Below are 71,879 nucleotides of genomic sequence, written 5' to 3' on the forward strand. Positions count from 1 at the left end.
TACAATATAAAACTTTAGTCAAGTTCCTGAGTTACAAAACTGCTTGTCATGTTTGACACAACTTTGAACTGCTTTCTCTTTGACACAAATGTTGAAGATGCCACATTTCATTATCTGCAATAATTCTCCAAGGAGAGAAATTCAGGCAATGAAAATAGCTTGGCATTTGACCAACTATTTAAAATATTTAACAATGATCTTGAGAATTACACAAGGATCCATTTAAAGCCGTAGTTTAAGAAAAAAAAAAAAAGAAAAAATATGTTCTCTTGCAGAATCTGGTACTAATGCGTGTTTACTGCAAAGTTTATCTCAGATATGCTCTGTACACCATGAAAATGAGCTTAAATACGAAGGAAAAGGAAACTAGTTTAACTCCTTGTCTTAGAATTATCCTGTGACCCTGCATGTATTTGGAAATTAATTTAATTTCCAGAATACCTGATCACTTCATTCCAAAGAGTCAAACAGTTGCTCAGAGGAAGGAGAGTGACTGGACCTTATGCTGATGCTTAAGTGGAAATTTTTTTTATTTATGAAAAGGAGATTTGTGGCTCATTGCATTTATGGCAGATCCAGCTGGCAGAGTACATGAGCCACGGATCTGCCTTAGACAAGACCACTCAAGGCAAAGCTCCCAAGTGAATATACCAAAAGCATCGACTTCTACACCTTCTGGGCGACGGCAGGTCACGTGGAGAAGCCCGAAGGATGAGATCAGAGCTCTCTGCCATTGACAATGTGCTCTTGGGGACCACGGGCAGTGCAGGACCCGGGCAGGGCGTTAGGGGAATATATGCCCATATCAGGTCTCATTTATGCTTTATGGTTTCCCACCCATGACCATGCCGTAGAGCGGGTATATTTGGCTAAGAGGAGCAGAAAGCCACTTCCCTGGCCAGTTAAACTGGGCACCACAGGGCCACCTGGGTGGGGATGGAGGTGGGAGAAAGGGGCTCACGTCACTCTGGGGTCCCTGTTCTCCAGGCTTTGGGCACAGACGGTTCAGGCTGGTGCTTTCCCCATCACCTTGCCTTCCTGCCATTAAACTACAACTGCTTCTACTTCGTATTTTCAGTGGGCATCTCTTTGCCACTTATTATTGTTTCTAAACACAAGTGCAACTTCAGCACATTTTAAGGCTTATTTTGTACAAAAATTTTAATTTAATACATGTGTAGTGACCTGCATGCTGCTGTGACACGTTGCCTATGTGTTAAAACTGTTACTTGCCTCTTCTAGCAACCTGAAAAACAACGCCTGGAGGACCAGGTGTTGCTGTGTTTCTTCACCATGGTTTTTGTGGTCCAACAGACAGGAAGAGGAGCTTTTTGATGGGGAGATCCTATTTTCCTTACAGACCAGTGTAGCTGGCTACTTAACGTGTGGCCCTCTTTAATGCTGAGAAGCTGTGTGACTTCTTTTTCCCATATAATGGGGCCTGCCAGATTTCCTTGTATTTCTTAGCAGGTGTAGCCCCGGAGCGAGAACCCGCACAACAGCCCTGGGGAAGTAGCGTGCAGATGTGCTTCGGGTCAAACTGCAAAGAAATGTGGGTGTCTCCAACTTGGAAAGCTCAGAACAGGGTAAGAGGACAGACGTGATGGCCTGTGGTACTCGAGGTCAGATAAGTACGTTGGGGTCCTCTGGGCTTTAACCTCTGCTAGCACTTATCGGCTTTTTTATGGACTATGGACTGTCAGCTGCTTACTCATGTCCCAGGAGCACAGAAATTAGAAAGGAAACCATAGCCATCTCGGTTTTGCCAGCACAAGACTGTTTGCTTCAGTCTGTGCATTTAGTTTTGGCCATGGCTTTTCACGTTTAGTGGATCTTCCCCAGCTCCAAATCGCTCAGTGATGCTCTTCCCATGGGTTAGCAGAGGGATCTGGGAAAAGCTAAAAAGCTTCCAGACTTCCAGCCACAAGCCACAAAGAAAGATAAATCAAATAATTTAAGTTACGGTACATTTTCCACTAAATGCCCTTGTATGCTATCACATTTCTCCTCCATTTGCAGGAGCTCCCTGCTCCAGCAGGACCTATGTTGTCCATGCTGCTACTTGGAGCACTGCTCAAGCTTGCATCCGTGCTTAGTTTTCATAGACCTAGAACCAACCTTCCTCCCAGATAGAGCATAAACCTAGTAGGTTTTTTCCCCAAAATAGTCTTTTTGGGGAAAAAAAGAAAACCCTAAAACCAACAACATTTTTTTTTATTATCTCTTTTATTATCCTACTACCTCTTAGGAGGCTGTAGGAAACTACGTCATGGATCAACACTTCAAAGTGTTATTCAAACAAAGATCAAAACAAGCACTCGGAATCTAAAGAGCATGTAGAAAGTTATGCAAACAACCCCAAGGAGATCTAGCAATGCCACCAGACTTTGCAGGGCCGCTGCTGAGCCACAGTGTGCCTTAGCAGACAGAAGTATTTTGTGTAAGTTTGGTCAAAAAGACGTATCAAGGGAAAAGGTACGTAGAAAGTAACCAAGGTAAGAGTCAGCCAAGCAGCGGGCGGCTCGTCCACAGCCTCTGGAACTGGCCATGTCGTAAAGCTCAGATTTGTTCAGTTTTGTGCGACCTGCCCAGAGACGGGAGGAATTAGGGACACGCACCTGAGCTCCTGTTCACGCCAAGACTGCCCACGGCGAGTGCGATACGGCCCCTTTGCTTTGCGATTCAAGACTAGAAATCTGGGTGAAATTCACCTGAGCACCTGGCAGCATTTCTCGCCACCTTTATACTTACGCATTTTCAATCTTAATTTCCCTTAATCTTCATAAAATGTATACATGCTATGCATTTATTTTCTGCAATACTTGCACTATTTTTTAACTCTCTTGGTGTGTTAAATGGTTAGTATTGTCAATAACATGGTTTCAAAACAATTTTTTGGATGACTTTGTGAACTGGTTGCCAGCTGGACAGAATGTGGAACCTAGATCTAACTTTCTATTAAATGATTTTGAAAGAAAACAAGATTTCTTTAGGGATGTGGAAAGTTTTTCTAAGATTTTAACTGATTTTCCCCTCTATCCTCAGTTTTGGCATCTGACATGGATCCACCCGGACTTGCTGACAGATGGCAGGGACATGGGGGTCAAGAGACCGTGCTGAAGACAAAACCCACCCCAGCCGCTGTCAGGCATCGCTGTTAACAAAGGAGAAGAGAAGCAAAGACTGTATCTGTATAGCACAGGCTAAGAACTAGCTGATCTTGAATATTAAGGCCACGAATTAAAAAAGCATTTAGTACCAGAATAAAATAAGCGATCCCCTCCAACAGTGAGCCCAGTGTAGTGCTCCAGGGGTCCGGGGGGAGCGCGGGGAGGAGCCGGGAGTCACTGCCGCAGCTGCGGTGGTGTGACAGCAGCGCGGCTGAACGCCGTCCTGCCGGGCTGGCAAAGTCCTTCGCGTACAAAATGCCAAACACGTCCACCTCGTACTTGGAAGATAAAGCACATGTTAGGGATTGCACAAACAACACGACACAGTCACACGAGGTCGCGTTAATCACTTACATGTGCATATTTTTAGTTAAAAAGGCTCAAAGGAAGGGAAAGATCAAGTGATACCGGACTTCGTTTCATACTTTTCAGCAACAACAGCATAGATATTTTTTAAACCCCGAGTGCATGAGCTGTGCTGCCATGTGCTCAGGCCCCACGCCACTCGCCATGGGGATGGTGCACATCCACGTGCTGGCAAAGGCTGCATGAAACCCTCCCCAGCCTGGAGCACATTCACAGAGTAAGGAAAGCCGGGGTGAGACCTACAGCCACCCAAGCTATGTGAGTTTTCTGCACCCAGAAAGTTGTCCCTTGTCCCAGACAACCTGTTGCGCTCCGGCACGGCTCTGCCCGTGCCTGTAAGGACAGCCACTGCGGCGTGGTCTGCAGCATCCTTCATTACGACGGGGAGCAAGGCAGCAGTAACGCAGAGTAAGACTTCACCCGACACCAGGACGATAACAACCGACTGGGAACAATTCTGTGAAGCAAAAATGCACCGTGCAGCTCCATACTGAGGTGTGACTGAGGCTGTGCAAGTGCAAGGCGATGCTCACTTCAAGCTGTTCCAGCAACTCATCCCTTAAGAAAAATGTATCATCCAGAAAGCAGAGAGCGTTTGGTGATAGCTGCAGCTGCGGTGCCAGCTATGGGAAGCGTTTTACGGGTCTGCCTAAATATTTGGGTTTCTGCTCTCTTGCACATTTCCATCAGCCTTCTAGTCATCCTGTAAAAATAGAAATTCCTCTTTTAAGGAGATAATTAACTAACCCTGAGCAGCTGCAAGGAATCAAACACGGCAAAAGACACTGAACCCAGCAGTGCTCACAGCCAGCTGCGTAACAGTACTGTTTCCTACCAAGGTCTTTCCTCGACGTTATACAAAAAAGAAGGTAAATGAAGACATAAATCAGGCAACATCCATTTGCTCTTTTCCAATATAATTTTAACGTGAAGCATGCCTTGTGCAGTCTAACTTGTCCAAGCGGAGTCGAGCAATGCCCGAGACCTTTTTTCTGGGGGATTGGAGCAGGCCCGTGCGTTGGGCGTGCTCGTTGGGGAGCGGGACGTGAGCAGCGCACACCGGAGCAGCCGAGCGGGCTGTGACCGCAGCGCCTGCACAGCCTCGGTCCCTGCCAGCTCGGCAGGGAGATGCACTGGCATTTCACCCCACATATGGCTATACCTCTCGCTGCGCAGCTCTTCAAAACCCGTCAGCCCGAGCGCAGCCCCTGACCACTGTCCTGGACATGTCCTATAGCCTGTGAGCGAAAATGCTCGTCAAAGAGACGATAAAATCAGACAAAGTGACATGTTGCCTGGGGCCATCTGTTACAGAAGGTTGGATGAGAGGGAGGAATCACTGTCTGACGACTGAATAACTTCCAGTGCAAGAGCGATTTGGGTAAGCTCATTCGCTTTGTCTGTACCTTCTCCTCTGCTGTTAAGCAACTGGTTCCCATTACTGACACACAGAGAAATGATCACCTGGAGTACCAGATATTGCAGATAGGAAGCAACGTATCGGAAGGCAATCCAGAAAAAAGGTTTCATATTTAAAGCTGACCGTGGTGACAGCCGGGCAGCTGACCGCTTGCCATGAGCAGCCTCTGCAAATCAAGACGTCAAAGAATCTGGCTGTTTTGTTTGCTCTGGCTTCTGAGAGAAATAATTCACATTATTTCAGGTAACAATCTGCTGTGGCAGCACTGCACAGGTTACTCGTATAGTTACTTTTTTAGGGGGAGATAAGTCTATGAGAGCAAGCTATATGTGTGCATTAAGAAACGAGAAGCCTCCAAGCTAAAATTGCAAGAATAGTTAACGAGTTACACAACCACAGCTCACTTTTCAGTATTATATGAAAAGCAGAAGGAGAACACATTTGCAGTGACCCTCAGAGACAGAATTTGGCAAAGCACTAAATGCTCTTGGTGAAATAAAACAGTTGGGGGAAAGACATGCCCTGCAATCCTTTTGCTTATGATATCAAGTATAACATTCAATGGTCTTCAGAGACTGAAAACTGCTCTGCTGTTTTTGGATTAAAATGAATTGATTCAACTGTAAATTAACAGCAGATGACTTGTGGGAATGTTTATTCCCATATTTACAGTTTTAGACTATTTTTCATTCTTTAAAAGCGTTAGAGCAGAAGGCAGCTTGGGCAGGGCTCACCTGGAGCTCCAGGTAGGCAGCAAGAGCCACCGTTACTGGCACCCGGTCTTTGCCATTGCTTGGCAATACCACTCCAGCCCCCCCGTCCCCCAAAATATATAAGTGCAAGCTTAAAAATAAGCAGATACTTAACTTCTGCAATGGGCTGGGGTATGATTGAGCACGTGCTGAAATGTTTTGCTGAGTCAGAGCCCAAGTCCTGCACTGGCAGAGCACAGGTATTTATAAAGCGCAGGTGAGCCCCAACCGCAGCTGAAACAGCACTTCATAAAAACACGGTAGAGCAGGCAGCTGCTGACAGAGCGGCAAGAGCTCCTTGGCTCGGGATAAAGAAGCAAGGGCTGCATCCTGCTCGCGTGCATGCTGCTGCAAATCTCTAGGGCCAGCTTTGCCACGGATGTAAATAGGCACAGCTCAGAACGCAGGCAAAACACATCCACTTAAGCAAGCCGTACTTTTAATCAGCTGGTTTCAAAGGTCTGCACCATTGTGAGCTGGAATGGAAGCATGAAACTGTTACTAGGAAAAACCTCGTAACTCTCTCATCTTCTGACAAATCCGCCCCCCTCTGCCTCATCTCTCTTTTCCTACGTCAGGTTTGCGTGTGAACAGTAGTTAGAAATAAGGTCTCTCTCAAAAGAGGCTCGTACCTGAGCACCAAATGGCTGCGCTCAGCTCTGCAGCACTGCCCGCTTCCCTCCCGGCCAGCACTCAGCACCCTGCTGCCCTTAGTTTGCAAACTGCCTGGGCATTCCGGCAGCCTGTTCAGGAAGCCTTAGTGCCAGAGCGTGCTGGCTGCTCAGAAACCAAATACTGCCCTCCCTCTCCAAAATTTGTCAGTTTGGTTTTGTATTAGCAATCTTAAATCACAATGCTAACGGAAAAATTTTTAAAAAAGGGAAATGAATTATCAGAGCTTCTGATTTAAGCCCCACCCCCACGGGCTTGGATTTTCATTGGAGCGAGGGCAGAGAAGGACTGTGTGTGTCCCCCCCATCCCATCACCTCCTGCCTCAGTCGTTCCCAAATTTCCCCATGGATTTGCAGACCTGCACCCGCCCGAGCCCATCTCAGACCGGGGCGCATCCCGGTCCCTGCAGCGTTAGGCTTAGGGATGCTCCCTCGGTGCTGCAGTTACACCTGGCTTCAGCCCTTCCTTAACCAAACTCCTGCTTGACCTTGTCTAAGGCCTGAAATAAAACGGCCAAACCCCACAGCCAGCTCTGCAGGGAGCATTACGCATTCATTTCACCTGCCTGTTGTAGTAGCTGAAATTTCCACGCTTGCGAGAAAGAGTGGGTGGCATCTCCCCCTCCCTTGCCCTGGCCCCAGCGACGTGGAATTTTATCTGAGCATCAGCATGACATTGCGGGCCCAACCTGACTTTTTCTCAGGCAATAACAGTTTATCGAATGCAATGCAGTTAGCGTTACATCCACCGCCCCTCTCAGCTACACTGCGGGATGGCTGCATGCCCAACAGCTATTCATTCACAGGCTCTACACTGCTAGTTGCAGAGCTGAGACAACTGGGCACATTCACCATTTAGCTGTTAAGTGAGGCTTGAATTATCATGGGGAACTTATTTTTACAAATGCACCTGTGGGCTGTAGCTGGTTGACAAATGCTCGTACCTCAGGTGGTGGCTGAGGACAGGCAGTACAGGTAAGACTATTCTCTCTCCTGTGCATTCAGAGTGGCTGCCTTATCTGACCACACGGTTTTTGCTCCTTGCCCTCAGCACCAGTGCTGTAAAAGCAACAAGAGGCAAACCAGAAATAGCTAATGCTCTCCACGGTGACATCCAGCAAACTCTGGGAGTCGGGGTGTCTGCCAGTGGTCTGCGGGAGTGAACTGATTTGCACTACGTGACCTGGGTTTCTGTGCAAGTTCGAACGGTGCCGGCAGCTCCCCGTCAGCTCAGCCCGCTGCGCTTCGTGCAGGGACACCTGAGCTGAACAAAGTCCCTCAGTCCTAGGAACAGTGCAGGGCTGTCAGCAGGCCGGTCCTCCCTGGCTGGCAGGCTTCGTTTCTCGGCAGAGTTAATTAGCACAGGATGAGCTGCCTCTTCAGCAGTAGCTCAAGTCTCTGCACAGCACTACCTTGTAATACAGTCGTATGCTATAGATCCAAGGCTCCCCATCACGGCAGTAAAAGTAGGTATATCTAGAGTATTTGTTTCTAATGCAAGGCCATGTTTGCAAATGTAAACATGCAAATGCACACAAAACCGCTAGGAAGACACCCCACAAACACTCATGGAGATGTTTAAAAGGTTCACCATGTTTTGGGGTACCCACTCTGACGAAAGAGCTGACCTTCAGGTGCTGAGCACCCGCTTTCTGAAAATCAGGTCCCCGCAGCACTCACAACCTCCTGTTGACCATGCTAGGTACTGATTCCAGGTAATCAACTACTCAAAATCCAAACACATACAACTGAACGGACCCTGACACTGCTGCTTTCTGCCTTATTTGTAAGACAGAGGCAATCAGGCAGAGGAACACACAATATCAGGTTACTTATTTTCTCTCATTAGAGGCAGGAGGAACACAGACTTTACTGTGTGACAGTACGTGTGCGCAGGGTCACAGAGAAAGCAGCAAGAATAATAGCCTAAAAACTTAACATCAGCCATGCTGGATCCTTCATTTGAGGGAATAAGAGATTTGAAGAAGAGGAATATCTGGCTCAGTCCTCTAAGGGAGATGATACTTGCTGCCTCCAGGGCTGAGGAGTTAATCAGCAATGGCAACAAGAGAAAGGCTGTGGGCACTTCTCAGATGAGTTTCTCTAATCCCGAGAGGGCAAAAAAGAATGGTTTTTATGGTTTGGTGTTCTGGAGGTTTTTTGAGCAGCTAGAAAAACGGCATGTTAGAGATGAGCGCAAGAGCGTGAGTCACCCAGAGGCACACCTGTGTCCAGCAAGCGTCGGATTTAAGCCTGCGTCAAATGCCTCCGACGTTTCCCCCTGCTCAGGCAGGCTCGGTGGCTGCGCGGAGCTCCATGCTGCCGTAGTAGATGGCTGCGGTTCCCCAAAGAGTTAAAGTCAACCAGGGCATGTTTATACTGTTTTGCAGTCATTTCAGAGCCATAAAACACAGAGCTGAGCTTCCTCCAAGTTTATGGCTTTGGATCTCATGCTCTTACTCAGGCTGCATCTCTTAGTATTTATACCCGCTTGCGCTTGGCACTAGTTTCAGGTACCTTTTCCAGAACCCCAATTTGCTTGCTTTTAGGAAAAAAAATCTCTCAACTTTACATCAGGTTCACAGAAACGTGGTAGCTCAGCCTGATGTCCAGCACTTTAATTGGGTCCACTGGAAAACGTAGACATCATCTGACTAAACTAACAGACTGCCTGTCATTAAAGCCTCCTCAAGGAATTCCCTTGAGACACCGAAGCGGGGCTTTGCACCATCCTAGCAGAGCTAAACACAGGAGTGGTGGCTCCTCTCAGGCAGCTGGACTAGATGATCGTTGTAGGTCCCTTCCAACTGAAATCTCTTCTCTTCTCTTGCCATGCTCAGCTATGGGAGCGGGCTGCCGGTGGGTGGGTGGGGAAGATAGCCCGAAACCCCACGGGTGGGAACTCCCCTGCAGCTTTTCTACGAACTTTCTGCTCTGCAGAATGTCCTGTTCTGAATCACAAGTGTGGGTTTCTTTATGACAGAGGTGGCTACTTCTTCAATACATAGAAAATGGGGCTTATTCTCCGAGTTACCCACAGAACTGCTGTTAGCCAAAACACTGATACTGTTGTGAGGCTGTAAAAACGTGTTGAATTATCTGCTTTCCACTAATATAGAGAGCCAGAAAAAAAGCTCATGAAGATGTCTAAGTTTACCTGAAAATCAAGCCAAACCAGTTTTTCTCTCCCCCCTTCTGTGTGCTTCTGTAATGGAACAAGTTTGAATCTGGAGGTATCAAATTCATAGCAGTTTAAATGTTAAATGTGGACTGAAAAAGCAGAGCTTTTTAAAAGATTTCATTGAACGTTGTTTTTCCTTGCGCAGTCTCCCCGCTTGTGCAAATTGCACGTAAGCCTTTTTACAAGCAGTCTATTCATAGTGACACTGGCTACTAGATCTCCCTCCGCTCACAAAGTTGTTGGTCCAGCCCCAGTCCCTCAGCTTCATTAAAGGGTTTGTGTTTGGTGGACATGCTGTGGGCTCCTTTCATCTCTGAGCCTCTGTTCAGGCTATTTTTAAATGTCAGGTTCAAGCGCTGCGCCTGGGCAGAGCTGCCGCCGGGATCGCCGTGCCCTGCGTGTTTACGGAGACCTGCTCAGCTGAGAGCCAGAGCAACCTCAGTGCTCAATATAGTGTCCTTGGTCAAGAGCTCAGAGCATGCTCAGAATTGATGCAGCTCAAGAAATCCTCCCAGGCAGATTAAGGAAAACTCACCCAAATAAAACCAAATGGCGAGTGCTGCGTGACTGACGGAAAGCCTCAGGACAGACGGGCGAAAGCCAGACTCCTGCCTGCTCCCTGGTCAGAGCATGGGGAGCTTTGGTGAGCAGAGATTTTGCTGTATCTACGTTCCAGGGCTCGTTTTATGGCACTTGACAGGTTTTTTTATATCGTTTGTCCTGGTTTGTGTAGCAGGTTAGCATAGCATTCCCTTCTGCTCCTTCCCTGGGAGCACCAGCTCCTCCCTGGGGGAGAAGGGACCAGAAACTTGCCTTCCTTTCTCCCTCCCCAATTTCAAACCTCCCTTCGGAGAACAGGGACACAGGCATCATACTCTGTGCTTCTGCAGGGTGAAGACAGTTCTGCCTGCAGCCAGGAAAAGCGGCATTACTTTGTCTGTGCCCCTCTGAATTGAAGCACATCCCGCTCCCTCCCAGCAGACCGGAGACCGCTCTCCCCGGCTCTGCTCCCTGAAGGCGCTTTTGCTGGATTCTGGCCCGGCTTTCGCATACGCAGCTACGCCAGGCTCTGTGCCAGTTGCTTTTTTGCCTGTGGCTCTCTGGACCAAAAAAAGATGCATGCAACCCGTGCCAGGAGCACAGGTTGAGGTTTTCCAGGCGAGGTGCTGGGTCCAGCCAGGCTGCAGGGCAGGCAGAGCCTGGGGCTGCTCCCAATGTTTCCCTGGGGCTAGAGAGATCTTGGAAGTGCTCTATGCCTGTATGCATGTCAAACAACTCCAGGACTAAAACAAATGGTCATTTAAGTCAGTAGATTATCAGAGTACTCACATTTCAAATCTCTTTTTCTCTGTACTATAAAGGCAAGTGATAACAGCTCCCAAATTGCATCGTAAAATTTTCTCAAAAACTGTCCCAAGAATCTCTGTTGCTGTCATTATTTGAGGAAGCCTTTGAAATCCGGCAAGGAAAAAACCCTCTGAGCTAGATAAACTCTTTCTTTGTAAAGACTTAGCCAGTTTTTCAAGTTCTGAAATCTGCTGTTTATCATCCTGTGCACCAAAACGGAGTGGCAGCTTGTGGAGAAAACAACATACTTGCTGGTACAAAAAATATGCAGCTAACTGAAATAGTGGCATTTCTTAACTTTGGAATGCTCTGTTTGCAGTCTAAATGGATACCACTGCTCTCTCCACACTTGTTTGAGGTTAAGGCACTAGGTAGGAAGCAAATTCTAAATGACAGTGTGGGAAATTGTTTTTATTTGTAAAAGCAACTTGCACGAGCCAACAAAATGGTCTCAAAACCTTGTCTGTGTCAATGCTGCCAAGGCAGTTCTGCAAAACACAACCAGTTTTTACAGTAAAGCCTTCCTCATCCTTTACTGAGGAGTTCCTTCCATAACTGATACTCCTTCTGCACAGGCTTTGTAAACCCAATAGTCGTGGCTCAAAACACTTAAAATTTTTCAGGGGAAGGTGTATGGAGAACTGTTGATTTGAATCATAAACAGCACAAATAGTTTCCAGTTGTCCTCATCCAGCATGTCTAACCCACGGATGTCGGTGTAGATAAAGCTATACAATCCTCTGGCGGGGCTAAGCGACACACAGCAAGCAAGGAAGCTTTGAGAGTTATCACGAGTTTTGTGAACACAAACGTCCACCTGTGAACGGCGAGATTCAAGATACGCTCCTGCAAAGCTTTCCCTCAGAACGTAACTAACACAGAAATCAAAGTGAATCACAAAAACCATTCAGGAATCTCACAGGATATGATACACACCTCTAGAGTCAGGCTTTCCCTTATTTTCTTTAAGCAAACATATGCTGCACATTTCAGAAAAGTTGATATATCCAGTCACTTCTTTCAGGATCCCCCGGCATTTTGAACAGCCTGTATTAAGATTTCTGTGAGTCCTTTTCTGGGGGCTGCCTACGGGGAGCCGTCTGGCTGTGTAAAACACTCCTTGTACCTGTTCCCCCCAGGAGATTTGGTAGAAACGGTAAATTGGGGTTCCTTGCCAGATCCTGCCCCAGCCTGCTGCTGACATGCGGAAAGGCTGTGCTGCCCCGGGCGGTGGAAAAGCCTCGCAGCATGCCCAGCTACCCACTGCACGTCAGATGACAGACTGCCTAGTTAAACATGGCAATGACGTCTTGATTAGAAAAAAGAAAACATCAATAAATGTTAGAGACCAGCAGCTGGTAAATCTATACATAGGAAAACAAATAACCATGAGCTTTGATTGTTCAAGTTCACAGCAGAGATTACTTACCTTGGCAGATACATATTCAAGACATACGGCTTGTAATTCCTTAGCTAGTGCTAAGCAAAACCATGTGTTCTTCTAAAACAAGGGGAAAGTTTAACACTGTGCAAAGACAGAGCTATGGTCATAACTTGTGCTCGTAGCAAAACTAAACTGAAAAGGGCCAAGCAAAAGGGTCCCAGAGAGGAGAAGAGCAAAGACTGAGCAGCAGCTTGGAAGAGAAGCAAAATGTGGGTAACACACCTACGCTGGGGATGGAGAGAACACGTCCACTGGACCACAGATATGCCCGTGGCAATGCGGTGTGAAGAACCGGGTATATAATCACGAACTTCTCCAGTGATGAGAAGTTATGGTGCTTCCCGTGACTTCAGGTGCGGCATTATCTCAAAAAATGAAGCAGGGGCCGTTTCCGCAGCTCCTTTCCCCTTCTCTCCTTAGGAAGCGAGCCAGAGCCGCGGGGCTGGCTGTGTACTCCCCCTTCTCCGCTGCCAGCTGTGCTGCAGCATCAGGTTTAACTAACTGAAAGTTCTGTTGCCTATAACGGGGTCCGAGGATGAGAAATATAGGACTTTTAAAGTCAGCTTGCTCTCATGTGACCTTCATGCAACCCAAATCAACTGCAGTGGTAGCGAAGCTGAGCCCATGCACTGGGTTTTGATGGAAGTTTTTCCTTCCATCGGATGGCTTTATTAAGATTCTTCCTCCCTCCTTCTCCAGATAAAGGATCATTATTACCACCCAAAAAGGCCTCGTTTCTGGTTCATTTCCCACAGATGGTATTTTGTTGGTGCTGCTGAAAGCTTAGACTGAACTGTCATTTGGTGACACTGTCCTCATTAAAAGATAATACCGTCAAAAAACAAATGAAAGCACATGAAAAAGAAAGAGATTGGGAAACCCAAGCAGCGTGTTGAACCCTGGGCTGTGGTCACCACCAGCCGGGCCGCAGCCACTGCTCTGCCTTGGCAGCAGCTCCCCGAGAGCGGGCACGGTATCAGCGCCGGCAGCTGCCAGAGGTACGTGCAAAGTGCTCCTGCGATTAAAGATGCATCTGTCATCGTTATAAATTAGCAGAAGCCAAGTCTAAGTGTGAAGAGCCAACAAGAAGGAGCAGTTAAAAAAAAAAAAAGGCTACAGTTTTCTATCACTCACATTGCAAACAGATGTCCCACCAATACTGGAGCAGGGCACCCCAGCCAAAGAGGTGAAATCATACTTCTCAAGGGATGTTTAGAAATAAATCATTTGCTCCAAGGTGAAGCAGAGGACCACGTGCTTGGCAGTCAAGGGCAGCTTGTACCAAAAGGCTGTGCTGAGAAAGGGGAGCGATGAGGAATTTGGAAGTGGTTCAGCAGGATTTGAAAGATGGTAGGAGAAGTGGTTTGGGAAAGCTAAAGAAAACAAAAAGAGAGGAAAAAATGTTTACAGAAGAGGTGTAACAATGACTTGACAGAGAAGGCAGAGTCTCTGGCAACTATTTCTGGTCAGAAAAACGTTAGTAGGATCAAAGCGGTGCTTAGGGAGGCTCTGCTGCTTTTCAAACTGCTTTGAATGAACTACACTCAGCGAAAGTGATAGTGGTAAACTCTTTAAACAGGGACCTTGTAATGTAACCGTACTATTTAAAGATGTGTCAGCATTAGGATAAATATAGCATCCGCTAGGAATGGTCCCAGAAGTCGCTTCAAATTCACATGAGAATATTTATCACAAGCCCCAGCAGAGTCCAGCCATACCACCGCCACAGCGAGAGCTCCCAAAGCAACACCTCCCTGTGCCGCTGCAGAAAACCGCACTGCAGTGGCTGGAGCTGGAGCTTGGTCTGAAACCAGCACCGAGGAAACACTTCACACCGCTCCGGTCCCACTGCCCTGCACACTGCCGCTCAGAGGAGACGTAATGCAGAGACCCAGGCCACATGTGGTCGTTAAAGTTTTGTAGGAGATGGGATGACAACCCCAAGGACCTGGACAAATTCCAGGCTATTTAATTGCTTTCTGTCTCCCTGAATTCCTCCGGCGCTTCCCTTTGGGCGTGCTGTTTTCTGCTTCCTGTGCTGAATCACAGCGCAGTGCAGCTGGAGCCGGATCCCCCCAGGCATGGAGCTGAGAGCTTGCTGGAAGATGCTGGCTTGATTGAAAACTCATTGTTTTCCAGTCCTGCGAGGAAACTGCATCTGCAGCTCCTGCAGAAGAGCTGCCTCTCCCCCGGGGCTGGCGTCTGCCTTGCAGCTCTGCTCCTTGCAGCCCAGCTCACCGCTGCGCAGGGAAAGCAACTTCACTGCAAGCAGGGAAACCGCATGCACCAAGCCTGCAGAAAAGGGAGGAGGATTAGGCCTTTTATCTTCCACAAGTAGATTGTCTGCAATGAAACGGGTAGGGCGGTGTGCATGCAGAGGTGATCAATGAGGAAAGGACTGTCCTGTGCTGAAGGATACGCGGAGGCTGGCAGGGCTGCTGCTTCTGGGCCGGGGTGACGCTGCTGGTGGCACAGCTTCTCCTCCCGGCCTTTGCCGTGGACAGCATGCCACGGCAGCAGCAACGCGCTCCCCAGCCTCGCAGGCAGAGCTGCACGGCCGCAGCTCAATGTGCCAGCAGCCAAATCCCCGAACAGGCAGAGCTGTGCTGACAGGCCAGAGCTCAAAAAGGGTGATTTGCAGGAGAGGAGAGGTCCCTCTGCCAGGGGAGCGGCGAGAGCTCATGGCACGCTGTGCTCGCTGCGGGTCAATGCATCTCGGTGGCCCCGACATGCCGTCCTACTCTGAACATACATTGCAGTCAAACTGGGTACCGCAGCCTCTTGTAGCCCACTGAGCGCTCTGCTCCCTGATGTTCCCAGCCCTCCCCGGGACAGGCAGCGCAGAGTCAGGCCCAGGGGTGAAGGAGTCTGGAACTGAGCCATTTGGAAGCTTTTTGGTTGCATGAGGTTAATAAAAGCTTTTTCCAACAAATACAGAATAGCTCCATCAAAGCCTTAGCAAACCCGTGGCCGTGGCTGCGTCACTACCTAGCTGAAATCGATGAAAATCTTCCCAGCTTTCTTTTTGCTGAACATCCCATCTGTGGCTCTGACAAAGGCAGCGATGGGGACAGGATCGATGAAATAATTCTCAAGCCCACAGCGCTGCACCCGAGGGCAGCGGGTGCCGGCGCAGCTCGGGCAGCAGCCGCTCAGGTGCTATTATAAACAAAAAACCCATCCCATCTTCCCTCATTTCACAGCCAGTTTGCCTTGGAGGAGTCCACGATGATTACTAATTAGTGAAATTACATTGCAAGAAACAGGAGACTACTTAGCAGCCAGCAGGAAAGACTTTTAATCAGACTATGTAAAACTATAGGGGTTTATTTGTTTTGGTCTATTCACTTCAGTCAATAACACTCGCTGTTAAACGTTAAGTAAAATCCTTCTTTTAAGTAAATCCTCTCCCACAGGAGAGGAAGGATGGTAAAGGAGGGAAGACATGAACCCAGGAGTAAATTCTGTATTTTGCTCCAAGTCAAAAGAAATACTTTTGTCCTTCCCTGTTCGCTTAGTGATGATAAAATAGGAAGTCCCTGAATTACGAGCGAGGGTCTCACGTTTCATGGAGAGCTGTTCTCTAGAGCAGCGTGGCGGGTGTGCAATGGGGCTGCGGTGCCTCGTGCTCCTGCGGGAGCCGAGCCGGCGGCAGCGGCATTGGTCACTGGGAAGGGATCAGCCATGGGGAATTTTACAAGGTGAAAATCTCCGCATTGGTGCAAACTGTCAGGATGTCATTTGGATGAGAATGCTATTTGAATTTTGAATCTGAGAAATCCCACATTAAAAATGGCTTTCGGACAAAGGAGAAACAAAACTGCAAATTCAAATCCAGATACTCCTCAGCCTTCCCAAGTTTTACGCGTAACCTCTGTTGTTGTGGTACCAGATAATGCATAAAACCAGAAGGGAAGGGATCATCTGAAGATGGTTAAATCTCAGAGGAGCAGCTGGTTTCCCGAGGGCTCTGGAACTTTGGCAACTAAATCCCAGGGCACTGAATGGCAAGAAAACTTTAGTCAAAATTCTGAGCATCTTATGGAAGGAGGGATGCAGTCTGGTTTGAACCCTGTCCTGATCCAGACCCAGCAGGGCACCAACTCTGCTGAGGGAACAAATTAGCTAACATTTAGTCCCGGTAACAAATACAGAGCACCAGCCTCTCCTGAGCAGCAACCTGTGCACAGGGTGCGTTCAGCGAAGCAAGGGACTCGGTGCCCTGAGAACAGATGGAAAGAGCGTGCGAGATGGCCACGGTGATGGGAAGCAACGGGCAGGGGGTGAGGACATGGTGCCCCAGGCAGGTGGGCAGGCTCAGGCCAGGGAGGGAGGAGAGCGTGAAAGCAAAAACCTCTCCTAGTTACAACAGGAACTGATCAAACCCAGAGAGAGTCCATAGCAGAGATGGACGAAGGGACGGCGACGGAAGGTGGTTTGAAGTCTAGGCTTGGAAGGCCATCATGAGTCAAGAGAGAAAAGGTAAAAGAAAAAAAGTCATTGCCCTGTTGGTGTGGCTTTCCTCTGTAAAAACAATGCTTTTAAAAGTGCTTCTTCCCCTGTGATAACAAAGGGAAACGTTATACAAGGATTTCCATTCTTATCTAGGGAGCTCCTAGACAGGGTGGCCTTTCCCCTGACATGGCGAGCTGCCTCTCCAAGCTCCTCCTCCTTCAGGAGTAAAAACATTTTTAGAAAAGCAGCTTTTATTCAGTATATCTTCTGTATTTATTTGTCTTGGTGCTCTTTTTTCAATCTGATGGCACTGCAGAAACACCCGTCTCCTCTAAAAGGACCACTGGGTCTCAGTCACCGTGTGATTTGGGCACCGGATCTTTCCATATGATGAGCAGCTGAGAGCTGCAAATGTATCTCAGAAAGTCATTAGTATTGGAACAAACTCTCCACTTGGGCTGAAGTGCCCCATGGCAGCCTTGTACCAGAAACTGAAATATTCATCATGACAGGCATCCCGAGGCACTGCTGTCGCTGTACCCTCAGACCTCGGAGCATGGCAGGGGCTAGGACGTGACATCTGCGTTCTCTGTATCACAACCTGTTGGCAGCAGCCGAGCAGTGTCCAGGTGTCGCACCCCGAGCCTCTCTGCAGCCCTCCTTGGGCATTCCAAGGAAGCAAACGGAGACCATCTGTTGTTATCTGCTAACAGCACCCCTCTGTATTTTAAATCATAGTACTGGTGATACCGTTTTCAAGGTGGCTTGGCCTGAGATGCATGCCCTGAGCTCCCCACGCCTGTGGGAAAGTTCAGTTCAAAACTCTGTCGTTTGGACTCATCCCTATTTCTGAACCTCGCAAGCTGCGCAGCTTGTCCTGTACCAGTGACACACTGTTAAGCTAAGCCCTGACCAATATGCCACACTGGTATATGTAATTAGATATTTGCCGTTGCCTCCTTGCTGGTGGAAGCTGTCACTGAGGAGTGTGTTTGGCCCATTAATAACTTCTCTCCAGGTGACTCCATGAAAAACCGGTTGAATTCACTTTCTAGAGGACCCCTGGCAACGTGCAGCATGCAGTACGCCTTCCGTCAGCCACGTTTCTTCAGCGTTAGCCTAGGCACGAATTTTGGGTTGTGAACTAGAAGCTTTGGGATTAATTTGTAACTTCAGGCTGGACTTCCAGTGGATGCCAAGTGTCTGCTACAGGTTGTGGTGGTCCTGGAGAAAGGGAGAGTCGGTAGGAAGAAGGTCAGGTCCTGGTGCAGCAGGAGGGTTTTATGAGAGCTCCCTGATGGGCACTTTGGAGGCGTTTTGGGGCCATCCGCAAGGAAACATTTCATTGCAGGCTTCCAAGGAGATAACGTGCTCTCAGACGGGAGCTGGGTCCTGTCCCTCTGTACATGAGGCTTTTCAATCAAATGGAGGAGGGATCTTCTCTCACGTCAGGGAAACCTTGATATGCTCAACTCGCGCTAAATTACTGTAAGTTGCCTTTGGTTTAAAATAAAAGGAAATTGGCCAATGCCTATATTTGCATACCTAATGTTTATTTTATATTGCTTTAGCACAGATAAAAAAAGCAGTTCATAGACTTATGGAGTGAAATATAATGGTCCAGGGCAAAGTGGAGAGAAACAAGAAACCCTGGAGGGAGCCTGGAATAGGCAATTCCTGCGCTAGGTCAACTAGTCAAACATTAAAGAGATATCTTTTTCCTGTCGTTTCTGGGTTAGGTGGACTGCAAGCAGGGGAGGACGTCAGAATCACAGAGCACAGCAGAGAGAAAGTTTCTGGATTCTTTATAAGCTGATGTAAAATAGCGACTTGACCAGCCTAATTCCTGCACATTGAGCTCATTTGGAGAAAAAAACACATGTACACCCCCCAAATGCAAAAATAATGTCCTGAGACAGAAGGGGATGAAAGAACGTAATGGAAAATAAGCCTCCCAAGTTTAAACCTAACAAACCGGCCTCCTCTCCATGAGGAGGGAGGATCCCAAGGTACAGACCTTCCCCAAATAAGACAGTCACTGGCTGGATGCTGCTGCCCTCCCACATTTGCTCACAAGCTGAGAGAGACCGTTTGCTCCTTCTCAGTACACAGTCCTAACTGCTTTATTGCAGACTCTGCTGAACCAAGGCAGCAAGTTTCAGCTGGAAATATAGTCTATTTCCAGAATGAAATGCAGGCTCCAGTTTATTTTTACATATATGTATTGGCAACACACTTAGGCCTTGATATCTGTATCAGAATCTTTCCTCTTTACTGCTCTTCTACACATAACATCCTGCTTTCGTTAGGAACACAAGCATTTTTCTGGAGTCTCTGGTAGAAGAAACCTTAAGAAAGTCTTGTGGATAGAAAAAGGCTTCAGAAAAGATTGCATAACCCTAGGGCATTAAATACATACTTTTCTCTCCTCAGAAACCACTTTTCGATCAGAGAAACAAACAAGTTAGTACTGAAATAACCTGCATGAGTCACAAAAAAATTATCAAAACTATCAGACAAGGGCATTACCAACACAGCTGGTAGCATATTGCCTGGAACATCCATTGTGGAGAACCTTTCAGAGCACGAACAATCAAAACCAGAACAGCCAGCCTTGAACGATGCTTTGTAACAAGCTTAATTGCAATCAGATTGACGCGATGCCAAAGTACTATCAACAATGGGCTGGTAGAGAGCAGGAGTTAAGTGGCGGTGCCACACGAATAATACCGCTTTGATTTGCATAACACAGTCCGACTGTAAGTTTGTGCAACAGAAAAACATACAGCTTGGCAAGATTAGCTCCGTTAATACGCTTTACTAACACAGTCCCTAGGAGTGAAGCACAGCGCAAAGGTTCGGACGTCGGCGTGCGGCGCAGCCCTGCGCAATGGCACACGCCTCACTGCGGAGCCGGGCATTAGTCGTGCTCAAAGCTGTCTTCTTTTGGGTTAAGATACTCAAAGGGGTCACCCACTGAGAAGGCAGGGGGGAACCACAGGCTGTACCAACTCCTAGGTACTGCAATGGCTCAGATGCTAGTGAAAATTGGAAAGAATTAATTTTTCATCCATTCTAGCATATTTCTTTCATCAACAAATTCTCTGATAACAGCTATGCTGTTGTATGTTGAGATGCTGCAAGAGGCTCCCAAGACAGTGAAGCTACAGAACATGATGAATTTTACTAATTTAGCTCTGTTGCTGTTCTCCGGCGGGGATACAGCCATGGAGGCTGGCGCAGTGCCGAAGGCGGGGGGAGCCCGATGGGGCTGCGAATCGTCCGGCATCGCCCTGCGGTCTGCAGCACAGCCAAAATCCTGCAAGCCCCAAAAACTCACTGCACGTAAAGTGGGAACCAGAACGCGCTGGTGGGGAGATCCCTCTCCCAAGCGGTTCTAAGGGAAGCAGCTGCCCTCTAGAGGGAGCGGGACCTGGGTTAATTGAGATTTCTTATGAAAATGCAGAAAACAGGCTTCCTCCTAGGGACAGGGATAGCCGAGGCAACCCCTTTGCGTTGTTGGGAAATGCAGGGCTGTGACAGGCAGCGTGTCCCCTCTCCCCCTTCTCTGCCGCCTGCCTCGCAGGGAGGGGACCTGCACAGAAAGCTCGCAGCCTGCTCGTTTGCAAGGCTCTTCTAAATCTGTGTATCAAAAAATGCATCTTAAAGATGTTACTAATAATAGCAACGCTATGTTCACTAGGTATTGTGAATTGTGTATCACTGTACTGAAGGATTTCTTTCCAGTATATGTACGCTATGGTTCTGTCTAGCTTTCTATTATTCAGCCCATGTGGGCTTTTACCACTTCCCTCGGGAGTGTCCGCCGAAGCCTAATAGTCCGCATTGTTAGAAAACGTTTCCTGATATTCAGCTGCTTCTTCCTTCTATTCATGCACAGCAGAATTGCAAGCTCCTGCCCGGTTGCGCCTTCAATTGTTTTAGGTGCTCCAGGCTCCTTTCAAACTCTGATTTTTTGCCATCAGAACACAGACTATATTCACCAGCTTCTCATGTCCTTTGGGTTTGTTTTGCTGAAACTTAATATCCCTCCACTGCCGTGCTCCAAGATGCTGTCCTTGCTACTGCCTGGGGAACTCAGCCAGCGCTGGCCTGCATTGCCTGTTGTTCTCTGCTTGCTTCGTTAACTGCTCTGCAGTGGCTCTTCCTGGCATCGTAGCTCTTCATCCTTCCCAATTCATTTGGTGAAACGCAGTTTCCTCCAGTAAAACACCAGCACTTACCGATGCCATGTTACGGTCTGACTACAGCCGCCCCACGGCCTCAGCCCAGGGAAGCTGTGCTGTGTGAAATACGGGTACGGTACCTCCTGCTGACACCAACAGCCGCTGCAGGTCCAGTCACACCAGTCAAACAGGGCGCTCTCTGCTAAAAAAACCAGGCTCCACCATGCCTGGAATAGGAGCCATCGGTTGGGGGATTCAGATATTGGTTGGAGGATTCACTGGGATTCAGAAAAAGAATAAAACAACTCTATTTCACCTGCTTTTTCGTTAAAACCTGCTCTGCTCCCCACCATGGGAAGACAAAGGCAGCCGTTTCAGCTTCCCCTTGGACGCATTCAGACGTCATCCTCCACCACGACAGGAGCAATGTCGCTGAACTCTGAAATCCGGCTCCTCATCAGGTGGTGCTGGCGGTGGCTCACGCAGGCAGCGGCTCACGCAGGCAGCCGCTCACGCAGGCAGCCGCTCACGCAGGCAGCCCAGCAGCTTTGCTGGGAAACACCTGCTTCGTTTTCCAGGGGATAAGATTTCGGCGTAACGGGTGCCTCTTGTCAAAACAATGGTATACGTTACCGCGTGTTTATTAAAGCAGGGACTCTGAAGCATGCAGAACTCAAAAGCAGTCCCTTTGAACTGGGTAAAAAGAATCAACGAACCCAGATCCCACACCAAATTAGGACAGAGCGAGTTTCTGAACTCATTCTGGAGGAGAGAATAATCAGGTATTTCTTTCTTGCCTGAAGTAACTCCTGGATGCAGTTTCTGAAGGGAGACGACATGGGCTAGATTTGGTCATGCAAAATTGGAAATTGTTCCACGTTATGGGGACAATGACTAACGAGTGGGGGCGTCTGCGAAATGAATCCCTTCTCCGTTGACAAGAAAAATTAAAGACTCTGAAACTACTGAGACACACTTGGAAGAACCCGATTAAATTACTGCAAAACATGGAAAGCAAAGGGAGAGGCGTGCCTCGAGGCACAGAGAGGACACTGTCCAAAAGACTGACATTCTTCCAGCTTATTGATGATGCTACATAGCAAAGAAAAGCAAAGGTTTAGGAAAAAATGCATGGTTTGGAGGAATATTCAGGTTCAGGCAGTTGGTGCCACCAAAGGTTTCTATTTGCCTGACCTACCAAACAGTATGAACTTTTGTTTTACTTTTTACAAAATGAAACGCATTTCAGCAGCTCATAATCTAATGCCTTTGCTTCGAGTTAAGCGCACTTAATAAAGGAGGCAGGCCCTCCGGACTCATGAGAAAGCCAATAGTTGCTATTGGATGGGCCTAAACATCAGAGAAACAAACCACAGGTTAATCGGTTAATCCAATCCTTACCCAGATGGACTGTATGCGTGTTTTAGCAGACCGTGTTCACTAGAAAACTGTCAGCACTGAGAGCAGTGGGGACTTTCAGGACACTCAGTCATTCCGCTGGCACGAGCAGCACTTTCCCCAGCCCCCGAAAAGCTTCGATTTGACTAAACATTTGGAGAAGAAATATCCTGTCATTTATTAGCAAAAAGTCCTGTTGCATTGGAAAGTAATGCAACTTTAAGTGCTGGTAAATTAACAAACCAGGGTTTTCAAATGAACCCTTCTTAAAATTGCAAGGATACTGATTCAAATGGGCATTTGCTGGTTTGGGTTTTTTTTGCCATCTCTCTACAGCATTTGAAATGATTAAAAAAGGTCCTTCTAAATGCATATTAAAAAAAAAAAAACAAACAGGATGGGGCTCTGCATTTCCATTTGATTCCAAAGTGATTTTTTATGGCTTTGTTATAAAACTCTTCAAAAAGGATTTCAAATGGAAGCACTGACAAACCATTAAGCATTAGTAAACACTGCAGCATTAGTGAGCTCCTGAAGGGTTCTGCTACATCTGCTCCGGAATTTTCCTTCAAAATCTTTTCCAGCAGAGACTGTGGTTTCTGTAAAGTGACTTTTTTTCTTTTTTTTCCAGGAAGATGTCAGTATTACTGATTTTTTCCTTTAGCTTTCCTGGGGAACATCTAAATGAAATTCTCCATTCTAACAGAATTGAACCTGTTGGTTTAATCATCCAAACCTTTCCTTTGGGGTCACCCAGACATTAACCTTATTCCACAGGAGCTGCAGTCCTAAAGCTGGTGCTTAAAAAGCATGAGACCTTAGGAAGCCGTGTGCCTCATAGGATGAAGAAATGATATAGGACATCATATGGATGTATTGCAGACAGCCAAAATTTCTAAATGCAACCGAGTTTGTAAGCTCAAGGGGGAGGTATTTTGGCCACATGGGGTTACCCTCTTCCCCAAGCAGGGTCCCTAAACCACTCTGGTGCCGTGAAGCCGCTCCTGGATGGTCCATTCTGAGCACCGCAGCTTAACAGCGGCTTGTTCACAGACTCTTCTCTGCCGGAGGAAGGGCTCCACGGGGCCTCAGAACATCTGATCCGCGCTGCCGTACCAGGATGAACTAAAGCCATGCAATATTTAGCTACCAAATGACAAATTAAGTCCGCTGTTGTAGGAAAGCAAAGGAAGGAAACAAGCCTTGCCAGTGAATAGAGGAGGAAAGGGAAAAGCTAATGTCTCTATCATTTCTATTCTAGTGGCCTTTAAAATGCAATTTTGATTTGGTTTCTGCTCTTTGGCTCCTTTTGAGTGCTCGTAAGTGCCCTGGAGTAGGAACCTTGGCACAATGAAGCATCAATTGACTGAAAATAGTCAGTACGTTTGACAGCAGAAGAATTAAGCGTTAATCATCCGGAAATGCAATATGCTAGTATTCTGGGCAAAATTTTTCCTCAAATTCAGATATTCCTGCCTGGCTGAAATCAATGGAAATTTCATATGCCAGTCCAAACCCACTAGACCACTGACACAATAGACAACCAAAACCACAACAGAAGTATCGTATCAGTAGGGTTCCTATGCACAAGCAGAAAATCTGAGTACTGTAAACAGGGGGTAAAGCTTTTGCTTAAACGTGTTATGCCTTCTCAGCAGCCATGGTTTCCAATAAGATAACAGTCCAGTTTCCCTTGTTTTCCAAAATAACTAAAGATTATTGATGTACTGCCAATGTTTTAACAAGGAGAGCTCACTAAATCCCACCCTGTCCCAAGTCTAAGATGAACACCATGGGATCAGGGTGGGGACAGCAAATGAGTTGTGCGGAGAGGAGAGATGAAGAGCTGTGGAGTCTATTCATTGTTTTTCCATTTTAAAGAAAACACTTGCCTGTAACTGTAACCAAGAAGAGAGGCAGCCACCTCCTTTTTTTGTGTTTGGCAAATAAACCTGTGTTAAGGGTACTTTGTTGGAAATGTTTGTACTTTATTTATTTAAAAAAATATACAGAGTACATTGATGGCACAGCATTTGGACTATTTAAACTGGTGTGGAGAAGGGTAAAGGCCTATGTGTATTGCTTTGTGAAATGTGCCTTGCAGGCGAGCAGGAATATATTGCTCTGGGGACATTTGCTTTCTCATTAATACCAAAACCTTTTTATGTCCCATAGGGAAAAAGGTTGGGATTTTTTTTTTTTATGATCTCTAGAGACTGGAGAGTAGCATCATGGGTCAACCTAGAGATTCTACTTTTCCAGCTTCTAGTTTTGGCTATAGCTAGCAGAAAAAGATGCTCCGTTTTAAAGAAAAAACTCAAACAGGTGACTGAATAACCTGCTCACTAGGGATGCTTTTGAATTCAGTGGCAACCATGGATGGATATGAAGTTGGAACCGCTACGATGGTTTAGAAGGATGGACTCTATAAAGGGCAAAAAACCCATCCCCAGTCTCCTGTTAGGTTAGAGGTAATATTCTAAGGAGGAGTTCCTGAGAGCCCTTGAAGTTCACCACAGCTGAAGACTTTTGTTAGGAGTGTTTAATTAAACCAGTAACTCTAGAGAGAAAGCAAACATCCCAGATAGGTACAGCTGCCTGGTTAAATTCCAACAGCATCAAAGTTGGCACAATTGCCACATTCTGACTAAGTACTGTAAGAAGCACAGAAGTTTTGTTTTAAGATTTATGCTGTATTTAATCTTCAAGGAGTAATCAGTCTCCTCTCTAATGGGTTTGCCCAGTAACTGGTAGTTTTGAAGGCTGAAACACAAGATGTTAATCTGCAAAGGGTTTCAGTGTGCTCATTCTAATCTGTATCAGTACACCCAGCTTCAAACCATCCGAACTACACTTCTTTCCCTAAAAAGGGCGATTTCAAATGCAGAGGTGTTGTTTAATCCCTCCTCACTGAGAGCACTCACACCCGCATAAGAATGGGCCCCGGGGTGTGAAAAGCAGTTGCATTAAACCCGAGGGATCAGAATTTCCATGCAGCCAGCCTGAAAATGCCCACAAGCCATGAAGGGCCAAAGCTGATTTCTGTATGCGAGTTTAGTGGTGATACTGGTGGATTTTGCATCTTGAGCCTTCCCCTAGCCCGCATACTCACCCCCACGTTTGTACACGAGTGACAGTGATGGCCGATGTCTTTAGCCATCCCTTCACAATTTACCCAGATTGTCTGTCATCTTTACCAGCTAAAAAATGGGAAAATGGACCTTTGACTATTAGGAGCAGGAAACATCTGCACCTTCACCGTTTTCAATCCAAATCCACGCTCGTGTTTTCATAGGTTTTATTAAACCGTGAGCCCTCAGAGGATGAGGTTTTGCAGACTGGAGTTAGGCTGTTACATGAGATACTCAGGAAGTTATTTGCATCGACTGGATAAAAGCCTGTGGCAGCTGGGCATGCTGCAGAAGCGAGTCAGAGACCGCTGCATCAGCCACCAGCCCAAGGAATAACATTAGTTCCAGCTTCACAATGAGTTGTTTACTGGCCTTGGCTGCCTGTGGGAACAGCCAAGAAGAGCGGAGGAAAAGGAGAGACGAACACAATGTGAGCGAGACGCGTTAGGTGGGAGGCTGGGCTTTGAAAGCAGACTCAGGATTTCAAACCTATGGAACTGGAGAGGGCTGAAAAAGAAATAAAAGGGCACCAGCTGCTCCACAGCAGAAACAGGCTGAGGCAAATAAGCCGTCCGCTGCATTACTCCTGCTGCCAGAAGATCCTCTTCCCTAGCTGAAGGGCTGATATTAAAGGTAAGAGATAAAAATAAAAAGCTTTTAGCTAGTGGCTCTGCAGGAAGTCAGATTCACTGAAAGGCAGCAGCAGCTCTCAGGGTGAGCTACACAGGCAAAAGCAGCCACGCTTCCCTGGAGTATTTGTAATTATGTCCCTAAACATTTGAAAGCCTACAGGTTTTCCAGCAGGAACCCAGGGCTTTCAGAGCAAACTGCTGGGGGACAAGAGTCCAGACTGTTCTAGTCAGCTCCTTTGTGAAGTTTTAAAAGCAAAACCTCCAACCCCAACCTAAAACCCACCCCCTTTCCAAATCTGTTGAGAAAGATATTTTATTTTTACAGCCAGCTTTGCTTTGCAGCTTCCTAGTCTTACCCAATGCTTTCCCGATTCCCAGCTCCCCCCTTCTCCTCCTCACTTTTTTAATTGGAAGGAAAAACAATTACAGCCGTGCAAAGGAAAATCCGAGATTTAAACAGCTTTGCCCCTGCTCATTACCATCCCCGGCGCGGAGGCGCGGGCACCCTCTCGCAGGCTGTGTCCGCCAGCTAATTGCTCAGGAAATCCGCGTTACCCATTGTCGGGCTGTCCTTAAGCTGCTAATTCTGAACTGGGAGCTGCCTGGGCTGGGCAACGCTCGGGAAGGGAATACAGCCCCGCGAGAGGGACCCAGCAGAGACCCGGGCGCGGGGCGGGCTCAGGCACTAATAATACATCCCTGCCCAATGGAAAGCGTTTCCTATCGAGACCCCCAAGAGTTCCCCCTGCCCACAGACCCTGCCCAGACATTGGGCCCATTCTTGCGTCCCGTTTCCCAAGACATGATGGCTGCAGCGTTCAGCAGTTTTGTTTCCTCTCCGAACAAAGGAAGGCAGACAGCTGCCACTCGCTTTAGATTTTAAAGATGAACGGGTAAACTTTTAGAAAGGCGAGGGCGCAGATCTTCCGTGTGGGACTAACTCGGCTTGCGTTACACGCACACAAAAAGGATAAATGTGGGCTGTCAGGGAGGAATCGGGCTGAAATCTGCCGAGCTGCAGGCATGATCTCAGCCCCGGCCGCTCTGCCGTGGTAAGTTTCTATTTCCTCACTTTCTAACTCAACAGCAAAGCATCCAGATTTAATGTCAGCTCTGAAAAAAGGATTGTAGTGTTTTCTGAAATCTGAAGGCTCAGACAAATCTGTGGGATAAAACTAGCCGGGGATGGGCTCGAGTTGTACATTTCAATGGAGATTAGCAATGTTTTTTCTATACAGGCAGATCTCATTCCTCTTACTTGAGCTATGCTATGGTTGGGATGGGAGAGGCGAATGTTTCTGTTTAAAGTGAGAAAGATGATCTCTAAGTTTTTGGAAAGTAATTACTATGTGAGCTACTCCTCCAAACTGTTGCAGTGGAAATCGTTATAATTCACATTGTACTCTCATTGTGTCACTGCGGATGACAAGTTAAGGACTTTTCTGTCCCTGTTGTTTGTTTCAGATTTGTGAAAAATATCCCTTGGTTAGGGCTTTTTTTTTGTACTTGAAGTCAGTATCAAAAAGACACTTTAATATAAACTTAAGAAAGGGTTGTATATAAATGTGGCATAAACTTAGACTTTCAGCTTACAATGATACAAGCATTCAGCTTCATGTAATGTGAGATCTGGTTCCTACAAACTATATTAAAAATTAGGAAATAAGTTATATGTTTTATACTGCAAAACTTAAAAATTTTATTTATCGCTTTGGCTTTCATTTATGGCTAAAATCTACTCCTTTTAAGCTCAGTGGCAAAATTCCATGAGAAAAATTCAAATACAGCTCTAAGCAGACAGAAAAACTGGTGTCAGAAGTGAAATGAATGATGAACATACTTAATCTAAAGATGTAGCTGTTTGGAAGAAATAGGATTTAACACAACATAAGCCCACTGCAGGAGAATTTGCGAGAAAAGTTTGGGTTTTTTAATGACACTCCTTAATCTTTGTTTGAGAGGAGACAATTGTGTGTTTTTGTATTGCTCCCCTATATGAACAGAACAGTAAAACCCAGAGGATGGGAGGTGCAAAGTTCACAGGTCGGTGATAAGGATATTCCCCCCTCATAGCACTTTTCCATCTTCTTTCCCTTACTAGCATTCTGAAAGCTAAAATGAAACAGGCAGGAAGCCAACCTTGGTATTTTAGGGGCTTCAGAGCCTCTGAATTTTAAAAGAAAGTTCTGAAAAACATGGGAGGGAGGAAGGGAGGGGGAGGCTGAGCATACATTTCACTTTAATCCTTTGAGACTAAAAATGAGACTCCTCCTTAACTGGGGTTAGGTCAATTGATAAAAATCAGTGTCTTTCAAATTCTGGAGTTAGGAGCTCAGCTCAGCTCATACACAGACAGACAAACAGAACTAATGCCTGAACACAACTACCATTCACTTTCATTCAGAGTATTGTAATGAGACAAAAAAAATGTGAAAACCTGTGCCTCCCAGTTTTCTGAGAAGCAGCGATGGAAACATTCACTGTGCCTGAGCGCTGCAGCTTGTGCCGGAGAGAGGATGCACTCCCAGCTGTAAGATGGTTGCCCTCCTCCAGCCTGTGACCTCATGGCCGGAGCACAAGAGCAGGAGTTACAGCAATTTTACCCAAACCTTGGGCCAGGATCCTGGGGAAAAGGTGCACTGTAGGAGGGTATGTTACTTCTGGAACAGAGGGTGAGAGAAGATTGCTCCCTGGGGAGAGCACTACGTGGCAAAACAATTTGGGACTCAGTTATCATGGTACTGCCTTGGCACATACAGTATGGCCGCTTGCAGCCATATGTATTTACGCCAACGTTTGTGATGCATCTGTGCAGGCTGCAGCTAACTCTGGTTAAAGCATATTTGAGTGTCGGGGCTCTGTTTACCAATGTCCGAGTGTTGCTGGCCAGGTGTACACGGATGACGTGGTGGTCCCAGCCTGATGGCCCACGCAGTGCTCCAGGATCACAAATGAGACACTGGTGAGCCGTCCTGTCCGCGGGCTGGGGTGGGTGAGGAGGGCTCCTGGAGCACACATCCAGCCTCAACAGGTCTTTCCAGGTCAAGTGTGCGTGCAGAGACTCACTCTGCTCCTTCACACGTTGCTCCTCCTCCGTAAATAAGGATCCGATTTAGTCTCAGGGAAGGGGAGCCACCACCTTTCACAAAAGGCAAATTCTCTCCTTGAAAAGAGGAGCTCTTTATTCACGAAAACTGACAGCAGCTCTGCAAGACTTCCTCTAATGCACCATCTTCTCAGTTCAGTCCCATAAAAGGGGGTAAAGATCCACAGCGCTTTGGAGCCAAACTAGCCTTAGCTGACCCCAGCTGCAAGGAAAGTTTTCTGAATTATTTGTAAATGTTTGGTTTGGTTTTGTAGAAAAAGGAAAGTCTCTTTATCTTGGCAAGTGAAATTGAGGGACATTCATCAGTCCCTAAGCCCCGAGACATAGGTGCATGCTAGCAACAGAGTGCTTTCTCTGTACATAACATGTTCTCATGATATTTTGAGTACTTATTACGCCTATAAATAGACAGCCACAGCAGAAGCTCTTATTTTCATCTAGTAATAATCCCATTTTAATTTCTTGAACCTGCAGATAATGCACCATCTTTCACCCCAGCATGCGTTTGCTTTTACATGGTAAATGGAAATTACCATATTTAGCAGTAAAAGCAGCATCCCTTATACAATGTCAAAATGTCATTCCTCTTCTCTCATCTCATTATTAGAAATCTGATTTCTAAGGAACTTCACTACAGAAACATCACTCACTGGCTGAGATTTGATATTTTTGCACTGCGAAGTCATTTCTTATTTGTTTTAACACATTAGCGCAAATTTACCCTCTGTAGTTCTTACTGAAAAACAGCATAGCTGTGTGCTGTGCTTCCTCACACATCCTTTCATTATACACCACTGAATATTTTTCAAGACCTTAATGTTTTTCCCCAGAGGGGAGGTGAGGGAGATGACATGAAAACCCCAGTCATGCCTCCAAATTTCTTGCTGAGAAACATGCACCAAGGCGAACAGGGAGCCCAGCAGCTCCGGGAGGGAACCGTGCATCTCCAGCACTCAGAGGCCAGACCACCGGAGCAAATGAAACTAAGGCTGATGATACCCACCCAGTCCATACTGCTGTCAGAAGAAAGTTCTCAAACCTTCCCCTTTTCCCCCCAGAATAAAACAATTTGAGAGAACAAAGTCCTGTTTTATCGACTCCCTCCAGTAAATAAATGCAAGGCACAGATCCTTCAAGGTCCTGAGCACCGGAGCAGAGTACGGATTGCCTTCTGCCCTGCTGAAGGACTGTGCTCAGCACCCGCAAGGAAACCAGCTGCACCTCCTTGCACCCAGTTTAGCTTGCAAAAGCTGAAATAGGTGTTTGTGCTGTGGTGCTGGCAGCTGGATGGAAGCTTGTTGGTGCTAATGTATGCAAGGAAAAAAAAAAAGCCTATAATTTTTGGATAAACAGAGGTGAAAGTTCAGCTCTCCTGCTTCAGCAAAAAGACTGCAGAGGAACCAGCCCGGAGCCACGGCCCTGGGTGAGAGCGGTCAAACCAGGCTCGGGTGAAAGGAGGGCTTCATGCGGCTGCAGGCGCCTCGCGAGGAGCCAAGTAAAGGCAACAAGGAGCCAAAAAGCCAAGCAATCACCAAGGAACCACTGGAAATTGTGTCAGAGAAAGCAAAGAAAGGAAGCTTTTTGGGCAGGACGCTGACTGGAAAGCGTTTTGGAACCATAAGCAAATAAACCGAGTCCTGTTGTTGGATTCCCCAGTGGTTCAGGGAAACAGGACTCTCTTTTTTTTTTTTTTTTTTCCCCTTAACCACGCTTTGTAAATAAACAGGGCTACATCAAAGACACAGCTACCTCCATCACCAGTGTCTACTTCTGAGTGAAAACAACCTGTAAATCTTCAAGTGTTGGGTCAAACAGTGTAACTCTGCTTTTCATCAGTTCATCGTTATTTTCTTTGCATCTAAATCTTATTGGGATTTCCATTGAATCTAGCAATGCTATTATAAAGCGATCTCCTCTTAATGAGAGACCTGAGGGTCAAAAAAAGCAGCATTCCTACAGTCCTCCATCATCAGATTGAGGTTCCTTTGCAAGCAAAAAAGTCCCTCTTACAAGAGTAAAATAATGCAAACTTTGCTGGGAAGTTTGGAGTGAATTCCATCATTTCTGGGCTGTGGACCAGAGCCTCTGAAGGCCATAGTGGATGGGGAAGGCCAAAGCACGTCAAGGGTTAAAGGGGTGATGTAAATGGAGAGAGACATTCTCAGTGAAAACAAAAAGAGAGTCATGCCCTGAGGATCAGTGTCTGAATATGGGGTAAGTCAGTTCACTATTCTCTTCAGAAGGAAACATTTTAATTAGCTCAATACAAAACAGATACAGCACAGAGAAGTCACCATGAGCAGGAAATGCTTTGTAAGTCTCTGAGGACAGTTAGGAGACAACGGCAGTGCTGACCAATTAAAAAAAAAGGGGGGGGGGGGGGGGGGGGGGGGGGAGAAAAAAGGAGAGCGCCTTTAGGATTGGGTCTGATAGGCTCAGGTTTCCACTTCCCCGCTCCACCTTGGAGAAGAATTAAACTGGGGTCCTGCTGTAATTCGTTCGCTGACTTCCAGGCAACAGAAAGTAGCTGTTGAACTTGGAGGGTCTGCGAGGTTCCCGGAGAGCCAAAGCCACCCCAGGCAGGGAGGAAAGGAGTGGCCAGTGTGCTCCCACCTCGTCCCAGCGGGTCCCCGGGATCACTCTTGGCGGCTAAGCAAAGGGAAATGCCTCAAGGACTCCCACGTTTTGTTTTTCTTCTGTCAAAGAGGATTTGAAAAGTAGACAGTGAAACCTGAAATGATCACAAGTAAATTGGAATTTCACCTTCCCACCAGGTGCGGAAGACATTACACCCATGGCAAATACTGGGGAATGAAAGTACCGATGGTATTGAAGACCCTTGCACAATAAGTGTCAAAGCCATGAATAAGAGCCTTCCTGCCTGTCTTCTATGCTAATCATCAGAAAACGTCCCCCTTTTGCCCAGCATACCGGCTAGGCATTCACTCTGATAAAACGCAGGGAAGAATGGCTCTTTGAAGCTACAGAAACCTTTGCTGGACTTCAAAGTCACACTTCTGTCTATTTCTTTCCTACTGTTCTCAAATACATCACTTAGGATTAGTAAATGAAAGAGATTAAAGCATTTCTACTTTCCATCGCTTCATATAGTCAATAGTGCTTTGTTTACAGGCAGCTGCTTAGTTTCCCACTGTCTAATCCCACCCTTTCTCCTGCTCCTACCACACCAGGGAAGAAACATAGGCGAAGGTTACTGTGAAACTGCAAGAAGCTCTAGGGAGGATGGAGAGCTCACAGCAACTCGGCAAGCTGGTCGGTTTAAAAGCCAACCCCAAACTTGGTGTCCCAAGCCATTCCCCATCCCCAGCCATTTCCCTGCAGCAGCAGCCGGGTCCAGCAACGCCTGCTGTTGCCGGTACAGCTTTCCGTAAGCCCACGCTGCTGGCACTGGGAAAATGGAGTCAGCATCGCTGTGCAACACAGTTACTGCCCTGTTCGCCTCAAAAAGGGAAAAGCCAGCTACCAAATTCCCCCAAACTGGAGGTTTGTTCTTATAACTACTTTCAGTTAATGCTCTCAAAGTTCTTTGCAACCAAAAATAACTAGTGAAACTTTTATTGAAAAGCGAAAGTATTAGTAAGTGGAGAATCCATTGCAGGCACTGAGGTACTGCAAGAGTGGCAAAGCAGCGGGGAACTCAGCGGTGAGACGGTTTTGTTGGGTTTTCCATCGCTGCTTTGCTTTCTTTGAATTCACATTTTGTGGTTTTCAAGTGAACGTTTGTAAGCCTTTAGAAATGATAGTTTGGTGGTGTTACGATTGCTCATTAGCACTGCCATAGAATTGTCAGAAATGCTTACTTTTTCAGGTAGAAGTTGTTCCTTGTTTATCTATTAAGCCCATATTCAAACAGTTGCAGCATATCGCACCTTACCTATAGTACTCATACCAGTCTGGAAGAATCCAAGTCCTATAGCCTTATGCAGAATTATCATCTATGCAAAAATCTTCCAAAAAACCAAGCAACTCCCCCCCCAACCCAACAAAACCTTTTTTGAGCCTTCTGCATAATTAAAGTGAAATGAAGGACAGAAATAAAACCCAAGAAACTGAAGAAATGATAGAGTCTGTGGTTGTGAAGCCATAACCCTGGGCTGAGTGGTGGGAGTGAGTTACACATCATACGATCATTGTACCAACTGGGTGAGTAACAGGGAAGTGAAAACCCTCTAATGAATGTAGTTCTTGTCAAGAGAAGGCATAAAGCACATGCTGTGCCCAAAGAAAATACTGATTTATTTCCAAGGTCAGGGTCTGAGACTATATCAAAACACAACAAGTGCTGCCATAACCTAGAGACATTTCTGGACAAAACCCAGAGAACAGTGCCCCCCCCACCCCCCCAAAAAAAAAACCCCAACCAGGATCCCCACCCTTTGATCCGTCAGTTTTTGGCTTCTGTACCTATAAAACCTTTGTCTCACAAGATTTAGAGATAACCTGAGTACACATAGTGATAATCTAGAAAGAGATCCTTCAGATTTGAAAGGTTTTCACATTTGGTCTGTATCAGACCTCACAAGAAAAGGCTTTGCAGTGTTCAGTTATTTAAATGAACACACAGAGGATGTCCTGCATGTTCAGACTGATAAAGTTACATTCACCTTACATCTCGTATGTGCAAAAGAAAATGTGAAGATGCAAAAATGTCAGTCCCAAACTTCACACTGTTTTTTCTGACCTCAATTTGATGGGCTTGTGGAGAATGGGATATGTACGAAGCAGAAAGAATGGGCTTAATGGAATCACAGAATCCGATTTTAAAGTGTGCTTTTTACCTGCAGTAATTTTCTGTACTAACAAATGGTTGATCTGAATTCAGCTGCAAGCTGGCTGTTGCGAAGTTTTCTTGGGGTGCCAGGAGGAGGAAATAAAAGAATTGTAAACAGGATACTCGTGCACCGTAGGAAGTAATACGTAGAGGTTTTCCTTTATTTTCAGTACATGGAAGATGGCGGATATCTCTACAATAAAAGGCAAATGGGAACAAACCCTGTCAGCTATGCTGATGAACCCCGCTTCATAACTGTGAGAATAACAGGGTTACGTGAGTAAGCGACAGCTGCTGTAGGTTTGCTTGTACCATCCCCGCTACGAGAGAGAATATTCTCAATATTATTACATTAAACAGGCTGTATATTCTGTTATGGTACCACTTCTGACAACAGCTAGGTACATTCCTCCCCTCATGTACTGCCCCCCATTTTAGATACAGGATTTAAAGTTTTGGCCTGCCTGAAACACAGAATGGTAAACTGGTTTTCTTTATATTCACTTAACTCAGCATTTTAAAATGTATTGCTCCTTTTTTTTCCCCAGCAAGGCAACAGCAGTGGTGAACGTGGTGTACATGAAGAGCATCCTACTGCTTTAATCCTTAGTGAAAAGGAAGGAAAGTGAATTTTACATTCAGAAAACTAAATCTGTAGACTCGTGCTGCAGAATTTAAAGCACATGGCTGAGTTTCAAAGCAACTTGTCAGCTTGTTTAAACACCTCAGCATTAGATAGGTAAACAACACAGGCCTGTATTTTAAAGACCATAACTTAGCTAGACAATTGCTGGCAGGCAATTCCCATAGACTTATACGCCAGAAAAACTGGTATTTGACCTTGTGGCTGTCTGATGCAGAGCAGGGAAAAAAGACTCAAGTGATCGAGCATCTTTTCTCCTGTGTAACGAGTATCTGGGTCAGGCTGCTGGCAACGACCACTTGTGTCAGTAGTAAAGGTAAGCTTTTCAAAGCCGCCTTTCAAACCTGCTGCATCAGGCTGTGTTTTGAGGAACAGCCAAAATCCTGGACTGTGTGCACAGATTGGAAAGTAGGGTTTCCATCGACCTCCCAGGCACATGGCTATGTAAGGTTTCGAAGGACACCCAATCCCTCTCAAACCTCCCCAGTTAGGACCCAGACATGAAGCCTAGACCAGGAGAGTCTGGCACACCTGGTTTTTACACACTGCAGAAGAAAAGGATCTACTTATGGAGGTTACGTTTCAGTATAAACAAAAATTGCTGCTGATGGAGATAACATGCAGTCTCTTTCTTTGCTGAAAGGGAGTTACAAGCCAAGAATGTAATGCATTAGGCTGAGGGCTAAGCTAAGGAGGCACAGCTATTCCTGTTGGAGCTCATGTGCGCTTTTGAGTCTAAGTTCTTGCTTAAAGGCATTTCAACTCCAAGGCGAGACCTTCGCTTATTTAGATTACCACGTACTCAAAGAAAGAGCACCTTTGAGATTTTACTACTACCCTTTTCATAAGTTCAAGTGTTTGGTATCTTTTTTAGGTCTTTTCACAATAAAGTTCATTTAGCCATGAATTTAGTAGGAAAAACACTGAGATGAGTGCAAAAGCACAAAGGGGTGCAAGGAACATTTTGCTCCCCTACACAGCCTGTTCCCTACTCTGCCCGTCTGTCCCCAAAGCCCACTACAGTTTGCATAATGAAGTGCCTGCTTACACGTGCTGTAGAGAAAGCCCCAATGTGGGATTGGTCTCCTCCGTCCTTTCAATCAACAGCAATCAGATCAGGGCATATCTACTTCTAGTTTGAACATTTGCTAATGCGGGTATCATTGCAAATGTGTAACTCAAAATGCAAATAAACCAAAGGAAGAATTTACTAAATTGGGTGAAGAGCATGTTCCAAAGCCATTTACAAAAATCACAGAGAATTCCGGTAGTTCAAGGCGTGCACAGCAAACACAGCAGAACAGCAAGCCAGCACAAAGCACCACTTCGCTGCCCCGGTCCTGACACTGCCCCGGCCTGCAGAGAGCATGAACTCTCCCCGACAAGAAAGACCTAACAGTTCCAAGTCATCTTTTGGGATGTCAAAAGGTTCAAGTCATTTGAAAGTCATCTTTCTGAGAAGCGAGATCTGGGGATCCTCCCTTCCTGCTATTTTGCTTTATGTCCAGCCAATCTATAAGGTGCAAAGGCGAGGTGCTGCCTGCTCTCCAGGTCACAACGTTGTTTTTTGTAAAGCCTGCAGTTGTCCAGGCACTCCCAGGTGAGGGCAGAACTTGCACCTTCCATCTGGCAAAGCTGTGGCTATTACATCTTTCTCAACACTTGACATTTTACCAGCTGACTCACTGACAGCCTGCGTGCAAGAGCAATTGTCAGCATGAGCTTTTCCAGTAGGAAAACATATGGAAAACATTTGATTTTAATCAGTTTGCATCCCAAATTGTCCTGATTCCATGCTTTCTTCCCCAGTTTATTTGTTTATATGTTGCCATTTCAACCTTTAACACGACTCAGTTACATGTTTGCTGTTGAAACTACGTAGTCAGACAATCACTTTCTGGAAAGGATCCTACTCTTCACAAGGGTTTCATCTCTCTAAATTACTCCCTAGTTGTAGCTACTAAGATGTTTCTTATATTACAAGAAGATTACAAACTTTGTTTCTTATTTGGTTTGCTGTAGTTTACAAGGCAAAGGTCCTTCCCTTGATTATCCAACTTTGCTCCACATTTCCAAGATGTACCAACTGCCATGCCCACGTTCCAACTCGCAAACCCTCCTCGCTCCAATGAGGGAGACTTTCCAACTGCTTATCCTCACAGGCCTTAAAAACGACACTTAGAATAGCAATAAGAGAACATCAAGACAGTTCAGAAAGCACCTATTTGCAACAAACAGCATGCTTGCTTCAACTCTAGAATTCTCTAAAGCTTGCTGAATTGGGACAAAGTCTTACAAGAGTGTAGTTTATGAGATTTCCCAAATTTCAGGTTCTGAACCTTGACAAAGAGTAGAAATGAAATGAAGCTGCCGGTACAGCTTAGAGGAGTCCTTTTGGCAAAGCATTTTACATTTGCAAAAAAAGTCCTTTTGAAAGTAATACCATTTTTTGCAGAAATTAAGGAAAAAAAAGTGCAACATTTTCCAGAAGTGGCAAGCATAACTTTGGAAAGTATTTTTGAAAAACATTTCTGAAATACAACGTTTCAGTTTTTCACTTTGAAAAATGTGTAAGGATGCTCCTATTTTCAAGTAGAAAAAAGGCAAAGCAGTACTTTGTTAACACAAGTTTGGGGTTTTTTAATACTTTTGCATCAAAAGAGGTTGAAAAACCATAGAACTTTCATTTCTGCACAGTTAAAAGCAAACACTAAAACTTTCAGCTTCTTTCTCCTCACGTTACAAGTTTAGGTGAACATTTCAGACTGATTCTATACCTGGGCAATATCGTGGGCCCATGATTTAATTTCTTTCCAAACACACTGGGCCAATTCCATCTCAAATTTTAAAGAAAAACTTTTCCAAGCGGAAAGTTGGAATTAGCGATCACTCTCCTTCCAATAGGAGGATGAGGGAGCGATGGGGGAAGGAAAGGAAAGGCTGAGTACAGTAACCACTGTGTTCAACTTTGAAAAATCCCAATAATAGTGGAATTTAGAAAGACTACCTTGAAAACTAATTACTGGTCTTGTTCGCACATCCAGTCGTTTGGAAAGGACAGAGTACGTGTTCTCTTGCACAGCCACTTTACATGATAGCAGGTTGCAAGACTGATGGCATCTATTTCTCTCTCCTTTAGGATGAAAGGATTCGTGACGGAGACGTGGTAGCAAGGTGTCAAGCAACCTTCCTGGAATGTGTTTCTTCAGGAAGAGAAGAGATCACTGCCTTATTTTATGGATGTCACTGAAGTAGACTTTGAAGTTCTTTGGAAGCACGTCACAAACTTGGCATGGGAAACCACAGCAACAATCATACCTGTTTGACAGATGATTCCTTTAAGTACAACTTGTACGGAGCCGTGTACAGCGTGGTCTTCATCCTTGGTTTGATTACTAACTGCGCCTCCCTCTTTGTTTTCTGCTTTCGGATGAAAATGCGAAGCGAAACAGCCATTTTCATGACAAACCTGGCCGTTTCAGATTTGCTTTTTGTGTTCACTTTGCCTTTTAAAATTTTTTATAATTTCAACAGGCATTGGCCTTTTGGAGATAGCCTGTGCAAGATTTCTGGTACAGCATTTCTCACTAACATCTACGGGAGCATGCTGTTCCTCACCTGCATTAGTGTTGACCGCTTCCTTGCTATCGTCTATCCATTCCGATCTCGCACCATTAGGACCAGGAGAAATTCTGCCATAGTCTGTGCTGGTGTTTGGATACTGGTCCTCAGCGGTGGAATTTCAGCTTCATTGTTCTCCACAACTAACATTTCCAACACCAGCACAACCTGTTTCGAAGGTTTTTCCAAACGTATCTGGAAAACCTATCTGTCTAAGATCACTATATTTATTGAAGTGGTAGGGTTCATAATTCCTTTGCTACTCAACCTTACATGCTCTTCTTTAGTTCTCAGGACTCTCCGGAAACCTGCCACCTTGTCTCAGATTGGGACAAACAAGGAGAAAGTATTGAAAATGATCATTGTGCACGTGGCCATTTTTGTCGTGTGCTTTGTGCCTTACAATTCCATACTCTTCTTGTATGCTCTTGTGCGGTCCCAAGCGATAGCAAATTGCTCCTTGGAGAGGTTTGCGAGGACAATGTACCCAATCACGTTGTGCATTGCAACAATGAACTGCTGCTTTGACCCGTTCATCTATTACTTTACGTCAGAATCCTTCCAGAAGTCTTTCAACATAAAAACCCAGATAAAAATGGATTCTCTTTTCAAGACTGAGACACCTCTAACAAAGACTGCGCTACCAGCACCACAGGATGAAATAAGTGACCAGGCTATTACAAATGGAGGAGACCCAACATCTGAATCACATTTCTAGCAAGATGTTTACACATGGAGTTATCCCCCATTAACTTTTGATTAGCACCATGTGTGAAATAGTTGTTTCAGAATATGTGGGTTCACACATGGTGTTGAGGAAGAAAAGTTGCTGGGGGAAAACTACATAGGTAGACAAATCCTTACACTGGGATGGTCCCATCAGATGCAACAGGTGAATATGAAATATAAAAATCCCAATGGATCTCCCTTTGGAGATTATGGATAGGTAACAACGTATGCACCAACTAAGGAGGGAACAGAACAGCTTCTTTAATCAGAAGATGCCAACATTTGGCATTTTTTCCCCCGGCAGTTGACATGGGACCAGTTGGGAAATAGAAAATCTAATTTTCTTAGAGATATCTGCCAATATTTCATGCCTTCTGGAGACGCATCATCATATGGTAACTCAATAACTTCACACAGTATGTATGTTTGCTTAAAAAGGCATAATAAAAGCTTTTGGCTTTTCCTTATTTCACTGCAAGAGTATACATCCTGGTTTTACTAGATACAGGCATGCTGAATTTATTGTATGGAGAGGTTTGAAGTGTAAATAATTGTTTTGAGAGTAGGCAAAACAGTTGCTTGGTGATAGAAGAGAAAAAATATTAAGAGAAAAGAATAATTAATAATGCAGTTTTGAAATAAGTTTCATTTCTGTCAGATTAAGCTGTCTTTTAATTTATTTTAAATGCCACCTCGAGGGAGAAGTAAAAAGCTCATTACTGCTCTGTTGCACCTGGGCTTTTATGTCCCGGGAGATTGTACGTGACTCTTTCTGGTAAGGGCTAGGCTCTAAAGTCAGCTGAAAGAAAGGGCCTGAAATCCCAGAGTTCTGGCAAGGGCAAGTCTCTTCTATGGCAACTGAGGGCAGCTGAAGGGCTGAAGAACCACCGAGTGCTGACCTTACTGAAGAGCTTGTTTGGATAGAGACAATCGGTGTCAGAGCATCCAATTAAGAGAAGATCTTGTATGTGATTGCTTGCTGGTTTTTGCTATACAGTCAACTAATTAAACTAGAGGGTCTCAAAGTAACTCCAAGAGAAGAGTAAGTAAAACGAGTTAGCCACACTCTTAGTCAGTTACAGCAATGTTTTCTTGTTTTTCAATTAATTTATTACATATCCTGCATTCCCTTTTATAGATATAGATTATAGAAATATATGGAAAGTTACCTATCTGTATGTCATTGCATTTTACTAGATGGTTCATTTCTCCAGCCATTGTTTCATATTTGAAGCTATACTGACCTTAACAGGCCAATCCATTCTTAAGTGTAAGACACGTAAATGAGGAAAACAATTTAACTTGAAAAACTATGAAGTTACGACTTGTTAGATCAGTACTCTACATTTTCCACAGTACAGCATAAAGCTACTTTCTAGGACTATGTTGCCAAAAAAAAGACAGACAAAATATTAATTGAACAGATGTTTTCCACTCAAATATTTATCTTAAGTCTCTCAGATCAAGCCTCGTGAGATACTGAGAGCTACACATCAAATGTGACTACTACTTAAAGCAATCAGAGATTTTTAAAATGTGAAAAGAATTCAGCTGCAAAAAATGTTAATGCTTTGAAGGGAATATTTATTTAGCACTACATTCACTTTGAATAAAAAAGTCAGTTGCTTACCAAGGCTAAGACAGACCCCAGAGGTCATTCTATTTTAGCCCTAAAATGACTGTCGCTTATCTAGTGCCCCTGGCTTTTGGCTCTTACTGCAGAAAAGTATGTGATCAACTCAGTATATGCAGAGAGTATGAGAGCAGCCAAACTATTCTCTCTCAGCTTTAAGTTACAGCTATATTTACTAGAAACTTGCACACAAGACAGCTTGGGAGATTTTTGCTGTATATTAAACCCTCAGACAACACCACTTGGGAGCAGAAACAAAACGTGAAAACAAGGACAGATCGTTCAAACTAGTTGGAGGAATGAGGTAGATGTGGCAGGACAGGGGCACGGTCAATTACAGTGAATTTGTCAGCAGCTGGGAAAAGTTTGCCTCAAACAGAAGCAATGAGCTGTGTTTCAAGAAGCAACAGTATTTGCCATTTAACCATATGCAAAGCAAAAGCCAGTGCCATGCTCCTTTCCTTCCTGTGCAGGCCTGAACCGAACTGTTTAGAGGGCTTTTTAAAATTCATATTTCCTTTGGCTGATGAGCCTGTTTCAACACTTGCCATAAAATGTATATATTTCAGAGAAGCTGTTTCCATAACTTCAGATCAAAATGCAAAGTGAGGCAAGAGGGATTTTACAGGCTTTGATACAGGCAGGGTTTTCCGTATGCACCAAACTGTCCTTTACCCTGCAGTGCTGTCAAGTGAAGAGGAGGGGATTGTGACACCATCAACAGCTCTGACACGTCCCAGGCTGTGTGAAAGAGGTGGGGCACCCCCGTTCCACTGCCCTACCATTAACTGGTGGTTAAAAATTGTACTTTATGAGCAAAGAGCTCCGTTTTTAGGAATGGGAGAGAGAAGGAATGAGAGTGGGAAGGATTCACTAGAAAGCTGAGGGTGCATTTAAAACCGCCTTCCTATTTGCAAGAAAAACATACGGTACATGAGTAAGTGCTCTTCTCCGAGGCAAAAACCCTTATTATTTCAGTTTTACAAAGAGAGATGAAAAAGTTATTTACATGCCAGCTTCCTCTCAATGGGCAACATAACTGTCAGCCTGTAAATCTTAAAGCTGCTTCTTTCCACTTGCAAGCAAGAAGCAGAAAGATGAGATTCCTGAGTTACGTGGGGTTTGGGAGCTTCGTGGGACAGGGCTGTTCTCATGCACGGTGGCTGCTCAGCCGCTCTGGGGTGAACGAGAGCAGAATTTGGCCCAGCACCTCAGAGCTGACAGCAGAGGAATATCTCATTTGCAAGAATCCTGGAAGACCTTCTGCTCTGTGCTCTGCAGACCTTCCTCTAGTTAAATCCAACGGAAGAAAAAGAAAAAATCTAGTCTAGAAACCACTGTCTAGGCTTCTTAAGGAAATGTTAAAAGAGAAGGGGGGGGAAAAGAACTGCGTGTGACTGGACAACCTCCAGGCTGTACGTACATAGCTTAACTGTAATCTGAGCATAATGGGTGTCTTTTTCTAAGCGAAACTAGTGCCAATGCTTACAAATTTCTGTTTGCAGTTTTATGGGGCAAGAGCTGTGGTCGATATTCTCACATAAAATGTAATACTATCATCATGTGCCAAAATGCTAACTGAAAAGACTCATTATTTTGTAATTTAATACCTTATAAATTATATGGAGATCATATGTTGACTGACACTCACATCTGGTAGGATAGTTCTTGACTAATCTTTTTTTCTAGGTCAGGTATACCAAGTAAATGCTCTATGGTTTGTGTATAAATAACCAATTATGCATTCAGAGAGAGGAAAAGTAATTTTTCAGGTGTTGGTAAAGCTAAGCTGGAAGGAGCAATGGTGGTAAAAGTGGATTCACAGGTTTTCTGGCTGAGGTGCAGCTGAGCGTTCCTTCTCCCCTGTCTGACAAAGGGCTATTGTCAGCAAATGGCACACACCAGAACTATGAGTTTTAAAGCAAAAATCAAATTAACTAGAAGTCGATGCCTTTATCTAGCTGAAGCTGAGAGACAGCACCCAGCAATCCTCTTGGATGCTAAACATACAGCATTAATCAAGGATTTCATTGCTCCCAGCCAGCTCACTTTTCCTGTTCCCCAGTCCTCCATACATGATTCATTCACTATAAGCTCACCACAAGCTTTGCAACTCATTGCCCTGCTGGAAAGCTGAAGCTCTGAAAGGCGACATGAAAACCTCTTTGCCCAAACTCACCTTTGTATATGCATACCTATGCAAAATGCCACGCCAGTCTGAGTTTTCATGGTAGATATCACGACAGGAGGAAGCAGGGCCTTGTATTACAGTCACCATGAAAGGCCCTCCTCTTACAGTAGGCTTTTCTTAGTAACACAACAAGCTCTACATCAGATGAAAGGTGCCAAGTGTTCATAGGACAGCATAAATCTTCACCAGCTTTGTAGAATCAGTGCGAACTACCCAGGCTCAAGTCTATGAAATGCAAGAGCAAGGAGGCAGCACAAGTCACGTATAAAAGTCATGTAAGTAAAAAGGATGAAAAGTTCCTGTGCTGCACATGCAAGTACATGACTGCTCATCAGAGAGCAAGGCTCTGTTCCTCCTAACCTTGCCCACCACAGACCTGCTGGATGAATTCAGCCTCTAGGTCACTCCAAAAATACACCCATGACATTTTTAGGAAGCTCCCTGTGGTGCTGCAGGGGTGATGGAGTGAGACTGTCTGCCCTCCCTCCCTGCCCTCTACCCAGCAAAAACATGCTGTATAACCCGGAGAGGACTTCCCTTTGACAAACAGCTGGTGAAGGAAAAGGGCACCTATCCCACTGACAAGATTATGAGGCACCTCTGATGACCTTCTTGAAGGCCAGTGTCCCTAAAGAGCTCCCCAGTAACACTCCATGTCATTCCCAGTGGGTGGATTTGCTATAAAACGGGCAGGAAATTACCATCTCGGAAATGCTGTCTCAGAACAGAGAACAGCAACAGACAACAAGGGTCCCTGTGAAAGCATGTCTACACAGTGCTCTATTTGGAGAAAGCAAAAACAGGAGGCGTGACGGAACCGAGGGGAGCAGCCGAGGCTGTTTCCACAGCACACCACAGAGCACAGCGAGGAGATGCACAAATTATCATTGACCCAGGCTGCAAAGTCCAAGCAAAAGAGGCAGAGCGGTGCGTGCCGGGAGCAGCACTGCTGGGCTCCTGCATGTCCGCAGCTCTGCTCAGCAGCCGGCTGTACGAAGGCAACCGTCCTGCAGAAAGGATCAGGAGAGCCACCCCGTCCTTCTCCGCTGGTACGGGGCACCGACAGTCAGGCCGGGTCTCACTGCGCCAGCCGAGCAAACGTAACCCTAAGCACAGGATACCCCCAAAGCTTTGCTGCGTCCGAAAGCACGGACTGCAAATGGTTCTTTGGGTAGGATTTAAGAACAGAAACAAAACAGTCCTCATTTCAGTAAGCAGATTATGTTGTTCAGCATTAATTTAAGAAAGAGGCAGAGCTATTCTTCATAAGATTAGAAGTCCAAGCCCTGTTTCCCCCCCTAATGCCGGAAAAAGGTGTAATTTTAACTTCTGAACGCTGACCTCAAGCTTACCCCTGAGAGCCCTGTCTGGGTACAAGCTGTGCACTCGCTCTCTGATACACTCCTAAGGACCATAACTCAAATCACCCCCAGGATGCTGTGCTACGGAGATGCCTTTAGAAAATTCAGTTTGTGGGAGATTCAAGATGATGCACTCAAAGAGCCTAGAAAGCAAGGAAGATCTACTCAACACACCTTTTTTACATCCCACAGTAGTGGTCAAAGATCCTTTTCTCTAGGTACTGATTCCAGCTGCTGGAATCTTCTCCGTCTCATGTTTGTTCTGTCAATATCTGAGCGTATTAGTAAGGGCTCTTTCTGCCCCTTGCTGTAGACATGAAACGTAGTGAGTTTGCACCAACAGAAGCGTGAAAGATTGCCAAGCAGAGCCGTAGATAGAGCCGATGTGGACATGCGTAAAGCGCTGTGCCTGCCGGAGTTCCTCATGGGGAAAAGGGCTGGTCGAGTTTTGGAGCCTGCTGAGGTGGGGGAAAGGGAGGGCAGAAAACAGACAGTCTTAAGCTTTTCATTTAACTCAGTGATTTTAACTCTATAAAATGGGCACATTTCACAGCAAAGAAAAGCATAGCGCTGTTCCTGTTTTTTCTCTAGAAATGGTCACTTCACTTTAAAATAATGTTTAACACTGGCTGGCTGTTATCTGTTTTAATTCTTAAATTTAGCTTCCATGCAAAAACAACAGGACACTCACACACCTAAAACACTGGGACAAGCGAGGAGTCAGGTGGTTTCTCTTTAGGATCACTGTGCATATGTTTTCCCAGAATACTTAACCGCCCAGTACCTAAGGAAACCCTGTACTAGCTTTTCTCTGCCTGGGGGATTTTGACCAATGTAAATATTGTATAGACCTTAACAACGCACATGTTTTGCACTGTTCTCTCTTTTATGTATCTGTGTGCATGTGTGTGCATGCGTGTGTATAATGAAAAAGGAAAGTTCTTCCTGAAAAACAGGATGTGTGAGTGTGCTCATTTACTCTGACTTCTATAAATATACATATTAGCTGGAATAATATTTAAATTTAAGTTTTTCTGTAGACCTCTTAAGAAACTCTGAGTACATCCAGCACACATGGAGAATTTCCTGGAAACCATAAGCATGGGAAACTGGTCATTCCTTTTTGTGGTTTTATACAAATCCCCCAACTTCTTCTGAGGCAGCGCATCACTGACCTTAATTGTCTCTGCAGTCACGGAATACTTTCTTGGAACTCACTCACTAGATCACTTCTGAGAGTCCCCATCCTAAGACCACAACTGACAGATAAGACTGCAGCAGTTGCCACTGAACCTGTTTTAATAAATTTGTTTCCCTGAGTTCCCATCTCTCTCTCCTGCACAGGACGACAAAGTCAGAGCCTGGGCTGCCAAAACACACGCGAACCTCATGAAGTTCAACAAGGCCAAGTGCAAGGTCCTGCACGTGGGTTGGGGCAATCCCAAGCACAAACACAGGCTGGGCGGTGAGTGGATTGAGAGCAGCCCTGTGGAGAAGGACTTGGGAGCACTGGTTGATGAGAAGCTCAACATGACCCGGCAATGTGCGTTTGCAGCCCAGAAAGCCAACCGTATCCTGGGCTGCATCAAAAGCAGTGGGACCAGCAGGTCGAGGGAGGTGATTCTGGCCCTCTACTCCACTCTCGTGAGACCCGACCTGGAGTACTGCGTTCAGCTCTGGGGCCCCCAACATAAGAAGGACAGGGACCTGTTGGAGCAAGTCCAGAGGAGGGCACAAAGATGATCAGAGGGCTGGAGCACCTCTCCTGTGAAGACAGGCTGAGGGAGTTGGGGTTGTTCAGCCTGGAGAAGAGGTGGCTCCAGGAAGACCTTATAGCAGCCTTCCAGGACCTAAAGGGGCTCCAAGAAAGCTGGAGAAGGACTTTTTACAAGGGCATGTAGTGATAGGACAAGGGCTAATGGCTTTAAACTGAAAGAGGGTAGATTTAGACTACATGTAAGGAAGAAGTTCTTCACTGTGAGGGTGGCGAGGCACCAGAACAGGTTTCCCAGAGAGGTTGTGGATGCCCCATCCCTGGAAGTGTTCAAGGCCAGGGCCTTTGCGCAACCTGGTCTAGTGGAAGGTGTCCCTGCCGATGGCAGGGGGGTTGGAACTAGATGGTCTTTAAGGTCCCTTCCAATCCAAATCATTCTATGATTCTATGAAAACACCTTCTGTCCCTGCTTGTGCCTCCCACAGCCGCCCTCCCTTCAGCGTGCACGTCTGCAGTCCCTCTTTCACCCTCACATTTCCTACTTCTCATGCTTTGCTGGAAGGAGTTTGTTTACTGTTGCAGCACACTCAACCCAAAAAGAAAGTGAGTGTGCAGATATCTTCTCTAAGGGAAAAGGAAAATGTCTTTCCAGACTTGGCGTTTTGGATGTTACACATTAATTTCAAACTCAACTGTGGCACAAAGTTTGTGTCCTCACACTAACGGAATAAAATTAATCTTGAAATGTCTTTTGACCACTGGAAGGACTGTGCTATTTCCAAAGCTGGTGTCAAGCTGTGTTATCTCTGGAAGTGAGATGGCAGAAAAGCCATCTCAGCAAAAGCAAGCATTGAGATCTTACCATATAGCATACTTGAACAACGCTGATTTAGCAGCTGACAGGCAACGGAGGTGTTATTCCGTATAGTAAATCAATATTAGCTGCATTAGGGAGTTCGGGAAAGTGCTTTAAACAGAGGCGTCCCATGGCACAGCACCAGATCAGCACACAGATATCACGGGGAGGATTGCTTTCTACTGCACAGATGTAGAGTCTTGGGTTGGGAAATACTTTTACAAATTTTACGTAGGTCACACAAGTTAAAAAAGTTATCCTATGTTCTAATAGTGACATCCTGTCATTATTAACATTACAAATTGTAGCATGCTCTGTCACTGTCCATTACAGCCTTGTGCAGAACCTGTGCAGTAACGCACTCACAACCTGGACTAAAAAACCACCACAATAAAGTCCTGTGTAAGCATACAGCCTGATCCAGCAAGGTCAGATGCTGACCGTGCTGCTCCGGGTAAAGCAGTAAAAACATTTTAGCAAGAGAGTATTTTCTTGTATACGTAAGATGATCAGCACCACTCATATAGAGCTTGAGGTTACAATGGAGTTGAAATTCACTCGTGCAACTGCAGAGCTATCAGAAGAGAAACAAGATTTCCTGCACATGAGCAATATCACGTATGCAAAATGAATTCTTCAAACCAGTATAAAGCCAGGCATGTAACTACCTGACTGCAACCATACCCAGGAAGCAATTTGAGCAGACCTTGATTCATTTTCAGTTTTACGCAGGAAAACGGTTCAGATTTATCAAAGGACAAATTTCAGTCTCAAGTCCAACAATCACATCCTGCTAAATGTTCTTCTCGCAGTAATATCTGGAGAAGGCATTTTCTGTTTCTGGTCCTTGGTTATGCTGTTTTCGCTGCTGGCAGTGGTCACTTGGCATGTGTACAGCTAGGAGGCCACAGAGCAAGGGGCCAAGGGTTCCTATTAAAATTCCTCCACTAACCTAAAGATTTTGCATTGCAAATTATATCATTTGAAATGCATCTTCTGTCACCATTGCTCATGAGAATAATTTTTCATTTTCCAACCCCACTCCCACCTGCATGTGTGAAAGAAGACATGCCTGTGCAATAGAGCCATGCCAACCCAAGAGAAAGGGGAATATTGGTAAGACCCATTTGTCATGATGTTGGTACAGCCATAAATATGGTTGCCCTTTGGCAGTTCAGATTCCTGTCTTGTTCCCATATTTTATCTCAGCATCACAAACTAGCACAGCAGCTAGGGATCACAGGTAGAAATGAGGATGGAGGCGGTAGATGTAAGACACTATCATGCAGCAGTCACTCATATTACCAAACATTTATTCTACAACTCGCCGTTTAAACACAACTCATGCTGGTTAATTGGTACTCTCTGAAACCAGGGTTCACAGTTCAATTGTCCCTCTTTTTTGAGGGGTGGAGGACAATGAAACTGATTTTGGAGGCTACCGCTCACTCTTCTTCCCACACTCCTCTCTGGCTCTTCCACTGCCCTTGAGCAGTTCAACACCTCTTTGGGAGGTCACATTGTCTACCACATCACTGCAATGATCTGGTTTAAATATAACGCTTATTTCCACCACCTCCCCCCAAAATGGGGGTTTATTTTTAATCTGGATCATTTAACAAGGTTCCTGTTAACAGCTCTATCCCATCAATGGTTGTGCTGGCACAACTGAGGGGAGGGCATCCGTGGGGGTAGGACAACAGGAACTTTTGAAGCCAACTTTGCAGCTCAGGTCAGTGCATCACAGAGCCCCTCTCCCAGAATAAAGGGTAGGTGTGTAGTGGAGGTGGATTTTGATTTCCGTGTGAAGTCTTAAATACAAGAACTGAGCATTTAAACTCCCTTGTTGGTAAGACTAGCACCTCACCAAAGCCATCTCATCCTTAGAGGTCAGCACAAAGGCAGCATACCTGTAGTTCAGATCAGAATTATCAATGGTGTTTCAAACACTATTTAACTGTTCAATATAGAAACAAACCCGTTGCACACGTCATTTATGCTGTATAACCTAGCTGGCTGCATACATCCCCCAGCAAACAATCACCTTCCTTACTTTGAGATCCTGACTCCTACCCCATTTTTATTTAGTTATCTTAACCTGTTTGGGTTTGCACTCCAGCTCTCATAACATCCGAGTACCTTCTCGTGATATAGCAACATGCCCTTGGAAAAAAACACAAAAACAAACAATACCGTTAAAAGCATCCTTTGCAGTTATCAGGAAGCCTGCAGCTGAGGAGGGACAGTTATCACTTTATTCCTGTTAGACAAAGCAGGACAGTTTGGGTGCGTGGATCAGTCACAAGGCCAAAGAGGAAAACAATCAGGATAACCACTGTCAAGCAGTGAGAACAATTGCCTGAGTTCTTGAGGAGTCCTTGTATGTGACAGACTGCCATGGCCTTGAGCCAGACTTTGACTGATGTAAAAACTGCAGGACTGGACGTTTTGGCTATTTAGGGATTTTAAAAATCACATGTGGATTTGTCCAACACCAAAACCTCAGACTTTGTGTAATCTAACATTTTAGTGAAGGGCCCAAGGACATGCTACAGTAAGAAACTCAAAATGAGTAAAGTCCTTTAAACATAAAATAAACAGTAAACAAACTCATATAATTACCAAACTATGAACTCATAACAGACCCTTCAGTACATAAGTTGCTGAAAGTTAAACCAATATAAGCCTGCTATAAGCAGAAGCAAGTGTCACACTGTAGTAGGCTACTAAGTAAGTTCTTAATTGTACCTTCTGCTAAGGCCATCCATGTTTTTCCACGTTGACGAGGCCTACAGAACAAGATGTTGTATTAGAGTGAGAGACTTGTTACTCATTTTAAGGGGCATGCTTGAGCATAAGTCAATGCTGACAGCAACAGTTCTTGTCCTCGGTGAACAGCTGCCAGACAGCAATGCCTAGCGCACACTAATGCAGAGGAGAAAGCTCACGTGTAGGGAAAACAGTGCTCTGAACGACATGTCCACCGGGCAAGGCGACGAGTCATTAGATCCAAACACCTCTTGGTGACTGTGATAACAGAAAAAGGGTCACAAGTCTGGTTCCTTCCAAATAACTTCTGAGTGAACTCGCAAGATCTTTGCAAGGTGCTGTAAGCCTGAAGAAACCACCTTAAAAAACCCCCACAGACAGTCAGGCTTGCTGCCTTCCAGCTCTGCTACACACAGACAGACTGACCCAGGAGTAACTGCACACCCGGGTGCAAGATACAGGCGTGCTCACAGCGATACACACCCTGCACTGCTCGGCTACTGCTCTCCTGCAAGCCATCAGACCCCCGACCTGCTTCGACAAAACCACCAGAAATGCCGTAAGGTTTTCTCATCTCTATGGGCAATGGCCTGAAAGCATGCCCTCGCTGTATCCCAGCCGGTATCCGGCTACACACAATGCTTTACAGAGCCAAAAGGGCAGAAGGGTAAGCAGTGAGCCCAGTAAGGAGTCCAAGATAATCCCACATGTATGTATCTCGAGGAACTAGTTCAGTGACTTCTAGAAGGAGTAGCTTGTACTGCAGAGGAAGGTAAGGATTTGGGAGGAGGAACGCTGAGGGAGAGGAGAGAGGGAGAGAGGCTGTGTGCTGGAATTAGAACACAAATTTCCCCAAATACCATATGGACTTGAATCTTCCACAGGCTTTACATCCACTTGCCAAGCTGGCTAGCTGCCAGCCAGCTCACACCTGAAATCCCTGTCCCTGCCTCAGTACAGCACTGTGCTCCAGGTTTAATAAATCCCGGCTCTCGGCAGGGGTTGCTGGCCAAGAAACACCGCTGAGCTAACACGTCCCCGTTGTTTCCGCTCGGGCCTTGGCTTGCACCTGGCCAGCCCAGAGCAGGAGCAGAGGCAGCCCACGCCAACTGCAAAAGCACCCAACTTCAGTACATCAGGTGCTTTTCAAACAATTTTGCAATGCGATGGTTTTTTTGATTACAAATAGGATCTTTTAACCAGAACAAGCTGGAAAGTAGTTTTGCAAACAAGTTTTATCATCTTAGACTGTAGGCTTTATCATCTTCGACATCTTAGACTGGAGGAGGGAAGAAAAAAAAAAAAAAAAAATCACAATCCATTGCCAAAGCGATTCCTCCTTGCCTGTGAGTCACCAGTTTGACTCATCCTGGTGGGACATGAGCCATCTGACAACAATAGAAATTTGGCAGTTTGCATCCGAGAGCTAAACAAGCTCACGCGCCCTAAAAATAAAGCCTGCTAAGCTGCTGAAGTCGTATTTTCCTACCAAATTTCCTGCTGAGCTGTTCCAACCATCATTCGACCACATACTGCCTCATTGATAGACCTTCTTGGTTTATTGTAGACAGAGAGATTTAATTAGTAAGTAAGGAAGCAAGGAATTCCTGTTGGTGTTTTTTTTGAGGGGGGAGTAGGAGAGAAGAACAAATGAGACAAAAAGAACTATGAGCAATGTGCACATTTTCCTGGCATCGGAGTCACTTCAGAGTAAGCAACGCTATGAAACACACCTCCTTCCTCTGCATGTGTCTCTCCTTTCCTTCCCTTCATAAAGTATGGTTTAAATAAAGAAACATCTGCAGAAACTCCACAGCAGATGAGCCCTAATCAGGCAAAGATAAATACAAGTATCTGGGGCATGCACAGAGGTGTAGGATACCAAGGGTCTTTGTGAGAAATGGGTGCCAAGTCACTTGAGCTGCAGATTAGAATTGGCAGGGATTTCAGGGAGCCAAACGCGTGGCCCCAGCACTGGGAAAACGTGCTGCAGTGCAGACACGGCCACAGGCAGTACGTACAGGAAAGTACATACTGAGGTATCGTAGTACAAAAAGGACATCTTGGTAAAAAAGGAAACGCTACAAGCAAATCTATATAGCAGATGTATGGAACAAGCTCCTGATTATGCAAAGAAATTTGTGGTGTGTGGAGTTAACAGCTACAGCTGGAATTACCCTTCGGTTCAAGAAGGACTTGCCTTACACGTGGGAGCTCTCAGAAGTAGGCCCTGTCTATCTTTATATCTTTCTGTCTGTATTTAGGGAGAATCCAAGGCAAGAGTTCCCATCCTGACGAGAGATTTGTTTGGGAAATGAGAGCTGTTAAGGGTCCCAATCTCAGACAAAGGTGCTCTCTGGATGCTTTACAGAAAAGAAGGACATGGCCTCTGCTACTAATGGATGTGCTTAATGCTTTCCACTATAGAAGAAGCAGTCTATATACGAACAGTACAATCGCCCTGCTTCACGCAGTGCTGCTTAGCTATACTGTCTCACCATTAAAAATGATCTTTATCTGGTAACAATGATCAACACCACAGTCGTCTCTGCTTCAAACAGGAAATCTAAGCAAACACCATGCGGGGCTCTGTGAGCAAACGGTGACTTTTTCAGCCGCTGTTCCTGGTAGTGTTTTCACACTTCTCTCCTGGACTGCTCTTTCCCTTGCTCTTCTGCTAAATATTTCACCGGGGGGAGATGGGTAACACAGGAGATTTAAAGCAGTTCCTCATAAAACCTGCTCAGTTTCATAGCCCAAGCTCCAGCAGTAAAATTTCATCTGGTAAGGCTAAACAGACAGTTGCAGCTGGAGCAGGGTGAGACCAACAGCTAGAACAGGATATATTTTTACTGGCTTTGTCTCACTTGACTGCTACAGAAAGAAACCTAAGGGCTCTAGGCAAGAAGCAGAGATCAAATTTACTTCCTTTTCTTGCAGAGTTTAAAGTGAAAGAGCATATTCCACAGTGCTCTCTCATGAAAACATATCAAGCATATTTTTACTCCCCCCCCCCACCTTCTTTCTTTTTGCAATAGCCTATGCATGACTGCTCTGGATAAAGACCAGAGACAGGGCCTAGTATCTGTCTGTATCATTGATATTGCACTGGATGGGCTGAGCCACATCACAAAGTTCCAGAGATGCGTTAAAGGACACATTCACGGGAAGAATTCAACCAGCTAATTTTTAATGTGCTTGGCCCCACGTGCAGAGCCAGGGCTCTGCGAGAGGCCTATAGACACCTTATGGAGCTGATGAAAGCTGTGTGTCCCGGCTTTATAACACTCTCTAAGCCAGAACTGCGAGGTGCTTATCAAATCGAGTCAGATCGTGCAGCTCAAGGTCACATCCTACTTTGCACAGAACACAGTCCCACTGCAACCTCACACCATGGAAAAAGTCCTCCCATCTCAGTTATTTCACAGGAATAAGGAAAACAATTCTTCCAAAGCCTCCATCTCCCCAGTCATTTTTGTAATGATGAAGCTCAGTGTCACAGCATTTCACACAATTTCAGACCTCAAGAAGCAACTGGCTAAGAACAAGTGATCACAGAGATTGCCAGGTTGCCGATTAGTTTCTCAGGAAAAAAAAAGCTGGTGGTAGGTAGCAGGTTTGATTCACGCTCTTCTGTTCACACTGGGAACATGAAAAGCAAGTGAGGAAGGAAGCTCCATCGCCATATGGAAAACAATGTTTTAACTAAGGAAACAGGATAAATTGAAATACAAAGGGATGCAGATAGTTCAGAAGTTGAATGACTGTGTGTTAGCTAGCAAGCTCCAGTGGTATTTCGGAGACCATCCTAAAAAAGGCTATTTATTCCTAGCACCATAGCGACGAAAAATAGGTTTGTGTTAGCTCCTCTTGTACTGCAGCCAGGCTTGCAGTCTTGTGTCTCCAGCAGGAAATCAGGGAAGGAATTTTGATTACAAGTGATCACTGCTGAAGATGTGTATTCAGATAAAAAGACTTTTCAGCCAGTTCCTTTTGTTTCTTGATTCATAGTCAAACTCTAATCCTATGCATATGGCCTGGCAAGTTTGAATTTCCATAGCAACTCTTTTTAAGCTAGCTTCAGGATAGCAGAGAAAGCTGGCAAAGGGGAAAGGTCATTATTTAAATACCTTACTACTATTACTTCTACAGGAAATCTGATGCCAAACACAAGAACAACCGGACTTATTTTTAAGCTTGATCTATTTAAAAGTAAAAACTCCTCCAATGTGAAAATCCGTCATTTTAGGACCTGCAAATTCTTGGTCTGCTCTCACTGTGTGGCCTATATATCGATACATCACTTAAAACAGTGTTTACTAATGGAAGAGGCAAGCTTTCTGGTGAAGGTGTAGGGCAAGAGAGCAAAGGAGGCTTTATTTTCAGGGGTGTATACTTTGGATAATTGTGCAGAAATATTTTTAGTCAGTTTTCTCTGCTGTAGTCCCTAATGTTGAAGCAGTTCTCTTTTATAGTCACACTGATCAACAGAGGAAGAGGCAGGACAGATGCTGACACAGAAAATAATCTCCCTTTAAACAGTCTAGGTTTTCTCCATTAGCTGAAGCACTGACATTTATACTGTTTATTTAGAAATATACAGGAAAGAAGAAAACCTGCCCAGCGTGCTGCACACCTTCATTTGTTTGTTTCTGAACAATCACACCCCATCAGTGGCTTCAGCTCAGGCAGAGCTGTGACACAGGTAGGACTGATGCGGACCCCAAACGCAACCTTCAGAGACCTCTGTGCAGACCTTCCCAAAGCCATCCCCCAAAACCAAAATGGGAAAAAAATCAGCCTTAGAGAGCTCTCTGCTGAGCTGGCCCTGAGCTATTATGGACTTGGAAGAAGTGAGCCCTAGCTCAGGGGTCATGCTGAGATGCCTGTTCCCTGCGTACTATATTTCTATATCAGAATTGGACCTGTTTGTATAGCGTGTTTTTCCCTAACCATGGAAATGAGACAGACAGTTTTGCCTTAAAAAAACCACCAACAACAAAACCCCCAGACACTGAATTGTACAGTCAAACCAACAAAACAAGGCCCAATGTCCGGAGTCTGCAAACTCCTGCAGTTTGGACACCTGAAGCAGCAAACCACTGCCTGCACCAGCACTGGGGCTTCATATGCACAAGTGCTTCCGTGGCCTCCACCTTCAGAGCTGAATGCTGACAACATTGTTCTTCCCCTCCAAAAACCCAACACTTAAGTCAAATCTAGTAGTGGGAAGGAGGCAGCTGGGCATTACTTGGCTGTGAATATCCAGGTGTGCTGGGTTTCACTTCAGGTGGCCAGTCATCCTACAATGGCCACCAGTGTGCCTGGCCACGTGGTGCTAAACCACTGCTGACACATTCATGTTAGAGCTCTTGAGACAACAGCTGTGCAATTATCTCAAAATATCAAGAATTTAGTTTATAGGCAATGTCAGTATTTCTCTTGGGTCTTTGAAGCTCTGGTGCACATTTCAAGTGAGAACTGAGGGTAGGTTACCTGGCTGGTAGAGGGCGCAGGGCCATTTCTAAGCACACTCCCGTGTGCCTCCCCCAGTTCTCGCAAATATCACTGGGATGGCTTATTAGACACCGTGACAAACAAAAATGCAAAGTATCCCATCTCAAAGTAAGACTCTAGGACACGAAACATCTTTTCCTTTCAGCTTTTATGAACAATAAAAACATGGTATACCCGAAAGGGAGATTTGCATAGTCAGCAGCTGGGCGCTGACTCCTTACCTCTTATCCAAAGGCACAATGCTCAGCAAGAAGTGGGATGTAATCACGGGGGTGATGCTGGCTGCTATCTGTGGGCAGACGATACTCCTTGCACATTGCAGGACTGATGAGACAGGATCAGGTATGAGGGTCGTCCCAACACTTTTCTGCCTGTTGTCTGGAGGGGGACCCTGAAAAGGAATGCGTTCGTTAGCAGCCTGCATTTGTGCACTCGCCACATTGCAAGCACAGAGATGTGACCCACCCTTAGGCAGGTCCTGCTTACAGAGTCTTATGCCACTTTTGAAGGTAAAATTAGTCCTGGTACCGGCTTGGCAGTCCTCTACCTGCCCGTGGAAATCCACCTGAATATTGCCTGGCAACTGGTGCTCCCCAAATGCATCTCCTCAGCCTACGCCTTAGCGAGATTTTACCCAGTTAAATGTGTTACCCTGCATTAAAGAATCAGTGCTGAGGTTGGGATCAGCTAACATGGGTTGGTTAGATGGCTTGAATGCTTCTACTTAATTAAAAAGTAGAGGAGGCAGAGCTCAAAGTCCTCCCATGTCCCCAGAGGAACAGAGGATGCAAGGAACAACAGACAGATGAAAAGGGGACGTGCAGACAACTGGGAGAAAGACATGAAGGGGCAAGATGAGCTTGGGCAAATAAAAAGAGGTAAAGCAGAAGGAAACCTGTAAGAACTAGAGGGAAGGAGAGAGACAGCTAGAGAGCAGACATAATGGGGCAGAAGAGGGAGGTGACATGGGACAGATAGGAAAGAAAAACCCAGAACATAAAGCATGAAATGGGAAGTTAAATCAGCATGAGTCACTTTTTTATAGACCTCCATCTATAACATGCTGAAACTGTCTCTCACAGGCACTGCAAAGAAAAGGGTAGAGACTCCTAGGTCCAGCATCACTGATATCATCAACTCCTGCACCAAAGTTTCCCAGCTCAAAGAGGATCCACACCACCAGCTCATCCTGTTTTCTTCTACAGAAATGCCTGTGTGCTAGTGTAAGAGCTCAGGAAGAATAAACACATTGTTGCTAGTACCACAAAGCCAGCAAGGTGCCACTGCTCCTGTGAGACCCCACACGCAATGATACTGGACTAAGAGGGCAGGCAATTGCCTCCTCACCATTACAGGCACATACACAATAATTCCTAAATAATTACACCAGGCACAAGACAGTGAGATCCCTTAACAGCTTTCCATTGAGCAGAACATCATTGACCTATTATTACTACAAGTTTACATTACAACACCCCTCCTCCTCAAACCGATTGAGGCCTCAGACTCCCTGTGGTGGGTGCTCCACACACCCTTGCTCCACAGAGCTTACAGATTGCTGTGGAAGGCAACTATTAATTTACAATGTGAGTTGCTCAGAAATCACTCGGGGCCAAGGCACCTGCTTTGCTCAGCACCTGACACCAGTTTCTGCAGAATGCCTTTTTCTGGAGACTCGCCTGAACTTGTTTGCTGTGCAGGAGCACAGCCCCTATCCTAACTGCAAACTCATCTCCATCCTGGGTCTGTTAGGAGAGCTCTGATGACCAAAGATGGGTGGGTGACTTGACACCCCCACTCCCACCCAAACCGCATCCTCCTTGCAGCTGTCCGAGATCTCTGCAGCACCCAGGGGGCTGTTTTCATAGAGGGAGGGCTGCTCCCTAGCACCCAGCTCCTGCCAGTCCCTCTCTCCAAGGCTCTCTTGCCGCTTTCTGCTCAGCAAAGCTTCAGTAGGTGACAAGTCATAATTTCACCGGTACTATTTGAAAACAGATTAGATTCTGATTTCACCACTCCCCCCCCGCCATGTGTGCACTGCAGTCTTCAGATGAGATATGCACCAATCCTAGATTTGGAAAAAATAGGGATTTTCAGGGATGTGTCTTGTATTTTACTGCAAATCACATAGTTCATGTTCTCTAAACTGTGTCCACTGTCATATTTAATTTGCAGATTATACAGTTAGATGAAAAATATCAAGCCTTAGAAATCAGGAGGAGGACTGTTTCTGAGACCCCTTTTAGCAATGCCAGTAAGACGTTTTTGGCGAGTTTCAATTAATACTTCTTTCCCACCAATGAGACCTGAAAGTTGGCCAAAGCTATGTGGGAGCACTGATGCTTTGTTTGTCTTAATTCCCAGAACGCACAAGCGACTTGTCTCCTCTCCTGATCATCCTGCTGCAGGAACGCTGTGTCAGTACACTCCACAGGAAACGTCTGGGAATGACTTGTAGTTTTGCACTTACTGTCATTAGGACTAGGGCCTCTTCAATTAACCTCTTCAGCCTTGAAAGCGCTTTGCTAAGACTTGCTTCCAACATCCTGGGGTCTTCAGGGCTTGGGCTGCCCCCCCAAAGGCAGTACAGGGCACACACAAATTCCTGCTCTTTTTTTCCCCGAAGGATCTCTCAGAACACTGCTGGCCTGTCATTTTAAAGTAGTCTTTGTAAAAGTCTGACCCCTGAAGGTGGTAAAGGATGCTTCTGAATTTCACACATCTAATTATTTGGGTTCCATGTACAAGGAGAGCATTCTCCAATGACAAATGATTGCATCCACACGGTCAGTTCTTCTCTGGTGCTTAAAAAAGCAAGGATATACTCTTCTCTTTTATTCTCTGCCTTTGCACATGAGAAGCTGTCCAAGGCATGAGTCCTGTGCAATAGATGGGTTCCCTCTGCATCGCTTTGAGCTTCCCTAACCCACAGAAGACATCCACAAACTTCCTCTTCATGAACATGCTCTTAATTAGACTAGGGTTTTGACATATTTTAAATCCAGTAACAGTTTGTTTTCCCACACTTCTGCTAGAAAGCATTATTTATTCATATAGTTACGTACATACAGGCATTCAGTGAGAAAATGCTCACACCTTAAGCCTTGAATTTCACATGCTTGCTGCCTTCTGCCTCTTATTTCAGTCATCTTCATTTCTAGCTCCACATCTGGCTTATGCATTTATATCTTATTTATGGTAAGCAAGTGTTCCTTGGCTGTCCTGAGGACAGTGCAGTCACTCCTTTGGAGTGCAGTCCAGTACTGCTCAGTTTTGTGGCTTGCTCAGGTTAACCAAGAGACTAATGAAGCTATTAAAGATAGCAAGGGCCTGAGGAAATAGCAAGTTTCTCAAAATTTTCTTTTCCCTGTTCTCCACTGGTTAGATACAGACTAATTCACGATTTAAGCCATGTATGTTCCAGACAGCAGCTCCTTTTTCTTTTCAAAAATTAAAAGCAGCTTGTTTACCGCAGGTCTGTGTTGCTCAGATGTCACTCTGAGCTAAGCAGTGCGATGGGTCTGTTCTGCTCCACGTCAGGGTTTTACCCAGTCTCCAGTTAAACTTGAACCTCTGGTCAGCAGCACCGCCTGCTCCAGAGCATCTCTTACAGACCAGAGCATCCCTTACAGACTGCCCATACCACTGGTACTTCCAGAAAGCTTGAAAGAGTGAATATAAGGTGCTCTCAAATTATTTAATTTGATTGCCTGGCTTACTGGACCAAAAACATTGTCCCACACAAGGGGATAGGCATGGATGGTTTTGGTTGCTGCAAAAATAGAGAAGAGAGCCGTTCCTTGGGTTTTTCCTGTGTGAAGTTCTCATTGTATCACAGATGAAATGGTTATATACGTCAAACATAACAAGAGAGGTCAAATCAGATGGTGCATCAAGGCAAGAGAGGTGCAGAAACTGTGAGGCATTTAGTGAAGAACACAAATATAGATGTAAGAAATCACCTTTTAGGGAAAAAAATCTGTTATAACAAAATGGTGTCTGTATTAGAGGTTGTTAATTTCAGTCTGGTCCTAGACCATACTCTCAAATGCAGTGATGGCAAAAGATAAGCAACATGAAACAAAACGCACAGTAACTCAAGGCTACAAAGTCTGTATGCAAATCTGCTTAATGACCACCAGAAACCTGATACTGGGCCAGTCCTGTTACAGAGCCCCAGCAGCACCAGAGGGCAGCCGTGGGACACGAAAGATGTAACTAGAAGCTCACAGGAATCGGTAAAATACATCAGAATGAGAGTTGCCTTCCATAAATTCATCTACTGACAGAGAAAATTGAGGGTATCTTTGGAGGAAAAAACATTGTTGCCCCCCCCATAAGTAGAGGAAAGATAAGGAAAAAAGAAATTCATAAGGGCCCTTCAAAAACAGCTCATCTGAAAGCTGCTTATCCAAGCTAGCCTGAGACACTCCAAATCCTCACGCCATATATTCATAGCAAGAATTTCTCCCCCTGCAACTGCTTCTGAAGGTCCTCTTCCTCTGAGCTGCCTTCTTTATTCCACCATTGACAGATTCCTTGGATGAAACTTTTGTTACTCCAATGCCAGAAACTGCTTTTCCCGTTGCACTGTCCTGAGCTACAGATTGACCCAGCTACAGAGTAAAATCCCCAAACCTGTGTTATCTACACAAGGGAAGCACCATCTTGCACAAAACCCGTTGTGATTCAAAGCAATAGGACACAGCACCAGGAGAAAATTCAGCAATGTTAGGAATAAGGGCAGAACTGAATTAAAGGGGAAGAATAGGGAAAGGATTGCATTTTTATAACGGAAAGGAAGATGAGATATTTAGGCATGGGGAAATAAATACTTCTTTCATCTCTTACAAGCTACTGTAAAGGAAAGGATTGGAAATTTGCATTCAGTTGTTTTCAAAATTAAATATTGTAACTAGTGCTTAGAGCATGTACTGCCATCGTGCGTTCAGAGAGAAAAACACAAGGTAAGAGAAGGACCGGACCTAAGTGGCTTAGGGGGTGGGCGAGAAAGCTTCTGCTTTGCAAGATCTTCAAGCCATCATGTAACACCAGCTACTCGTAGGCATTAGTGTTCGGTTCCAATTTATTGCTCCAAGCAGCTCAAATTTGCCCAAATAAGCTCTAAAATGTCCCTGTAGAAATAAAGCTTCTTCCTGACAGCACTGCATATACTTCTTCAGTGTACTTACTGGCATCCAACAAAACACTCCCCTCAAATAGGTACTGAGCTAATCAAACAAAAGGATAGTAAGAGTAGGAGGAAAAACTCCCAAAGCAGAGCTAGTCTAAATCAAACTATTCAACCAGCTCATCACACAAACTTGCCCTCTCCTGCCTTCCCCATCCTGGTTCAGACCTGGGAACAAGGCTGAGGTGGGGAACAAACCCCAGCCGTGCCTGTTCTCTAGTTTTCCTCCCACTGCCACCGCCTTCCATCCTTGTCACGAGAAATTGCTCATGGATTATCAAATTGCTCTCAAAACTGCAGCTCAGGGTCACCCGTTGGCAATAACACCCCTTGGATTTGTGATGGCAGAGCCACAATTCTGCAGGCAGCAGTATGCAAATGCTGGGAATTAGCAGCGTGAGACTCTTGAAATACAGGTACTGAGTACGCTTTTTGGTGACTTTCCTTATGAATCCCCTGATCCAGAGTGTCATTGCCCTCAAAGGGAACTTGGTCATTATGGCAGATTTTTCGAACAATTATAAAAGGCTTATTGCAACAAGATGGACAACAGAGTAACTGTTACCCAAGAAGGCTGAACTACCGGTCTTCATAATTGCATAGTTGATCAGGAATATTGCTAGCAGAGACAATCTGAAAGACCCTCAGCTTCGCATGAAAAGCTGATATGAAACTGGCTGACCTTCAAAGCAGACAGATGAAGTGGTTAAAACTAAAAAAAAAAACAAACCCACCTGTTAAAGTGTAAACCTGAGTCAAGTTATTTCTCCTTTGAGGTTTACAAGAACAAAGCTCTTTTTGCTCCCCACTTTCACACCTCTTAGAAAGTTATTTAATTCCAAATTGAAAGCACTGGTGCTTTGCTTAGACCCACCATAATGTCACTCTGCCAAATGGCAGGTTTTCTTTTTCCTTTTCTAATGAAGCACAGGCACAGTCCTGAGCACCTCTGAGCACCGACCCAGCTCGCTTCCATCCTGTTGCTCTACTCATGCGCACGTTCAAGTGCTTTTGCAGTTTACTGGAAACTTAAAGGACAAGATCAGCTGGCATGGCTCTTCCCAGGGAAGCAGGAGCTAAATGTCAGCAAGCAAAAATCTGTTTTGGTAACGAAGCTGGATGTTCAAGATAGAAGTCTGGGAGATAACTTGTGTCAATGATATTTGGCAAGAGGTCAATTATTTATTAGCATTAACTAATTGTTAAGGATTCTTTTGAGAAGGTGCCTCCATTCCTTAAACAACCCAACAGAAAAAAGCTGAAGCATGTGAGAATCCTAATGAAGAGATGGCCATTGTTTGCTGCTTTCCACACACATTAGGGTGGAGTCATGAATTTCCATTCAGTTTGCTAAGTGATGTGACACCTATAGCAATATCAGATGATAGATACAATGTCTATGCTATCTCCTGGAATTAAAAAGGATCCAGTGGTGAGTTTGGAAAAGCAGAGTAAGGACCATGCTGAACTGGAGTGGGCATCTGGCTGTCCTGAGGTTGTAACTGGGACAAAGGGAGATGGGCCAGAAGCACCCGAGGGGTTCACTCTGCACATTGTGCAGCACAGGCAAAGATTTTCTATTTGTGACATTATCCAGAGATGAGGTGTAGAGGGAGAACAGAAGAGAATGAAGGACAGAGTCCTCTAGGAAACCTAAAAAAGTCAGGGAGAAAGATGTATTCTGAAAAAAAGGACTAGAGACATATCAGGAAAACCAGGAGACTATGGAGTTCTGGTCAAGAGAAGACAGAACTGTGGATTTGGGATTAACCCAGAGAAGGAGAATTGCCAAGTACAACACCACAACTTCTGAGAAAGAAATCACATGTGCATTGGAGAAAGGCAATGGCATTCTTGCCAGCTATACCTGTAACCAGAAAAAGGGTATGGGATGAAAGGCAGAGCCTGGAGTTGTCAGACTGGACCGTGCAACATGAGGAAGGAGCAAAAGTGCAAGATGAATCATTGAGGTCACAGAGGGCAAGAGGAGGACACTGCAAAGAGAAGACAAAGAAACATGAGCTGACATTGGAGAAGTTGGCTGAGCCAAGATCCCCATCAACAACCAGGGGGTTGGAGAAGAGGAGAAAGGGTGTGGGGTGCGCAGATGTCTGTGAAGGTGGGGTGGGAAGCAGAAGCGAGGGAGGTGAAAATGGACATTGTCGAAGGCAGGAGTGGTGCCTGGAGGACTGACATCTGAGGAGGCTGAGAGGGATGAAGACTTTTCCAGAGACAGAGTAAGGATTCCAGAGACAGAGTAAGGATTCCAGAGACAGAGTAAGGATTCCAGAGACAGAGTAAGGATTCCAGAGACAGAGTAAGGAAAAGGTAAGGGAGAGGTAAAGAAAATGAAGCAGGAAATTAATTAATTGAGAGCCAGGTTGGCAGAAATAGCAGTGGAAACAAGCGTGGGAGATGTAAAGTTAAAGAAGGTGATCTGCCTGCATAAGAAAAAGCTCTCTAGAACTGAGGAGGACAAGGAGACAAAAGTACTGGTGAGAAAGGGAAAGAAATCAGAACAGAGAGGGGATTTTACAAGGGCTGAGGGAGGGAGAATGGGGGGGAAAAGCCAGGTGAGAGCGAGAGGAGGAAAGCAGAAAAGCAGGACATCTTTACTGTCAGGAGAGTTGCAGAGGGAGAACAGAGGGCAGAAGCGATGCACAGGGCTGTTACGCTTGTGCAGACAGATGAAAATCAGAAGCATTTCTGGGTTCAGTTAACGGAAACGGGCACCTTCCCTCAGAAACCAGCACTGAGGCGCAGCGGGGGGTGCCGGCAGGGACAGGACTGCCAGCAGCCCTCACCACACACCCAGCTGCTTCCTCTCCACCACAGGGCTCTGCCAAGATGGCACTGCCAAGACAGCTGTCAGGCCCTTCCACCCCGACAGAGCTCCCCTCAGGGGAGCAGGGCTGCTGCCAGCTTATGGCAGCGTGAAGCCGAAACGCTCCGCACTGGTGCTTATAGCACCTGCGGGGAAGCATGGCTGACTGGGGCCAGAGGGGACACGCTGCCCACTCGCCCTCCCTGCACCTTGGGGAGGGCGAGCGACACGGCTCTGTGCTTCCCTGTTATCGCTTCTTTTGGTCCATCCAACAGGAGAAAAATGCACACGAAAAAAAAGAAAAAATAACGACAGTGGAAACACCCTGGGGAGGATATCTGACAAAGAACAAGTGCTTGCCACAGCACCCACCCTGTGAGGCAACGACCTGTGGGTTCCCTCACACGCCCTGCAAGTCCTCAAGGCCCCGGCACGGTCACAAGTCCCAGGGCCAAGAGGTGCCTGAGGGCAAACCCTCCCGGGATGGCATCCTGCTCCTGGATGTACATGGAGAGCGACGGTGACTCATCTCTCGCTGCTGGAGGCAGCCCCTCTGCCGCTGTTTCCTCTATCTCCACAGCTAAAGGCGCTGTCAGCCCTCCGTGGCCGCCATTTCCTGCGAGGCATCCCCAGGGATGGGGGGCCCGGGCAGCACGGAGGCCTTGCGCTGCACCAGTAACAGGGCAGATCTTGTTATTAGTGCCCATCTAGCTATATTTTTAATTAAAGGGGGGAAAAAAACGTCAGCTGCACAGAGTAAGAAATAAGGAGGGAATGAAGCAACAGGAAGATGAAGTGCTTGCTGACGTGAATCTTTGCTTAAAACCTTTGGGCAGCTATTTACTGCTAAAATAAAGTTCAGTTTGATGGAAATGTCTGTCAGACCAAAAGCGGTTAAAGTGTTTTATATCAAAATTTCTTAAGGTTGTTTCAAAGAAACATCTTTTCCTCATTTCAAATTTTCTCAGTAACAGTGAAATAATCTTCTGCTTTCCCTACACCTACAGAAATTTTTTCACTCTTGTTTTCATTTCAGCCAGAAAACATTCAAAGGTCATTTTAAATTACCTTAAGTGTTTTTTAGAAATCAACATTTTCTTGTATCGCTCCACATACGTTGTATTTCCAACTCTACATCCTTAGACTTCTGCACAAACAATTCAAGACAGGGTCCAGACTTTAATAACACATTTCCAATGTTTTATACATATAAACTCCTTCATTTCATTGTGTTTCAGTAGTAGATCCTTATAGCCTGGGGCAAATAACTGTTTACAGAAATTTTACTATCTGAAGTGGAACCGAAACTTATTGTAACAAATAGTCACATAATTAGATTAAAAGGGACATAAATCTTCACAAAGTCAACTTCCTTCCTGCTCTGAAGGCAGATTTTCAGCAAGGGAAAGTCCATTTAGCCAGAGCTTGAAGCTGAAAAATAAGCTTAAAATAGCAAGTAAGCCCAAGAAGCTAAGAAGTCATAATTATAAAATCATTTACCCTGTAAATACAATTGTCTGAAATTGAAATTAACTCCACAGCCATGTCTGCCAGAGAGCAAGAAATGGGGCACAGAGGCTGGCAGGGGAGAAGGGGGACTACATGGCCCCATTACCAGTGGTTTCATAGCTGAAAGGAAGAAAAACCAGTTCAGCAGCTGGAAAGACACTGGGTTGAAGGAGAAGGGGGCCAGGTGTGCCAGGCTAGATCCAAAAAGGATTTTGGCAGCTCACATAAGTGAAATTTAGGAGCTTAAATCCCAAGCTGACATCTTACAGTTTCTCATCCTTCTGTCTGAACTCTGCAGGGCATGTCTGATCTCAACCTTTTCATGGCTCCAGACACCAGGCATGGGACACAACTTGCATAATCTTAGATGCTAATTAGTCATCTTGACTTCTCTTTAGTCACTGAAGAAAAATAGGCGCTTACAATAGCAAAGTTTAGCTTCTCCTAGAATAGATATCCAAAACAATCACACCCTAACCATACCCATTTCTTCTTGGTAACTAAAGGAGGAGCCCAGCATGAGTAGTTCACAGCATAGTGCTCGCTTGTGCCCCAACAAGGTCCTTACAGACTCTCTGGAGAGGTTGAACCCAACAGACATCCTCTGCTTATACCCTCCTGATGGCAAGAGCCATCAGATCTCCAGCACAGGCAGCCTTTTCTTTAAAAATAAAAGTAAAAATGGTCCCTGGGCTCAGTGCTCCTTACGAGCTCAGCTCAGGCTGTTATCTGCGCAGGATGCTGGCTGCTCCAGATCACATTTTAAGATGCTTTACTTTTCCCTGGGAACATATGGGAAGCACCAGCACCTTATCAAGCTCTGCATCCACTCCAAAACCTAAAATTAGCCACTCTAACACTGACCTTGAAGCCTACAAGTTCTTTATTTGGTCCAACTCCTTTATTTGAGAGGAAGCAGCTATTCAGGTGTTCTCAGGAAGTTATGTACAACCTCAGACTGAACAGGAGGCCGTCAGGGAGCACAAGGGTGGCTGCTCCCTAAAGACAGGGGACCTGGGAGCCAAGGGTGACCCCAGCACAGGCAGTGCCCTCACCCACAGGGTGCAACCCCCCAGGGCAGGCAGAGCCAGGTACTGCCAACACAGCTCATCCCATCAGCAGCCCCAGCCAGGGCAAGGACAGAGCCAGGTCCAGGGTCCATCCAGGCATTCCAGGCAGGAGCAAAGGGAAGCAGAGCCGGAGGCAGTGCTGGAGACCAGGCTGCAACACAGCTCCAAAACCTCCCCCCAAAGAGCCAGGGGCAAAGCCCAGGCTGGAAACAAACTACAATGTGCATCCAAGGGTCCACCCCAGAGACAATGTACCTGCACAGCTGAGGTCCATGCTGGAGGCAGGGCCAGAGATGAGCTATGCCTGCACCGAGATGAGGAAGGGGCTGAGGTCCCCACCCAGAGCTTAAATGGAGCCGCGGGCAGGTGCCGGGGAGCCCCAGGTGAGGCTGCTCAGCACCATTAAGGGGTATTGAGCCTAGCAACGATTTAGTAACTGGATGTAGCAGCTGCCAGACCTCACTGCTGTGAGACTGTTGTCTGTGGAGCCCTGCAGCATTCCAGACTTTTCTGCAATAAGGCACTGAGTCACTCTCACACAAGCTTCCTTTCAACAGCCCCCTAAAAAACCTTCTTCCTTTTCCAGTAAACCAGTGCCCTGTCTGCACAGTAGAGGCCTCTGTCCTCTCTTCATCACCACCATAACTGCTGAACGCAGTGTGGGAATGTGCTCTCGTGAATCCAGGGCTGATCTTTTCCCCTCAGCAGATTTCTGAGGGGAAGTCAGGCCCTAAGTAATGGGAGCAGCCATTTCTAAGTCGGGCCCTAGGTAACGGGAGCAGCCTTGTCTGATGGGATAAAAGAAAACCAATCCAGCTGTCAGGCAACGCACACCAAACAGGAATAGCCTTCTGCTGCACTGTACTGCTCGTTGCAACTCTATATCCATCTGCCTTTGCTCGCATTACTCCTTTCAAAGTCTTTTCCAGGACTGCTTAGAAAAAAGTTCTAGACAAAGTGCCACACCAGCAAGTAAATAGAAGGGATGGCACAACCTGGGAGCCAGCCCCAATGACTGTGAAGTTTGGGTTAGCAAGCACGGAAACAAGGAGAGCTATCAGTCCTGCAATGCAAGATGCATGTGCTGATGGCACAGCGGCTGCCTCCCTCCCTAGATGGAACAGTGAATGGATTGAGAACCAGCTGCTGTTTCAGAAGGGAGTGATTTGAGACTGCCGTGGTCTGCTGAACACATTCTGGTCTTTAGGAAGGCTAAAAGGCCCTAAAATCTGCGAGGATCTTTTTGGAAGGCTGCGGGCTGGCCAGCTGGTTTGGCATGGTTGCATCCATTAGCAGAGCTGCAGTGCGAATGAACCTCTGCACATGGAGACCTCTCATTAGGGCAGGCAGCTATGAAGGCAGAGGCAAATAAACACTGACATGAAGGGCTGTGGATAAAGGGACCGAGACTGACGTGAGAAATCAGAAGCTTTTTGTCTCAGCCCTTGCTGTTTCTTGGTCCTCTTTCTGTGAAACAGAGCTAATACCACTGCCTTTCCTAGCAGGCTGAACACATTAAAGGCCACGAGGTACTCAAATAATTGATCAGGGAAGTTATATAAATACACAAACATTTGTCTATGCTTCATCTCATAGCTCGGGGGCCTTCAGACCTGCTGCCTGGGGAACTAGTAATAGTCTAGTCACAGCTGCACGAAACAGTGTGGGCTATGAAGCCTGCCCACAAAGCTGCATAAATATCCAGACAGCTCATGCAAGGAACTGTGCTATTACAGCCACACTGCTCAGTGCTGGAGCTAAATGGTCTGAGGGTAAAGCATTCTGCAGCAACTGCAGCACAGGGAGACGTGGGGATTTGTGCACCGTGGGATTATCCAGCAGGCCAGAGCTGGTTTGGATTCTGGTTGGGGCAGGCACACTGCAGTCAAACAAATCAGGACAAGCAGTGGGGAGTACAGGACAAATTTATACAAGAGGACAGACGGTTCCCAAGCATGCCGCTCGGAAAGGAAAATTTCGTGAATGAATGTGAAACCTCAGTGAATTCAGCCAGGTCAATGCTGAGTGTCATGCAGCTGCATGGCCAGTGTTCCAGTATTAGCAGCCTTTTGCCCAAGTTTGCTCTCTTGCTGAGAAAACAGGCTAAGAAAAAAGCATTTTTTCCTCAAAGCTTTCTTTGGTGACCTACATGAGGAAATCTTTTGATTGACTTCCCTGGTGATCAGCTTTCCATCAGTAAGCACGCTCCCAAACACTCAGGCTGAGGTTGAACAAAGGACTTGGGATTCTTAAAAGTGGTTTTGGTAAGACAGAGGTACCAAAACTGCAGTCACAGGCAGCCAGCACTGCCTTGGATTTGCCCAAGTGCTTTAGACACTTTGCATTTCCACTTGTGCTACAGAAGGTGCCTGGAATTGTGCCACACGCCTGGAGCTGTGCTGTCCAGAGCCATTCAACACCAAACTCCTGCCACAATCGAGCAGGAATCCAGGAAAGAGCTATTCCTTCAAGCCTCTCGGACAACTCCTGTCACCCAGTCCCTGGGCTCAAGGCACACTTACACTGACAGGATCAGGCTCCTCACGAAATGCAGCTGCAGTGGTGCTTAAAATAAATGGAAACCAAATGCCTGGCAGTTGTGGCGGTGCTAGTGCTGTCCTTTGTAATTTCCACGTGGCTAGAGGACCCGCTCAGCTCAGTGCTGGCTTTCAAGGTGGGTTCCCACCCATGTCACACACCTCAAGGGAGACTGCCCTAACTACCGCACTTGTCAATTATTCCTTGTAAAAAGGAAGGGTGCCTTTCCACCCTTCCTTTCTCAGCTTTTCTGCTTGTGCAGCCAAGAATTCAAGACTCACTGAGCCAAACGAGGGAGGGAAAGATCTTGTACCCATCAGCTCGGCTTCTCCTCTGAGCTCCCTGCTTGCAGCACCCACTCTCTCGAGCAGCCTACCTCTCCCAGGGTGGAGGAGAAACCCGTGAGCCGCATACAAGCCTCTGCAGTCGCTTAAGTGTCCAAACATCAGGCAGGGGAGTGCTTATTGTTCAAGGATATGGAGATGCCGTGGGTCTAGCCACAACACATACGAGCAGAAAGCAGCCATGTACTGCTCTGGGCCAGTTTCAGATGAAAGTTATATATAGCCTTGTCTGAAGAAGTAGCTGAGGTGAAAGGTAGCTGAGTTTTGGGCTTAAACACATCGTTTTAAAAATACAGCTGTAATGGAAGAGGCTGCTAAGCTATGTGTGATGAGTTCACACCTTAATGTGAAAAGGGTCGTGTTTAAACAGCACCACAATAGGATTTAAATGCCCTCCCTCCATCTTTTGGTAATCTTTTCTCAACAGAGAAGACTGAATGAGGACAGAAAAACAATGAGTTCCCTCAGCTGCAGAGCTCCTCTCACTTCTGCAATGGCTTTAATCTATGTTTTAGGAACCAAAAATATATTTTGGTGCCATCAGTCATTCGCTCCCCACGAGAACAGGATTAATTGCTTCTGCCAGTTTTAACAAGAAACCATATTGCCAGCAAATAATGAACGTTTCCTGCTTGCAGATTTGGCCTGATTTCACGTGAAATCAGTCCTGTTTCTCTCTCACTGCTCTGCAGTGCCTATTCTACGGTTCAAAGGTGTCTGTGCCTGACACTGTCTCAGTGCCAGACTGTATGTGGTCACTCTCCCTTCCTCCTCCTGCAAGCTAGTCCATGAACTGCTCAGGACGTGCTTATCCCTTTCTGTTTCCTACACCTCTCCCACAGCACCATCTTTCAGGGCACAGGCACCTCTTACTTGCCTGAGCTGTCTAAACACGCACCAGCCACAGCACAGCTACAGTCAGTAAGAGTGGTTAAACACCGCTCAGCCCTCGCGATAGCCCTCGCGTGCTCTCGCTGGAATTTCCCTCCTGCTCTAATCCATGCTGTCTCACTGCCGCACGCACTGTGGAAGGCATATCTTTCCTTCCTCCGAAGGATCTGTTGAGACCTCTGACAAAAGGCAGGATATTGCTTTGATGAAGCCTGATGTCTTTCGCTCTGCGGCAATCTAATAAATACATGTTAATAGAGCTAACTTGAAATCCCTGATATAGTGACTGTTCAGTGCTTCTTCCAGATATTTGTTCTCTTTCCAGTCAGAAAGAAAGAAAGAAAAAGGAATCACCGTGGCTGATCTTTGCACCCTGACACCATTATTCAATTGAGTAAAACTCTCACATACATCACTGTGCATGTCTTGACCACAAACCAGTGGTTTCTTTTTTTTTTTTTAACTGTACAATAGTTCTCAGAAAAAAATGATTGCACCATGAATTTATGAGATGCAGCTATCCAAGACAACGTATTTTGTCATTTACTGTGGCTAAAAATGTTTTTTATCTAGATGCAAAGATGCTGAGACGTCCTGGGAAAAGTAGAGATGATGTTGATATCTATGTGGAAGAGGAACCTGAGAATTACTGACAGATCTGGGAAACATCTGTGTTGTGCTTACGACGGGTAAACAGAAAAAAAAAAACCAAAAAAACCCAAGTCTTTTATGAAGGCTCAGCAAGGCAAAAATAAAAAACCCAAACCCAAACAAAAAAACCCAAAACCCAATAACCCAGGCTGAAATGAGAAAGTGTAGAGTCCAGTTCTAGTTCAAAGGCAATTATAATTTCTCAGTCAGAGCCCAAGGCAAACTGGGATCAGCTATGGCTTGATTAACAGGGGATCGTAGGACTGTCATGCGTTCTTCCACTGATTTCAGGGAGGAGGGAAAATAAGGAACTTTGTTTTTAGTCTGAAATTAGACTTTTTAAGAAGCCAATTCTGAACTTTTTCTCTCTTTGACTACTCGTTGGGATGTTCTACACTTGGAGCCCCCAGACCATACTCTTCAGTTTCTCAACAGGTTTTAAAGACAGAGGCATTATCCCAATCTCAAAAGCTTTCTTCTGAATCTCCCAAACAGATTCTCAAAGGTTTTCATTTTAAAGCAGCAAAAATGGAAAGTTACAATCAAGTTAAAAACCCATTAGAAGTTTGTGGGATAACTTGTTTTCTTGAGGGGGCTAGGACTGTTGTGCTCTGGCTCCTTAATCAGGTATCTTAGCTAAACGTGCACTGTGTGTGTGGGAAGTTGTTTGCAAGATGTGTTTGTGGTAAATACCCCTAATGTTGCACACACAGCTCAAACGCACTTCAAGTGGGCCTGATTTCTGTGCAAAAACTTAAACAGCCCTAGAAACGATGTTGAATGTTTGCACGGGATTTTGCCAGTTAAAGCTCGGATTCAAGCCCTAATGAATAGATAGGAGTTGTGGTACCGGTTCAAGAGTAGTGCAACTAGTAGTTGTGCTTTCCCTCTCTAAGTACAACTGTAATACAGGGGGAAAAATAAATTTAGACTGACTCAAAGGCAACAAATGTTCCTTCTCCTAGCTTGTTAGTCCTATATCTGATCATATATGCTTAGAAACACCAAGTTGAGTCAAATCCCTTAAGGCAACCGATACCCTGGCTTCAGAAATACCATTTAAGGAATGGGTAGTTTGATACAATCCACATTATGGATAGAAAAAAAAATAGGTGAGAAGCTAAAAAAGTGAGAAAATAAGAAAAAAAAGTATGAAAAATAGGATGTAGCTTAACCATTGTGTCATCCCAGAATTTGAAGGATGCTTTCTGCTCGAAACATGCAAAACTGCAGAATGCTGCAGACGTAATGAAGATATTATTATGTTGCATTTCCTCCCCAGGTGTCAGAGAAAAACAGTGACTGATGAGTGAAAGACAAATCTGAAAGAGAAAATAGAAAAAAGGATACAACCTAAATACAGAGATACTGGAAAAATTGTCAAAAGGAGAAGTAGTGACTGAAAAAATCAACAGGGCCAATGCATTATCACTGCCAAGGAAATCTTGACTCCTCTATCCAAATGAACTGCCTGTAATAGTAAAGACTTACTCATTCCTTCCAACACACAGCTGGATTTAACAGTCCTCATGGGATGGAAGCAAAGGACAGCATTCCCCAAAATGGGAAGCAGGCCCCAGGTCTGACACGCAGTCCTGTTTGCTCCCGCTCTGCTCCCTCCCACCAGTTTCAGAAGACCAAATCCACCTTCTTGTGGGATGCCACAGCTCCTTTGCATGCCTTTTCCCAGCTCTCCTTTGCCTGTTTGCCTAGAACTTGCTGTGCTGTAGGTCTTCAGTGTAGCTCTGTCCATACCCACAGGAAGGCACAAACT

The 71,879-nt window shown here is 45.6% G+C and overlaps 1 protein-coding gene across 2 annotated transcripts; it reads left to right on the forward strand.

Moving 5' to 3' along the window:
• Window positions 1-26,103: 26,103 nt before the first annotated feature.
• Window positions 26,104-39,516, forward strand: LPAR4 (lysophosphatidic acid receptor 4). Of its 2 annotated transcripts, none has more exons than XM_050901547.1 (2): window positions 26,104-26,156; window positions 37,836-39,516. In XM_050901547.1, the coding sequence occupies exon 2, from the start codon at window positions 37,989-37,991 to the stop codon at window positions 39,033-39,035; it is 1,047 nt and encodes a 348-aa protein (XP_050757504.1). In that variant the 5' UTR covers window positions 26,104-26,156; window positions 37,836-37,988; the 3' UTR covers window positions 39,036-39,516. The 2 variants fall into 2 exon arrangements, with proteins under 2 accessions (XP_050757504.1, XP_050757503.1); XM_050901546.1 differs by lacking the exon at window positions 26,104-26,156 and adding an exon at window positions 27,028-27,207.
• The last annotated feature ends 32,363 nt before the right edge of the window (window positions 39,517-71,879 follow it).

The sequence above is a fragment of the Gymnogyps californianus genome, chromosome 9 (genome assembly GCF_018139145.2).
Source record: "Gymnogyps californianus isolate 813 chromosome 9, ASM1813914v2, whole genome shotgun sequence".
Classification (NCBI taxonomy): Eukaryota; Metazoa; Chordata; class Aves; order Accipitriformes; family Cathartidae; genus Gymnogyps; species Gymnogyps californianus.

What these genes read in the sequence shown, in the direction of transcription:
- LPAR4 (XM_050901547.1), top strand. Translation starts at nt 37,989, where the DNA reads ATGGGAAACCACAGCAACAATCATACCTGTTTGACAGATGATTCCTTT.